General features: G+C 43.3%; 2 protein-coding genes across 4 annotated transcripts; one reads left to right on the plus strand and one right to left on the minus strand.

The window, feature by feature from the left end:
- Window positions 1-29,182: 29,182 nt before the first annotated feature.
- Window positions 29,183-37,389, minus strand: ca6 (carbonic anhydrase VI). 2 transcript variants are annotated; one of them, XM_056274142.1, is made up of 10 exons: window positions 37,213-37,389; window positions 35,558-35,737; window positions 35,284-35,432; window positions 34,631-34,726; window positions 32,636-32,702; window positions 32,177-32,334; window positions 31,544-31,670; window positions 31,308-31,391; window positions 30,585-30,617; window positions 29,183-30,450 (listed from the first exon to the last, which is right to left on the minus strand). In XM_056274142.1, exons 1-10 carry the CDS (start codon window positions 37,367-37,369, stop codon window positions 29,831-29,833), a joined length of 1,671 nt encoding a protein of 556 aa, XP_056130117.1. In that variant the 5' UTR covers window positions 37,370-37,389; the 3' UTR covers window positions 29,183-29,830. The 2 variants fall into 2 exon arrangements, with proteins under 2 accessions (XP_056130117.1, XP_056130118.1); XM_056274143.1 differs by lacking the exon at window positions 35,284-35,432.
- Window positions 37,390-43,583: 6,194 nt separating this feature from the next.
- eno1a (enolase 1a, (alpha)) lies at window positions 43,584-55,304 on the plus strand. Of its 2 annotated transcripts, XM_056299067.1 has the most exons (12): window positions 43,584-43,858; window positions 45,756-45,850; window positions 49,917-50,012; window positions 50,648-50,706; window positions 51,139-51,208; window positions 51,687-51,820; window positions 52,052-52,274; window positions 53,062-53,259; window positions 53,904-54,105; window positions 54,223-54,331; window positions 54,509-54,567; window positions 54,802-55,304. In XM_056299067.1, the coding sequence occupies exons 2-12, from the start codon at window positions 45,766-45,768 to the stop codon at window positions 54,863-54,865; spliced, it is 1,299 nt and encodes a 432-aa protein (XP_056155042.1). In that variant the 5' UTR covers window positions 43,584-43,858; window positions 45,756-45,765; the 3' UTR covers window positions 54,866-55,304. The 2 variants fall into 2 exon arrangements, with proteins under 2 accessions (XP_056155042.1, XP_056155050.1); XM_056299075.1 differs by lacking the exons at window positions 43,584-43,858; window positions 50,648-50,706 and having other exon boundaries at window positions 45,826-45,850.
- Window positions 55,305-72,089: the final 16,785 nt, after the last annotated feature.

The raw sequence follows: 72,089 nt of genomic DNA on the forward strand, positions 1-72,089 counted from the left end.
GTTCTCCGCCATAGACTTGTGTGCATTCGGAGGTGACGTTGGGTGCTGACTCGACCTGTGTACAGTCAGCGGAGACGTTGGGTGTGGATGTGACATCCTCCCCACCGTGCTCTGAACCCGGGTCCCTTTCTTTGGTAGAGTGGGCGGGGCCATTGTGGAGCGCTGTGTGATGATAGTCACTTTTGCACTCGTTGCATGGAGCTTTAAATTTACAGTTCTTTGCGATGTGCGTAGTGCTGGCGCAACATCTGAAGCACACCCTGTTTTCTTTCAAGAATGCGTTGCGTTCTTCGATGGGCTTCTCTCTAAAGGCGCGGCATTTCCAGAGAGGGTGTGGTTTTTTGTGTATAAGACATAGTTTGTCACCACCGTCTGCTTTTGAGGGTCTTTCACTATCAGAGCTGGTTTGAGGGGATACCTCTGTTTTGTGTACAGACACTTCTCGACGTTTGTTTGGATTCCAGGCTGCTTTCTCTGGTTTCTGTGTCGTGTCTGCAGTGAACTTGAAGCTGGGATCGTTTTTGACACTATCCTGCTGGTGAACAAAGGTCACAAAGTGACTGAATGGTGGAAAGCACCCACCATGTGTACGCTTGTAATAGGCACCGTCGGAGGCCCATTTTTCCCGCAGGCTAAATGGAAGCTTCTGTACTATAGGATTGACACCCCTTGCTGTGTCAAGAAAAGAGAGTCCATGAAGGTCTCCTTCGTCCTTCGCTGACTGGAGTTCCACAAGCATATCACTTAATTTTGTTAACTTTGGATAGTCTCTGTTTGTTATCTTTGGAAAGCTATCAAGACGTTTAAACAGAGCCTCTTCGAGGGCATCTGCTGAGCCATAACGTTGCTCAAGTCTACCCCATGCCATGGCCAAGCCTGCTTCTGGTTTGTTAATATGTATAGCTCTGATCTGTTCTACATGTTCGGCTGACTCTTTACCTAGCCATTTGAGAAGCAGATCCATTTCTTCGCTTGGTGACAAATCTAAACCTACAGTGGCATTTTCAAAAGAGCGCTTCCAAGCTCTGTAGTTTTGTGGCTTGTCATTGAATTGAACTAGGCCTGCTACGACTAGCTCACGACGAGTCACATATCTGACAAAGTCTTTAATGTCTGACTCACTGTGGCTCAGATGTGGGGGGTTAGACTTAGGATAAGGCACGCTGTCATGGAGACGTGAGAGTCTGTGGGGGAGGAGCTATGTGTCTGTAGCCATCCAGGTGTGACTTAGGTGTCTCCTGTTTGAGTGGAAAGTCAATAGCTGGTGTGCTTTGGGCTGGATAGAATGGGATTGACTCTGGGTTCAAATTGTAGAATGGATTATTGTGACCCCTATCTTTGTCCACTTTTGTTGTTTGGATGTCAATCATGACATCATCACCATCATCCAGACATTCTGTGCTCTTTTTTTCTTTGATCAATGAGATATTGTTTAGTGCGTTGTGCAATCTCAATAGGAGTAGGATCTGGACCGAGTTTGGTGCGTTTGTCACTCTTTGCATCCAAGGCATTTTCTAATGCCTCCGCTTCTGCCTCGGCTGCGGCTATCTCTTTTTTACAACTAAGTAAGTTCAATGATGCTTCTAGCTGTGTTTTTTCTAACTTTAATTCCTTTTCTTTTTCAGCGAATGCAAGGCGAGCCTTTGCTCCTTCCGCCTTGGCTCTGGCCTTGGCTACAGCAACGCTGGATGAACTAGATGTTATTGAAGCCTCGGAGCGTGTCTTTAAGGAAGTCTCTTCCATGGCGTCGTTGGGTAGAGGTTACCTGATGAGAAGATCGTCCACTGGTTGCATGTGACGGTGTATGTTGTGTCTGTTAACAGCTTGGACCTCGTGATCTTGCCCAATGAGAAGCAGTTGTTTCACTGTGCTGCCCCCAGATCATAGCTTGGCAGCCAGCTAAACTCAATTCCCTCTATCAAAGACTCTGAAGAAACTTCTTGATTCCACAGGTTTAATGATAGACAGGATCAGGTGAAACTGTATGAATACATAGAATGCAAATTGTAAATACAACTGTAAATCTACATGAAATAAACTATTATGAATGACATAGCCTTTCTCCTTTTAACCTATTAACTCTTATTTATGAATTGCAACTTATGACTTCATGAATTGCACATGAATTATGTATATAAACATAGCTATTTATCTGTATCATCCTCCGTTTTTAGTGAACTATGAAATGACGCCACGCGAGCCAGCTTGCCAGCAACGAAAGCTACAGCCAGACAACATGTCTATTTTAACAGTCTGAAACATCAAAATGAAGGGATGATAACGTTTACCAAGAACAATCAGATGCATATCCAAATCAACAACAAGATACATACCAACAATGCAACGTGTAGGTACAAGATGTATGATGATCGACGATGTCTAACAGGACCATGTTATGACTGAACACTTTCCCAACTTTCTACTGAATGAACTGCGCTCCGTCGTAGAGGATCATGGGAACGTTTTCCTATTGTACACAGTTCCCACTTTCTGCCACCAGACGGCGCAAATGGACCGACAACGAAAATCTCAAAAGCAAATAATGAAGCATACTCCAGTGGCAACACAATGAACAGAATGGCACATAATGCAATAAAATAAAATAAATACTGTCTTATAACAGCACAGCCGTAAAAAGAAAAAGTATGTCGTTATACCCAGGTGTCCTGGCGTGTGGTATGTAGAGCTGCAGCGCTTCCACACCAAATAAGTCAAAATAGCGGGCAAACTATATGACTGACATAGGTGGTCCCGATAGTAAAGTTGTTGAGCACATTGAGATGCATGGGTCAATTAAGTTTTGTGTTGATCTGACTTATGCTGTGGGAGTTATGGCCTTTTAAGCATGACCCTTTGTTATAGCGCCACCATCTGGCTGACATGGGTGATTTGTAGTGCCAGAGTAGTGGGGGGCCGTATGAATGCACCTACCAAATTTGGTTGGTCTAGGACTTATGGTTGCTGAGCCTCAGACACTTTTAGCTGAGAAACCGTGCCCAAACTAATACAAGTCGAAATGGCGGGCAAACTATATGGCTGACATATGTGGTCCCAATAACAAAGTTGTAGAGCACATTCAGATGCATAGGTCTGTGCAGTTCTGGTTGATCTGACTTATGGTGTGGGAATTACGCATGACCCTTTGTTATAGCGCAACCATCTGGCTGACATAGGTAATTTGTGGTGCCTGAGTAGCGGGGGGCCATAGGAATCCACGTACCAAAGTTGGTTGGTCTAGGACTTACGGTTGCTGAGCCTCACACACTTTTAGCGGAGAAAAATAATAATAATCCTAACAAATACAATAGGGTTCCACCAGCTTCGCTGCTTGGACCCCTAAATATATCAGCAAGCATGGTGCACATAACACCCTATCTATACTGCACTACCGCAGCACGCAACAAGCAGCACAAACAAAACTCGACAGGGCCAGTCCAATGAACATTAACTCAGAGTGTCTGACAGTCTGAGTCTGAGGGTGGAGTTGTAAAGTTTGATGGCCACAGGCAGGAATGACCTCCTGTGGCGCTCTGTGATGCTTTTCAGCAGAATGAGTCTGTTACTAAAAGTACTCCTGTGCCCAACCAGCATGTCATGGAGTGGGTGGGAGACATTGTCCATGATGGCATGTAATTTCAACAGCATCCTCCTCTCAGAAACCGCCGCCAGAGAATCCAGTTCCACCCCCACAACATCACCGGCCTTGCAGATCAGTTTATTGAGCCTGTTTGCGTCTGCTACCCTCAATCTGCTGCCCCAACACACAACCGCAAACAGGAGAGCACTGGCCACTACAGACTCATACCACATCCTCAGCATTGTCTAGCAGACGTTGAAGGACCTCAGCCTCCTCAAAAAGTAGAGACGGCTCTGTCCCTCCTTGTAAAGGGCATCAATGTTCTTAGCCCAGTCCAGTTTATTGTCCATATACACCTCCAGGTACTTGTAGTAAGTATTCCAGTGTCCACACTGACCCCCTGGACGGAGGCAGGGGTCACTGGTGTCATGCCCCTCATCAGATCAACAACCAGCTCCTTTGACTTAGTCACGTTGAGCTGCAGATTGTTCTGCTCACACCACGTGACAAAGTTTCCCATCACAGCCCTGTACTCATCCTCCTCGCCCTTACTGATGCATCCGACTATAGCAGAGTCATCAGAGAACTTCTGAAGACTGCAGGACCCTGTGTGGTAGTGGTGTAGAGGGTGAAAAGGAAGGGAGACAGGACTGTCCCCTGCAGAGCCCCAGTGTTGCTGACCACTCTGTCTGACACAGTGTTGCAAGCGCACATACTGTGATCTACCAGTAAGGTAGTCCACAATCCAGGACACAAGGGGGGCATCTACCTGCATTGCTGTCAGCTTCTCACCCAGTAGAGCTGGCCGGATGGTGTTGAAGGCACTGGAAAAGTCAAAGAACATGACCCTCACAGTGCTTGCTGGCATATCCAGGTAGACGTAGGCACAGTTAAGCAGGAAAATTATGACATCCTCAACTCCCAGTCGGGGTTGGTAGGTGAACTGGAGGGGGTCTAAGTGTGGCTTGACTGTGGGCCGAAGCTGCTCCAGGATGAGTCTTTCCAAAGTCTTCATGATGTGTGAAGTCAATGCTACCAGTCTGTAGTCCTTGGAGTCCCTGGGATGTGGCGTTTTAGGCACAGGAATGAGGCAGGATGTCTTCTACAGCACAGGGACCCTTTGAAGTCTAAGGTTCATGTTGAAGACATGGTGAAGCACCATCTGGGCCTGCCGCCTTGCTTGCGTGAAGTCTCATCAACTGTCTTCTGACATGGTCAACTGTGAAGCACACTGTAGGTGTTACAGGTGTGTGGGGGGGGGTCATCAGGATGGAGAGGGCCATTAGTCCAGGAACCAAGGGGGGGGTAGGGCCCCCACTGGAGGCTGGGGGGGTGTAAGGAGGAGGAGGGGAAGGGAGGGGCAGTGAAGTTGACGGTTGGTGAGGGCAGGCAACAGATGAGACCAGGGCGGGACGGGGAGGGGTAGGGGTCATTGTGTCAAATCTGTTAAAACACACATTATTGGCCCTGTCCAAGCTGCCCTCCACTGCTCTGCTGCCAGTCGGCCTGAAACCAGTGATGGTCTTCATACCACTCCAGACCTCTCTCACGCTGTTCTGTTGGAGTTTTTGCTTCAACTTCCTTCTGTAGTTATCTTTAGCCTCCCTGATTCTCACTTTAAGGTCACGTTGTATTTTTCTCAACACCTCCTTATTGCCAGCTCTATAGGCCCTCTTCTATTCATTCAGGATGGCTTTGATGTCCTTTGTTACCCATGGATTATTATTTGAATAACAATGGACAGTCTTTTCAGGGCAATGCGGTTCACACAGAAATTTATATAGTCAGAGACACACCCTGTGACCCCATCCAGGTCATCCCCATGTGGCTCACAGAGAGCCTGCCAGTCTGTTACCTCAAAACAGCTGTGGAGTTTCACACAGACCTCCTCCGACCATTTCCTCACTGTTTTTGTGGTCACAGGCTGCCATTTCACAAGGGGCACATAGCAGGGGTTCAGATATACTAGGTTATGATCTGACTTAACCAGCGGAGGTAGGGGAGAAGAGCTGTAAGCCTCTTTCACGTTAGCATACATCAAGTCCAGTGTCCTCTCCTCTCTGGTTGTGCAGTTCACATACTGGGCAAAGTTGGACAGGGTTTTCACCATGGAGACATGGTTGAAGTCACCCGAGATTATGATGAGGGCACTCAGGTGTTGTGTCTGAAGATGAGCTATGGCAGTGTGAATGACGTCACATGCTACCGTCGGGTTGGCAGAAGGGGGAATGTAAACAGCTACCACAATAGCATGTGAGATTTCCCTGGGCAAATAATAGCCTGAGTCCCACGGCTAACAGTTCAATGTCCGGGCAACAAATACGTTCCTTGATGGTAATGTGACCAGGATTACACCATCTGTTGTTAATGAGAATAACAACTGCTCCACCCTTGCTCTTACCACTTCCTGAGCAATCCCTGTCGGCCTGAACAGTCTGAAAGCCGTCGATGGAAACATTGTGGTCGGGGATGTCCTGGTGCAGCCATGTTTCAGTGAAACATATGAGGCTACACTCACCAGACCCTCTCTAATTCCTGACTTCTGTTACATAAGATAACATGGAGTATATAGCATTGTATACGGGCATGATGGGTTGTGCAGTTGTGGTACTGTAAATGGTATAGTGTATGGGCAATACAGTATATAAGCAGTATGGTATAATATATGGGAATAGGTTGCTGATTATTCAACCATAACAAAACTCTGTATAGTAGTGACATACCTGATGTGCATACATGCTTGCTTCCAATGTCCTGTTTTCCATTTATTTCTTCTGTTTTTTTTGTTGTTCTTTTTTCTGTTTTTGGGTGAGTGATGTCTGTAACTGCTAGAAGCTGCTGTGAACCAGAGTCAAATTTCTCATGTGGATAGGCACATTTGGCCATTAAAATGGATTCTGAGTCTGATAATATTTTGAATTATTTTTATGATTAATAGTTTATTGTCTTCCCAATAAACAAAGCATATGCAAATATTTCAATCACAAATGACAATATCAAGTTGACATGGAACATAAAAAAACTTTTTACTACTACTACTTTTGACTGCTCCCGTTAGGGGTCGCCACAGCGGATCATCCGTTTCCATCTCTTCCTGTCTTCTGAATCTTTCTCTGTCACGCCAGCCACTTGCATTTCATCTTTGGCCTTCCTCTTTTCCTCTTCCTTGGCAGCTCCATATTCAGCATCCTTCTCTCAATATACCCAGCATCTCACCTCAACATGTTAAAACTCTCTCAATCTTGCCTCTCTTGCTTTGTCTCCAAACTGTCCAACCTGAGCTGTCCCTCTAATATACTCGTTCCTAATCCTGTCCTTTGTCACTCCCAGCAAAAATCTTAGCATCTTCAACTCTGCCACCTCCAGCTCCGCTTCCTGTCTTTTCGTCAGTGTCACTGTCTCCAAACCATACAACATAGCTGGTCTCACTACCATTTTGTAAACCTTCCCTTTAACTCTTGCTGGTACCCCTCTGTTGCATATCACTCCTGACACTCTTCTCCTCCCACCCCACCCTGCCTGCACTCTCTTCTTCACCTCTCTTCTGCACTACCCATTATTTTGAATAGTTGACCCCAAGTATTTAAACTCATATGCCTTCTTCACCTCTACTCCTTGCATCCTCACCATTCTGCTGTCCTTTCTCTCATTCACGCATATGTATTCCCTCTTGCTACTACTGTCTTTCATTTTTCTTCTCTCCAGTGCATACCTCCACCTCTCCAGGCTCTCTTCAACCTGCACCCTACTCTTGCTACAGATCACAATGTCATCCATGAAAATCATCGTCCATGGAGACTCCTGCCTGATCTCGTCCGTCAGCCTGTCCATCACCATTGCAAACAAGAAAGGGATCAGAGCCGATCCTTGGTGTAATCCCACCTCCACCTTGAACTTGTCTGTCATTACAACTGCACACCTCACCACTGTCACAGTGCCCTCATACATATCCTGCACCACTCTTACATACTTCTCTGCCACTCCCGACTTCCTCATACAATACCAGACCTCCTCTCTCGGCACCCTGTCATATGCTTTCTCTAAATCCACAAAACACAATTTGACTCCTTCTGACCTTCTCTATACTTCTCCAACAACATTCTCAAAGCAAACATCGCATCTGTAGTGCTCTTTTGTGGCATGAAACCATACTGCTACTCAATAATCATCACCTCTCCTCTTAACCTAGGTTCCACTATGCTTTCCCATATCTTCAAGCTGTGGCTGATCCACCTTATACCTTTATAGTTACTACAGCTCTGCACATCACCCTTATTCTTGAAAATCGGTACCAGTATGCTTCTTCTCCACTACTCTGGCATCCAAGATTGTGTTAAACAATCTAGTTAAAAACTCCACTGCCATCTCTCCTAAACACCTCCGTGCCTCCACAAGTATATCATCTTGAGTAACTGCTTTTCCACTCTTCATCCTTTTCATAGCTCCCTTCACTTCCTCCGAGCTAATCCACCGCACTTCCACACTCACTATCCCCATATCATCCAACCTTCTCTTGCTTTAATTTTCTTCATTCATCAGCCCCTCAAAGTACTCCTTCCACCTTCTCAACACACTGTCCTCGCTTGTCAGCACATTTCCATCTCTATCCTTGATTGCCCTAACCTGCTGCACATCCTTCCCAGCTTTGTCCCTCTGTCTAGCAAATCAGTACAAGTCCTTTTCTTCTTCCTTAGTGGCCAACCTCCCATACAACTCACCATAAGCCTTTGCCACCTCTCTCTTTGCTTTACGCTGCATCTCTTTGTACTCCTGTCTACTTTCTTCATCTCTCCGACTATCCCACTTCTTTGCCAACCTCTCCCTCTATATACTTTGCTGTACTTCCTCATTCCACCACCAAGTCTCCTTGTCTTCCTTCCTCTGTCCTGATGACACACCAAGTAGCTTCCTAGCTGTCTCCCTCACTATTTCTGCAGTGGTTGCCCAGCCATCCAGCAACTCTTCACTACCACCCAGTGCCTGTCTTAACCCCTCCCTGAACTCTATACAACAGTCTTCCTTCTTCAACTTCCACCATTTGATCTTCGGCTCTGCCTTCACTCGTTTCCTCTTCTTGGTCTCCAAAGTCATCCTACAGACCACCATTTGATGCTGCCTGGCTACAATCTCTCTTGTCACCACTTTGCAGTTTCCAATCCCTTTCAGATCGCACCTCTTACGTAAGATATTGTCCACCTGTGTGCACTTTCCTCCAGTCTTACACGTCACCCTGTGCTCCTCCCTCTTCTTGAAATATGTATTCACCACAGGCATTTCTGTCCTTTTCACAAAATGCACCACCATCTCTGTCCTTCCACATTCCTCTACTTGACACCATACCTACCCATCATCTCCTCATCACCTCCATTCCCTTCACCAACATACCCATTGCAGTCTGCTCCAATCACCACTCTCTCCTCCTTGGGTACACTCGCCACCACTTCATCCAACTCACTCAAGATTTCTTCTTCCTCTTCCATCTCACACCCAACTTGTAGGGCATATGCGCTGATAAAATTCATCATCACACCTTCGATTTCCAGCTTCATACTCATCACTCTGCCCGACAATCTCTTCACCCCAACACACTCTTGACATACTCTTCCTTCAGGATTACCCCTACCCCATTTCTCCTCCCATCCGCACCATGATAGTTTGAACCCACCTCCGAGGCTCCTGGCCCCCTTCCCCTTCCACCTGGTCTCTTGCACACACAGTATATCTACCTTCCTTCTCGCCATCATATCAGCCAGCTCTTTCCCTTTGCCAGTCATAGTGCTGAAAGTTCGAACTCTCACCTCTACACTCTTACCCTTCTTCCTCTCCCGCTGCCTCTGGACATGCCTTCCCCCTCTCTTTCTCTTTCGCCCAACAGTAGCATAGTTTCCACCGGCATCCTGCTGGCCAACAGTACCAGTGGCAGACATTGGTAACCCGAGCCTCGACCAAAAGGAAGGCCAAAGAGGAGGCTTATGGATGCGGATGTGGTGAGAGAAGACATGCAGGTGGCGGGTGTGACAGAGGAAGATGCAGAGGACAGGAAGAGATGGAAATGGATGATCATCTCTGGCAACCCCTAACGGGAACAGCCAAAAGTAGTAGTAGTAGTAGTAGTAGTAGTATATATATATATATATATATATATATATATATATATATATATATATATATATATATATATATATATATATATAAAGATAGTGATGCATGAGATGCTTAAAAGTTTACAGCATTGCTTGTCACTTGGTATTCTAATAAAATGTACCCCTCAGTTATTCTCATTTTAATGATAGTTTATTGCTATTTTTAAGAGCTGGAAATGTCATTAACACTGATACCCCTCCATCTTATCAAGCAGCCTACATGATAATTGTTCTAGGGCAGTCAGCTGACCAAGAGATGTGTACTACAAAGGTGGAATTGTTTAGGGTCACAACTGCTAAGGGTGGTTGGGGAGGGCACACAATCAGTGTGAATTTCTGTGTTCCTCATGGGTAACGTTGGGTTGGTACTGATGCGCCATGTTGTTGATTCAGTCTGCTGGTTAGTTTGGCAATTAATCTCCAATCGCAACTTGTTTTGATGAATTGAGTAATGGTCTTTCCAGATTGTAGGTGACGCTCCGCCTGTGTACTTGCTTGGATCCCCGGGGTCTCAATGCGCTCCTCGTGTATAGACAGGCAGACAGAATAGACAGAACTGCGGCCAGAGTTAACAACGGGGAAGACACCTTGACAGATGAACTGGAATGCTGGAATTGCAAGTCATAAAGTTCTTTGGATGATCATATCTTTACTTTCAAAGTGCGGCTTGCCATACCCTTACCAAAAGGACAGCAAAACAAAGTCTGCCATCATAGTTTGGTTTGTGAATAGGAACCACAAAACTGAACTATTGAGGCAGGCCAGAAACCCGAGGGGACTGGGGTGTACCAAACAAACATCTTACAAAGAAGAACTTCAACATTGCCAGACATGCATGCATCCTCAGGAAACAAAACACAATACAACCAACAAGGGCAAGAAATTGCAAAGTGATGATATGACTAAATGGAACACCAGAACAAGCCAAAGTAATTACAGTGAGAGAGCTCAAAGATCTGGATCAACTCAGATGATTTCACAGGGGGATGAGTGGCAGTTACTCCAAGTGGATTGTATGATTTCAACAATGAATAGTGATGGGACATGAGAATTATCATGATCTGTATGGTAATGTTGTGGATGAGGAATTAGACGTTAAATCAAATTAAGTCTCCAAAGTAATGATAACTGTAACTTTGAGACTCTTGGTTATACAGATTACAAGCCTTACAATAGCTGCACTGACCCAGAGAACAATTTCTACAACAGTAATATAAACTGTAAGTACTATACAGAAGACCAGTTCAACAATAACCTCATCATGGAAGGACTGTCATTAATAGACAGTCTTTCCATTGAGCAGTCACCTCTGTGACTGCTCAATTTTAGTTCTTTTAGACTTGAGTGCTGCCTTTGACACTGTCAATCACAGTATCCTCTTGCATCGGTTGGAGACTTGGGTAGGCATCATGGGCTTGACTCTTGGTTTATTACGCTCATACCTCTCCAACAGAACTTTTTTTGTTGTTCTGGGTAACTCTACTTCCTTGATGCCTCAGTTGAGTTGTGGTGTCTCTCAAGGCTCAGTTCTTGGCCCCCCTCTGTTTTCGATGTACATGCTGCCTCTTGGCCACATCATGGTGTGTTTTATCATTTTTATGCTGATGACATTCAGTTATAGATGCCACTAAAGCCCACAGATCCTAGCAGCCTAGAAAATCTCACAACTTGCCTCTCTGTTATTAAATCCTGGATATCCCAAACTTTTCTTAAATTTAACAATGATAACTCTGAGGTCATTATGTCCGGTCCCCAAAATTCAATCAGTGGTTTTGGTACTAATCTTGGTGGTCTGTCAAAAAATATTAAGCAGGCTGCTAGGAATCTAGCGGTAATATTCAATGCTATCTTCTGTTTTGACAAGTCAAAAATGTTGTTTAGTCATGTTTCTTCCGGATCAAGATAATCTCTAAAATTAGGTCATTTTTAATATTTGCTAATCTAAAAAAAGTTGTACATGCTTTTATCTATTCTCGGTTTAATTATTGTAACACACTTTATTCAGGTATCAGCCAGGGCTCCCTCCACCATCTACAGTTGATACAAAATGCCGCTGTTAACCTCATTACCGAGACAAAGAGGCTTGATCACATCACCCCTGTGCTTGCTTCCCTACACTGGCTCCGTGTTAAGACCTTGAATTGACTTTAAAATTTTATTGCCAATTTTTAAGGCCTTAAACCAGGGGTCTCAAACTACCGGCCCATGGACCACATCTTTCGACCCATATAGAAGAAAACCATCTATATGAACCTTTTCAATCGGCTTTCAAGGCCTGTCACTCCACTGAAACTTCCCTGACCAGGATGGTGAATGATCTTTTACTAGCTATGGACTCTGATTCCACTTCTGTGCTTCAACTACTGGACGTCAGTGCAGCCTTTGACACCATTAATCAATTTATACTATTAGACAGATTAAATTGTAATTTTGGTGTCTCTGGCTTCGCCCTCTCTTGTCTTAAGTCCTACTTATCTGGAAGAACACATTGTGTCTGCTATAGTAATGTTACATCAAAATTCTCTGATGTTAAATATGGTGTACCTCAGGGCTCGTTGGCCCTCTACTTACCTGGAGACAAACGACAGAACATCCCACACAAAACGGAACGCAGAACAGATGGATCAAGAATCTGTTGGACAAGGTACTTACCCAATCAGAGAAGGAGGTCTTAGCCAAAGGACTGAACTTCGCCATGACACCCAAACAACTACCTATAGTTGACCTCATCACATCCACAGAATCAGCTATAAGGAAAAACAATCTAACGGAAACCGAGGCGGAACAGCTTAGGTTAAAGGTATCAGCAGCTCTGTCCAATGCGAAACTCCTTCCTTCCAACCTAACCATGGAGGAAAGGAAAGCCGTGACAGCCCTGAGCATTACTGCTGATGCTGCACCAATCCGCCTGTCAATCTCCCGCTCCATCTTACCCTCACTCATGAAAAAGACGCCGAGATACTTGAACTCCTGCACTTAAGGCAATCAGAAGCAGGTGAAACACTGAAAACCAAGCAAGCTACTTTGACACGCCTCGTGTTGACATTCATTCTGTACATTTTGCATATGCTTCACCTCACATCTCAAACAAACTATATGCACGTTGTCTGTGAATGTTCTCATTCATCCAGGTCATGGTTATCCAAAGGAATTGAATCGAGTGCAACTGGACTTGGTATATATCCGTGAAGACGTTTCTCATCTCATTCAAGAGGCTTCATCAGTTCGTGCCTTTCTGACTAGACCAAACTAGTCTGACTGGCTGGTGATGAAACTCAGATATTTATTCTCTTTGGAGTCGTTATCAGAGCCAACAATGTCCATGGCTCTTTGTGTTCCGATGTGTAGCAACGCCCGTCGTCATCAGAGGTATTGATATGCGTGGCTGTTTTGCCCACTAAATTGGGAGAAAAAGGGAAAAATCAGAAATAAATGTTTTTAAAAAAGCCTAAGGGCTATTGTGTATATTGTAGCATGTAGGGATTTGGTAACATAGCAACGACTGGGGGTGGGCTTTTTGGGGGTGGTTCTGAGCGGGAGTCTAGAGGAAGTGGGCGTCTTGATGTTTTTGGTCTGCGCGGCGAGCAGCTAGTGCGAGTCGTGGGTGTAATAAAGAAAGGGCAATATAACTCACCGATTGACCTGATATCGTGTCTCCGGGCCTCATTCTGTTACTGGAGTGATGATGTCAGCTTTTTCCAGCTGACTCGGTGTCTTTTTCAGTTTGTCCATGATGTATGGTATTATTGTACGTTAGTACATAATATATTGACGGATATGTGTTTTGACCAATAGGAAGCCTTATGTGATATGGACCAATCCGAACAAGGTTAGGATATACGAGGGCAGGAAAGTGAGTTGCACGACGCTGTGGTCATGTTGCTGCTAAACTAAAATAAAGTGTTGATATTTAGTTAACTGTTGTCGCACATGCATATATTTTATAGAAAATACTACATTGTGTCAGAAGTGCTGTTGAATTAAATCTGAACGGAAAAAGGTCTATCTGGAAGGAAAGAGAAGGAGTTTGGTGAGTTAACTAAATGAGTGACAGTGGAGATGAGCGGAGCGGGGAAGGAGCTAGCAGAATATCTAACACACCCAACGCTATGTTTAGCGTTCAGCCACCGGAGCCCTTTGATTTTTCCAAGTCACACGAGTGGACAAAGTGGATATGGAAATTTGAGAAATTCCGTCAAGCAAGCACTTTGACAGCAACAGGGCTGGATTACGGGCCGGGCATGCCGGGCGAGTGTCCCGGGGCCCCGGACCACAAGGGGCCCCAAAAGGTGAGGGATATTATGTTTGTGTATAGTAGGGATCCCCAATCACACCCTACAAGGGACGTTTGTTCCAACCCTGCGTCGCGATGCAGGGCCCAAGCTAGTCTCTATTGATGCGGGGACCCCAAGCTACTGTCTTTACTGATGCAGGGCCCCAAGCTACAAAGTCTCCTGATGCGGAGCCCCAAGCTACAGTCTCTACTGATGCAGGGCTCCAAGCTACAAAGTCTCTATTGATGCTGTGAGCTGCTATTCTCATCTCTGTTTGTTTTGTGATTCAAAATTGTGTTGTACTTTGTAGTCGCCATCCGAATCCCATGCAGATTGGCATAGCATCGACTACCATGTTGGGTATTTGCACTAGTTTTACATTTAAAAATGTTTAGTATTGTCTGCGTAGCCTATCTGACAGGGCGAGGGTGGGGGGCAATGGACGTGCGTGCCCCGGGGCCCCCTGGTGGGTTAATCCGGCCATGGATAGCAAGCTCCGAAGAGAATCCGGTGAATACTTTGATATATTGTATGGTGGCCAGTGATACAGAGAACTTGCAAAAAAACTCAATGAGACGAGGATCCTTCAAAAAAGACTTTTATTGACGAATCAACAAAGTCTGAGTCAGGTCTGCAGAGTGACTGAAAATCAGACAAAAGTCTCCCTGTCTTTATACCATTTACAAATCTAGTGAACAATCTACTTGCGTCAGTCAATGTCCTGCTGTTAATCAGGGACCTTGTTGATCAGGACATGTTGGCCTCTCTATCGATGTAAGGATGACGTTAGGATGTCTTCAGTCCTCCCCCTTTGACAGTCTAATGGTTGTCTTGATATGCTACTACTACTGCTGCTACTGTTTTCCGCGTAATAAGGGTTACACTTACATGATGGAATGTCACTTATCATACTTTTGGGCATAAACAAGTTTATCTTCTACTGATGTTATGTCCTGGTTATATAGCCTTGTGCTTCTTGCCACACTTGTTTGTCACTCTAGTCACATAAAATAACAGATACCCACATGTGCCCTTGCATACTACCATATATTTCCCCCCTTTGAAGCCTACAAGGCCTCAACCTTGCTTCAAAACCTCTCTATGTCCTTCCTTTATTTACACTTTCTTTTTCTTCCAACTTGACTCTTAACATTCTAATTTTTTGTTCTTATTATTCCTTACTAATTTTTTAAAGCGCTTTGAGCACTGCTAGAATCTCTACCTATGATCAGCCATGATAATCTTTCTTTCATACAGTATATCATACACTAAATTTTTTTTCCTTCTTCATTTTTCATAAACACTCATCCTTGTTATGACAGGGCAGAATCCAGTCTACTGGGGGCGCCATTCTCACTTACAGTAGGGTAACGTCACTGTCACCCTAATTTTTGTCCGGTTTCTTGAGCTCAGGGAAACGAGAGCGCCTAGTGCAGTTTCTCACCCTTCCCTGTGCACCAGTTACAAAACGGGGGACAGATCAGTTCCCCTTATGTGTGTCGGGCGTTGTTGTGCTGTCATCTATCTCTGCTGTTTCTATTGCCAATAAGATCTGAAATGGCTCGGTCCACCTCTGTTGCTTCCAATCCTTTCTTCTTAGGTCCTTCACCACTGTCCAGTCCCCTGGCCTCAAGTCATGTAGTGGTCTGGATGCTGGCTGGGGAAAGACTGCTTTAACCTGCTTGTGGATGTCAGAAAGCAAGGGGAGAGGTCTGCACAATTACATAATATTTCATCTTCACAATAGCTAGTTTGTGGGAGTTGTCGTTTAACAGGTCCAATCCCAGTGTTGAGTGATATATTTTCCATAATGCTGGTCAGCCGGGTCTTTCACCCTGTCACTGACGTGTTTTGAGAAACTGAGTCCTATTCTACAGAGACGAAGCTGATGATGTGTTGAGAGGCTTGAAGCTGACTGAAGCAAACCAGCGCCAATACACGAAAGTGCGGGATGGCTTCCAGTCGTTCTTTGTAGTGAAAAAGAACATCGTTTATGAACGTGCACGATTTAACATGCGCAAGCAAGAAGCAAATGAGACTGTTGATGCATTCGTCACTGCCCTGTATGCATTAGCAGAACACTGCAATTATGGGACATTGCATGACGAGCTAATAAGGGACAGGATAGTGGTAGGGCTGACAGATAGATACACGGCTCTCAGAACGCATGCAGATGGAAAAGGACCTAGACCTGGAAAAAGCCATTAACATGGCAAGACAATCAGAGGAGATCAAAAAGCAGCAAAACACTCAGGAGTGATGCCAGTAGTGTAAAGCAGATGGATGTTAGCTCTGTGGACATAGTATTTAAAGGCAGACAACATAAAGAAAAGCCTACTACTACTTTCGGCTGCTCCCGTTAGGGGTCGCCACAGCGGATCATCCGTTTCCATTTCTTCCTGTCTTCTGCGTCTTCCTCTGTCACACCAGCCACCTGCATGTCTTCCCTCACCACATCCATAAACCTCCTCTTTGGCCTCCCTCTTCTCCTCTTCCCTGGCAGCTCCATATTCAGCATCCTTCTCCCAATATACTCAGCATCTCTCCTCCACACATGTCCAAGTCATCTCAATCTTGCCTCTCTTGCTTTGTCTCCAAACCGTCCAACCTGAGCGGTCCCTCTAATATAATCGTTCCTAATCCTGTCCTTCTTCGTTACTCCCAGTGAAAATCTTAGCATCTTCAACTCTGCCACCTCCAGCTCCGCCTCCTGTCTTTTCGTCAGTGCCACTGTCTCCAAACCATATAACATAGCTGGTCTCACAACCATCTTGTAAACTTTCCCTTTAACTCTTGCTGATACCCTTCTGTCACAAATCACTCCTGACACACTTCTCCACCCACTCCAACCTGCCTGCACTCTCTTTTTCACCTCTCTACTGCACTCCCCGTTACTTTGGACAGTTGACCCCAAGTATTTAAACTCAAATGCCTTTGTCACCTCCACTCCTTGCATCCTGACCATTCCACTGTCCTCTCTCTCATTCACGCATAGGTATTCCGTCTTGCTCCTACTGACTTTCATTCCTCTTCTCTCCAGTGCATACCTCCACCTCTCCAGGCTCTCCTCAACCTGCACCCTACTCTCGCTACAGATCACAATGTCATCCGCGAACATCATCGTCCATGGAGACTCCTGCCTGATCTTGTCCGTCAACCTGTCCATCACCATTGCAAACAAGAAAGGGCTAAGAGCCGATCCTTGATGTAATCCCACCTCCACCTTGAACTTGTCTGTCATTCCAACTGCACACCTCACCATTGTCACACTTCCCTCATACGTATCCTGCACCACTCCTACATACTTCTCTGCAACTCCTGACTTCCTCATACAATACCAAACCTCCTCTCTCGGCACTCTGTCATAAGCTTTCTCTAAATCTACAAAGACACAATGCAACTCTTTCTGGCCTTCTCTATACTTCTCAATCAACATTCTCAAAGCAAACATCGCATCTGTGGTGCTCTTTCGTGGCATGAAACCATACTGCTGCTCGCTGATCGTCACCTCTCCTCTTAACCTAGCTTCTATTACTCTTTCCCAAATCTTCATGCTGTGGCTGATCAACTTTATACCTCTGTAGTTGTTACAGTTCTGCACATCGCCCTTGTTCTTGAAAATCGGTACCAGTATGCTTCTTCTCCACTCCTCAGGCATCCTCTCACTTTCCAGGATTGTGTTAAACAATCTAGTTAAAAACTCCACTGCCATCTCTCCTAAACATCTCCATGCCTCCACAGGTATGTCATCAGGACCAACTGCCTTTCCATTCTTCATCCTCTTCATAGCTGCCCTCACTTCCTCCTTGCTAATCCGCTGAACTTCCTGATTCACTATCTCTACATCATCCAACCTTCTCTCTCTCTCATTTTCTTCATTCATCAGCCCCTCAAAGTATTCCTTCCACCTTCTTAGCACACTCTCCTCGCTTGTCAGCACATTTCCATCTCTATCCTTGATCGCCCTAACTTGCTGCACATCCTTTGCAGCTTGGTCCCTCTGTCTAGCCAATCGGTACAAGTCCTTTTCTCCTTCCTTAGTGTCTAATCTGTCATACAACTCACCATACGCCTTTTCCTTTGCCTTTGCCACCTCTCTCTTTGCTTTACGCTGCATCCCCTTGTACTCCTGTCTACTTTCTTCATCTCTCTGACTATCCCACTTCTTCTTTGCCAACCTTTTCCTCTGTATAATTTGCTGTACTTCCTCATTCCACCACCAAGTCTCCTTGTCTTCCTTCCTCTGTCCTGATGACACACCAAGTACCTTCCTAGCTGTCTCCCTCACTATTTCCGCAGTGGTTTTCCAGCCATCTGGCAACTCTTCACTACCACCCAGTGCCTGTCTTAACTCCTGTCTGAACTCCACACAACAGTCTTCCTTCTTCAACTTCCACCATTTGATCTTCGGCTGTGTCTTCACTCGCTTCCTCTTCTTGGTCTCCAAAGTCATCCTACAGACCACCATCCGATGCTGCCTAGCTACGCTCTCCCCTGTCACCACCTTGCAGTCTCCAATCCCTTTTAGATGGTGCCTTCTACATAAGATATAGTCCACCTGTGTGCACTTTCCTCCACTCTTGTACGTCACCCTGTGTTCCTCCCTCTTCTTGAAATATGTATTCACCACAGCCATTTCCATCCTTTTCGCAAAATCGACCACCATCTGTCCTTCCACATTTCTCTTCTTGACTCCATACTTTCCCATCACCTCCTCATCACCTCTGTTCCCTTCACCAACATGTCCATTGAAGTCCGCTCCAATCACCACTCTCTCCTCCTTGGGTACCCTCTCCACCATGTCGTCCAACTCATTCCAGAATTCTTCTTTTTCATCCATCTCACACCCAACTTGCGGGGCATATGCGCCGATAACATTCAGCAATAAACCTTCAATTTCCAGCTTCATACTCATCACTCTGTCTGACACTCTCTTCACCTCCAGCACGCTCTTGACATACTCTTCCTTCAGAATTACCCCTACCCCATTTCTCCTCCCATTTACACCATGGTAGAAGAGTTTGAACCCACCTCCGATACTCCTGGCCTTACTCCCCTTCCACCTGGTCTCTTGCACACACAGTATGCCTACCTTTCTTCTTTCCATCATGTCAGCCAGCTCTCTCCCTTTACCAGTCATAGTGCCAACATTCAAAGTTCCAACTCTCACCTCCACATGCCTACCCTTCCTCCTCTCTAGCTGCCTCTGGACATGCTTTCCCCCTCTCCTTCTCCTTCGCCCAACAGTAGCATAGTTTCCACCGACACCCTGCTGGTTAACAGTACCGGTGGCGGTCGTTGGTAACCCGGGCCTCGACCGATCCGGTATGTAAGTCTTATTTATGATCCGCATATTTGATTTGGCAAAGATTTTATGCCGGATGCCCTTCCTGACGCAACCCTCCCCATTTGTCCGGGCTTGGGACCGGCACTAAGGATGTACTGGCTTGTGCATCCTCAGTGGCTGGGTTGCATAAAGAAAAGCCTAAATTCAACAAATCCAAAAGCAGTGGAGCTAAGCAGCACCGCGGTCAGAGCAAAAACCCAAAAAGCTCCCAGTGCTACAAATGTGGAGGCACACCTCACCCCAAGCACAAGTGCCCTGCTAATGATGCCAAGTGCCATTCCTGTGTGTGTGTGGGGGGGGTTGGCACTACCAGCGTGTGTGCTTTGCAGGTAAGGCTGTGCATGGTATTGAAGAAGAGGAGGAGGAAAGCTTCTTTCTCGGCTCTGTGACATCTGATGCTGATCCATGAACTGTTGATATAGACATAATGGACAAAATATCACTTTCAAACTTGACACCTGAGCAGATGTCACTGTTGTATCACAGGCTGTTTTTAACAGCATTTTTCCTAATGCACAGCAACCTGCTCTCCAGAAAGCAGAGAAACCCCTGTATGGTCCAGGACGGAATCCGCTATTTTTTCTCTAGAAAGGGGAGATGTGATATTATTGTATGTTAGTATATAATATATTGATGCATATGTGTTTTAACCAATAGGAAGTCTTATGTGATATGGACCAATCGGAACAAGGTTAGGATATACGGGGCAGGAAGTTAAGTTGTACCATGCTATGGTCATGTTACTGCTAAGCTAAAATAAAATGTTGATATAGTTAACAGTTGTCTCACGTGCATATATTTTATAGAAATCCGACACCGTGGATCACGAGGGTCACTTCTGGGTCAATATGAATATGATGCTCACCAGGGAACTCCCCAACCCCTGGAACACCTGGATACTGCCTCCCCAGCTCTTCTTTGGTTGCAGGTGAGCTCTCCTTGATTTCATCAACACATCTGACCAAGTGCAACTCCTCACATGCTGCTCAATGACATAGAACTGGAGCTTGGACTCTGCTCGTTCAGTACTGCATTTCAGGTAGGTGCTACCAGCTGGCTTAATCTGGTTACCTCCATAGGCTCTTAATACTGTGTTTGTGGGACTCAGGCGTACTTTGCCTTGGAGTTTTTTGACCTGTTCTAGAGGGAGAACACTAGCGTCAGCACGTGTGTCTAGTTTAAAGATGATGGGCACACCTCTAATTGACAAAGTAGCTCACCACGGCATATCACTAGCTTTATTCAGTGCATTTACCTGGCCGACTCCAGACTGCCCACAAATAGTGAATCCACTGTCTGCAATGCTTGCACTCCTTTCATTCTGCACATCTTGGCAAAGTGATTGCCCTTCCCATAAACTCTGCACTTCATTCCATATGCTGGACATGCTTTTGGGCCATGTGTCCGCATCTGTTGCATACTCATGTTAGGTTGTCATATTTCTCCTTTTTATTATTAGCACTGAACGCTGTTTTGTTGGCCTTAGCCTTATTTTACCTTATTGGTCTTGTTGCCTCCGTTATTGCATGCACCTCATTTTCCTTCTTTGCGCACACCATTATGCTGATTTGCTCCTTGGCTATCTCTGATGCCCTACAAATATCAAGGGCTTTGGCTAAAGTCAGGTTAGGTTCTCTCAGTAGTTTCTCTTTCAGATGCTTATCTGTAACACTGAAAACGATTTTGTCTCTTAGCATGTCATTTTGGGATATACTGAACTCACAGTCTTTGCTCCTCTGTTTTAGCTCTGTGACAAATTTGTCAATGTGCATTGGTTCTTGCATTGCATACATCCAAAACTGGTGCCTCTCAAATACCACGTTTTTCTTTGGTGTACAGTAGTCTCTGAAAGCCTGCAATATGTGGTCCACCTGCATGTCTTCAGGCTCGGCTTTGGCTATATCAAGTGTGTTGTACACCTCGAGTGCTTCTTCGCCTAGCGTGTACAGTAATATTGCCACTTGCCCCTCATTTTCCTTTTTTGACATTTCAGTTGCCGTCATGTACAACCTATATCTTTGTTCCCATCTGTGCCAGTTTTCAGATATGTTGCTTAGTAATACTAACAGAGAAGGTGACTTAAATTGTTCCATTTTGTTTTCTCTCCCGCGTTAGCGTAATCTCAAACACTATTGAATTTAGCGCTGTCGGACCTAACACATTTACCTTTAGTCACTGGAACTTTGCAACAAGCTCATCATTCTCTTCTCTCGGTCTCTCGTCTTCTTCAGCGATTAAACATCAAATGCTGCCACTTTTTTGTATAAACCACACCATATTGTGGTTTATGCTGATGAGGAGACTGGCTGGTAGTCCTTTTTTATTAACTTTATTCAGGAACGAAGAATACCACGTGTGTATGCGTGTCCTAACCGACTTCAGTTCTATTCATATATCCACCTTAGAGCGCGCCTTCTGGCCTCTTGTAGTATTACCTATAGTATAGGCTCACTGTGGTATTACTCTGTGTATATGTTCAAACCCATATACTACGTGTGATATTGGGATATAAAAATAAAATTGACTTGACTTGACTTAGTCTAGCAGCCATACATCATCAGACAGTTCCTCATGCTCCTCACTTCATGACTCCAGAACCACATTAAGTTCACCAGGGAGGATGTGAAAAATGACAGGTTAGCTTTCTTAGACTGTGAAATTGAAATTGGTGATGGGGGACTTTTGATTGGTGATGATGTTTACCATAAACCAACACATAGTGATCAGTACTTAAGGTTTGACTATCATCTACTGGAGCACATAATTAGAAGTCATCAGGACGCTGTACCACTGAGGTGGTACAGCGGCCAGGGAAGGGGAGAAATCCCACATTAAACAGGCCCTGGTTAAGTGTGGTTATCCTAACTGGGCATTTGTCAAAGCCAGGAAAACATCCAAACAGGGCACCAACCAACTGAAGAGAGGAGAAGGACAACAGCTGCTTAAGCGTAAATCAGTGGTGGTTCCGTATGTGGTGGGAGTGTCGGAAAAGTTGAAACGCATATTTTCCAAACACCGCGTCTCAGTTGCTTTCAAACTCCAAAACACGTTGCGCCAGAAATTGGTCCAACCCAAGGATTGGGTCCCCGGCACAAACAGAGCAATGTAGTATACACTGTTAAATGCTGGGAGGATTGCCGTGCCTTATACATTGGGGAAACTAAACAGACACTGGCCAAGATGATGGCCTCTTTAAATGTAGCTGCTCTGCCATTTGAGACTTTTTTAAAAGACAAATGCGGTTATCTTACCGAGAGATAAACATAAACATGTATCCTCTTCACATGTTTACTTCCGCCATCAAGTCCTCATCTGCAGCCCTATAAAGTCAAACAGCAGGAGGCTGTATGGTGGAAAAAGCGATACTTGACATGTTGTGATAAAATGTTCTCTTGTGACATGTCCAGAATACAATCAGATATCATACTCCCTGTTTGTCAGTGTCATGCTCCCTGTGTCAGTGTCAGTTGCTTGTTGCCCTTTTTTTGTTGTTGCTACATTCGTAGTAGATTTCTACCTAACAACATGCTATTTTTTTACATACTTAATCACTGCTGCGAAGTTGTCTTTTTCTTTGTTGTTGACCTGTGCATTTGTCCTGGCTCAAGCAAACCTAGTCTGAGACTAACACTATTAAAATATTTTCTCGCTCTTTCACTTTTCCTTCTCTATTGCTAAATATATCCGTGTGGAAGAGGAGAGAAAAGAAACTCTGCACATGTTCAAAGATTTATACAAGTGGAGAACTCACGTTTATTTCCACACACCTCTCAACAGGACCAGGAAAAAGGAACACACTGGAGGTTATTACTTTCCCACAACCAGTGACAACGTTACCGCAGTAACCAACATAATGTCCAACGTAATCTTTGGCTCAAACACAGGCAAGCATTAGTGAATTCTAGAATCTCTTTTGGTGAGTGACCACTTCACACATCCTCCCAGAATTCACAAGTACAGGCCATGTAATGCTCAGGTAAGCCTGGGTAAGATGGTTTAAGACATTCCACAGAGACATGGTCAGGTTTACCCCCTGTGTCTAAGAGAAATATTTTGTCCTCAGGTTCCAGCACTCGATAAGAACCATTGTAGGCTGAAATTGCCCCTGATGAGCATAATGGCAAATCAACATGTACTATGACATCTGCAAGTCAGGTGTAACATAGAGTGAGGTGGGGGTTGGCAGAAATGTGTGGGCGGCATCAAGGAGAGAGGAGCGTTGGTCTTCCGCTGACAAGGGATCAGTTGTGGCAGGGATGAAGTCTCCTGGGACACATGGTGGCTGGCAAAACACAAGCTCAGCAGAGGATGAGTGGAGGTCTGCCTTTGGCACCGTTCGGAGCCCCAACATCATCCATGCAAGCCTGTCAACCCAAACGTTTCCCTGCAGGCTGGCTTAGGGTGAACCCTTCATTAAGCAATGGAAATGCTAACAGAGCCCCTTGGTCTTCGGGTGATAAGCTGCAGTGTGGTGGAGAGAAACACCCAAACCCTGGCAGGTAGAAGACTAGAGTTCAGAGATGAACTGGGGTCCCCGGTCTGAGGACAAGTCTTAAGGGACTCCATAACAGGCGATCCAAGTGCCAATGAAACTGCGTGCCACATCAGCCATAGTCATGGATGACAACAGAGCAAAGGTGAGTGAAACCCCTGGAAGGAGGGAGAGGGACCACAAAGTTTACATGAACATGGTCAGAATGCTGTTCCAGGACTGCAAAGGGCTCCAATGGGGCCCTAATGTGGTGATGAACCTTTGCATGTTGAAAGTTGACACAGGTCTTAGCCCATTCGCGGACTTCTTTTTTCATGCCATGCCAAACAAACTTAGCTGCAATGAGATGCTGTTTGGGTTTCTTGCCTGGGTGTGCAAGGCTGTTGATTGAATCAAAACATTTGCCATCTCCAGCACTGAGGTACCACTAGGCGAGGCTGTGATGTAGAGATGTCACAGAGCAGTATAGCCCCCACCTCCATGAAAGGTACGTCAGCCAGCTGTAGGCCTGTAGCCTCTGTCCTGAGGGCCAGGATGTCTGAGTCCGAAACCTGGTCCATGGCCATATGCGCATAGTCAATTCCTAGGGTCCCAGTTAGAGCGCAGTAGAGGCAGTCAGCCACCAGATTGTGTTTCCCAGCTAAGTGCTGAATGTTTGTGGTGAACTCAAAGACAAACGCAAGCTAGCATTGTTGCCGGGTTGACCATGGTTCAGATAACTTGGACATGGCAAATGTTAATGGCTTGTGGTACACATATGCCAGGAAATGGCGAGCCTCTAAGAGAAAGTGAAAATGACGAATGGCCAGATAGAGGGCTAAGAGTGAATAATAAAAATTTCTATACTACCGTTCGCTAAGTCAGAGCTGTCTGCTGAAAAAGGCGAGAGGCTCCCAGACCCCTTTGACCAACTGCTCAAAAACAGCTGCAGCGGCCACATTGGACACATCTGTGTTAAGGCAATGTTAAGGCATCTGTGTTAAGATATCTGGCAATAGGTGAGCAAGCAGTGTCGTGTTGGTGAGGGCCTGTTTGGTGGCTGCGAACAACTGGGTCATTTCCACCGTCCAAGATAGTTTCTGCTTAGGAGTCTTGCGTGCTGTAAAGGGGTTGCATGAGCCGAGCGGCATGGGGGATGAACCGATGGTAAAATTTTACCATGTCCAAGAACTCTTACAGGGTCTCGGTGGTGTTGGGGGAGGTAAATTCCACACAGCCTCCACTTTGGATGGTAGTGGCCTTGCTCCACTCCCAGTGAGGAGGTGCCCCAGGAAGTCAATTGCATGGAGCCCAAACTGGCATTTGGCAGGGTTAATTGTTAACCTGTTTTGGTGGAGGCGATTGAAGAGGAGACAGCGGTGTGACAAATGTTCTGCTTTGGAGGTGCTAGCAACCAATATGTTGTCAAGGTAGGCAAACAGGAATGGTAAGTCACATAACACGGTATCCATCAGCCTTTGCAACATTTGCATGACAGTTTTAAAGACAAATGGCATGCGGAGAAATTCAAAAAGGCCAAATAGGGTAATGACTGCCATTTTTGGGACATGCTGGGGGTGAAAAGGCACTTGGTGGTAGCAGTGGACAAGGTCCACTTTTGAAAAAATAGACTTGCCAGCCAGATGGGCTGAAAAGTTTTAAATATGTGGGACAGGGTAGCGATCTGGGGTGGTCACATCATTCAGGCGCCTGTAGTCACAGAACTTTTTGATTACAACAACGGCATTAAACAAGGTTGCAAACTAGCACCCACACTTTATGGCATATATGCAGCTGTTCTACTCTGGCTTGCATACAAGAAGATCAAACACACTCACAGCATTAAAGTCAGGTTTCATTATGATGGTGACTTATTTGACCTAAGAAGACTGAAGAGTAGGACCAAAGTCCTCACAAATACATCAGAGAGGCACAATACGCAGATGACATAGCAATCTTCAGTGGCAGTGCCGTTGGTTTACAAATTCTTCTCACTGCTTACAATGACCTAGCCAAAAAGATGGATTTATGCATCAACACCACAAAAACTGAACGCAACCTCACCACTACCACCAAAGTAAAAGTCTCCAATTAATGCCTTATGCCTCTACTAATGTACGGTAGTGAAACTTGGCCTTTATACCACCATCAAGTCAGGCAACTCTGTGCAATTCAACAGCACCTTGTAAGAACATTTGTAAAGATAAAATGGGACCATTACATCAGCAATGAAGAAGTTCTTACTAGAGCATGTGTGGAAGACATAGAAGTCAAACTAGTTAGTAGTTGGTTACGCTGGCTAGGCCATGCGTCCAGAATGGATAATAAAAGACCTGTAAAAACCCTATTGTCTGGTTAATTAACTGAAGGAACACATCCTGTTGGACGTCCTAAACTGAAATATAGACACATGCAAAAGTGCTCTGAAATGTGGTGATGTACTTGACCAACGGAAATCAAAGGTAGAGAACCGAACAGAATGGAGACAACTGGTTCGTCAAACCTGTGACAAAGTTAATGAGAAGAGAAGCGTACACGAGAAAGAGAGAAAAGAGGAAAAAGAAAAAGGATCCATCAGAGACAATTTCATGAACTTTAATTGTTATCATCTTGTGTTTTTACTATCTTTGTATTAACTTGTGTTTTACTCGTTTCAGGTGAAGGCATGTGCATATATATATATATACACTACCGTTCAAAAGTTTGGGATCACCCAAACAATTTCGTGTTTTCCATGAAAAGTCACACTTATTCACCACCATATGTTGTGAAATGAATAGAAAATAGAGTCAAGACATTGACAAGGTTAGAAATAATGATTTGTATTTGAAATAAGATTTTTTTTACATCAAACTTTGCTTTCGTCAAAGAATCCTCCATTTGCAGCAATTACAGCATTGCAGACCTTTGGCATTCTAGCTGTTAATTTGTTGAGGTAATCTGGAGAAATTGCACCCCACGCTTCCAGAAGCACCTCCCACAAGTTGGATTGGTTGGATGGGCACTTCTTTGAGCAGATTGAGTTTCTGGAGCATCACATTTGTGGGGTCAATTAAACGCTCAAAATGGCCAGAAAAAGAGAACTTTCATCTGAAACTCGACAGTCTATTCTTGTTCTTAGAAATGAAGGCTATTCCATGCGAGAAATTGCTAAGAAATTGAAGATTTCCTACACCGGTGTGTACTACTCCCTTCAGAGGACAGCACAAACAGGCTCTAACCAGAGTAGAAAAAGAAGTGGGAGGCCGCGTTGCACAACTGAGCAAGAAGATAAGTACATTAGAGTCTCTAGTTTGAGAAACAGACGCCTCACAGGTCCCCAACTGGCATCTTCATTAAATAGTACCTGTTAGAGCCTGTTTGTGCTGTCCTCTGAAGGGAGTAGTACACACCGGTGTAGGAAATCTTCAAATTCTTAGCAATTTCTCGCATGGAATAGCCTTCATTTCTAAGAACAAGAATAGACTGTCGAGTTTCAGATGAAAGTTCTCTTTTTCTGGCCATTTTGAGCGTTTAATTGACCCCACAAATGTGATGCTCCAGAAACTCAATCTGCTCAAAGAAGTGCCCATCCAACCAATCCAACTTGTGGGAGCTGCTTCTGGAAGCGTGGGGTGCAATTTCTCCAGATTACCTCAACAAATTAACAGCTAGAATGCCAAAGGTCTGCAATGCTGTAATTGCTGCAAATGGAGGATTCTTTGACGAAAGCAAAGTTTGATGTAAAAAAAATCTTATTTCAAATACAAATCATTATTTCTAACCTTGTCAATGTCTTGACTCTATTTTCTATTCATTTCACAACATATGGTGGTGAATAAGTGTGACTTTTCATGGAAAACACGAAATTGTTTGGGTGATCCCAAACTTTTGAACGGTAGTGTATATATATATATATATATATATATATATATATATATATATATATATATATTGGGGGGAGGGGGGGTGAACAGGCACTTGATGGTAGCAGTGGTTTTGAAAAAATAGACTTGCCAGCCAGATGGGCTGAAAAGTCTTTTATATGTGGGACAGGGTAGCGGTCTGGGGCAGTCACATTGTTCAGGCGCCTGTAGTCACCGCACGGCCGCAAGCCACAATTGGCTTTGAGAACCAGGTGCAGGGGTGAAGCCCAGGGCCTGTTTGATTGGCGAATGATGCCCAGACATTCCGTGGAGTTGAATTCTGCCTTAGCAACAGCCAATTTGTTAGGGTCCAGACGCTGAGCCCGGGTGTAAACAGGTGGACCAGTGGTGGATATGTAATGTTCCACTCCATGTTTTGTGGTGACTGATGAATATATACTGTATATTTGTTGAGAGCAGGTGGTTGCTCTATCAGACTCACCACTCATGCGGCAGTGGAGCTGCTGAGGGAAGTGACAATGTAGAAATATTAGGTGTCCTCCGCTGTTATTTCTCTGACAGCAAACTGTGCTTCAGCTTGTGCGAACCATGTGGCAGCATTCCATCCCAAAATTCGGGCAATTTCAGCACTTCTGTGTTGGTTGACATGTTCTAGAACTCCAGAAAGGTCTGAGTGAACAGGTCTTGATGCATGGTCAATAATCCAGGTAAGAAAATCACAGAAAGTTGAATCAGTTCATCTGGATAATAAACGTTGTGTCCAGATGAATTGATTCAACTTTCTGTGAGAGTGAATAGGAGTCACCAGTGTGCAAGAGGAGAGGCAAACGACTCTACACATGTTCAAAGGTTGATATGAGTGGAGAACTCACGTTTATTTTTACAAGCAACTCAACAGGAACAGGAAAAAGCAACACACTGGATGTTATTACTTTCCCACGGCCAGTGACAATGTTGCCATGGTAACCAACATAATGTCCAATGTAACCTGTGGCTTGAACACAAGCAAGCTACTAGTGAATTCTAGACTCTCTTTTGATGAGTGACCACTTCATCTATTTGTTATCTTAAATCCATTGCCTGTATTGTGTACTTTTTATCTGTAGTTGGTCTCTAAAACTCTCAATAAGAATCTGATGAGAAAGCGCCATACTACGCAGAGCACATTTAATCTTGAGAACCTACTGATCTCTCCAGAGAGGCCTTGGTCCCTACAGCTTCATTATTTTTTCCATCGTCTGCCTGGCCATACTGGTCTACATCTGGCTGGTGGTCCCCGAGACCAAGAGCAAGACCTTCCTGGAGGTCAACCAGATTTTCATGAAGAAGAACAAAGTGGAGATCAAGCTGGGTGATGGGGATTGGCCACTGAAAGGAAGTAAAGAGGATGTAATAAGGGTCAGTGTCTTGTGAAGAAAAATGAGTGCATTCAGAGGAGAGGAAGCTTCCCCTTTCGCAGGGCGTTGCTCCATAATAGACTGGATACATAAAATAATTTCTCCAAACCTTTTTTTATTATTATTATACATCTCTGTATGGACTTGCAATCTACAGTTAATGCCACTAGAGTAAGTAAGTACACCTTAAGTAAATGTAAGTAAACATAAACTAGAGTAAGTAAGTAAACCTTAGGTTAAGTCTTCAAGTCAATAACTGAACCAACACAGTGCTTGTAGATATTTATTAATGACACAAACATGTGAATGCAATACAGGCCTGACGCTGTGATGGATAATGTTGATTTGCTTTTGTGCAAAAAACTACTGCTGTGTCAAAGATATTTGTTATCAATAATTTCATGAGCAGGGTCTTGTTACCACTATCAGCACTGACATTTTGGTAATGATATTTTAACTTTATTCTTATAGCACTTGTCGCATACAAGCAAAAGTGCTTCAAACATTAAAAGAAAATACAAAAAAAAGAATAAATACAGCAGATGTAATTCAACTGAAGAGAAAAACAGCAAGAAAAAAACAATGCATAAGACAAAAATGAGCCAAAATCTAGCCTAAAAAAAGTAAGATTTTCATTTGGTCTTAAAAGAGGACACATGATAGTATAAGGTATAGATTATTCGACAACTATGAAACCACTGAATCATATAATGGCATTTCAAAGCTCACAGAACCAGCGAAGGTATAAGGAGTCTTCAGGGACACCTGTAATCATTCTCCAGTTGCACCCCTCCATACAGGCTGAGCGGGGAGGCGCCCCAGCTGAGCACATTACCTATCACAGTGCTGTTCCTGTCACATGACATCTGTTCATGAATCTCCGCCGTGCTTAACACATAGTCCCACACATTGACGTCGGTCATCTTACCCACAAAGGCGTCCGAGTCAGAGATGCCCAGAAAGCCATCCTGGTCCTTGCCCAGGATGAACACGCCCCCAGGGTTCAGCGAATACCCACCTTTCAGGTACTGCTCCTCCCCTACCACACCATTGATCCAGAGTTCCGCCTCTCCTTTGTGGGATGACCAGGTGATGCAGTAGTTTGTCCAGTCATGAGACTGGAACTTGTGAGGCAGGTTGACAAATTCATTGCCGATCCAGAGCCCCACTTCATAACCAATGGTGATCATCAGCTCATTGTCGATGCCAGCACTGGAGTAGGAGAGGACAGTGTGGATACCGCCAGGCTGAGGCCGGACATGCATGCAGACAGTGAAGGAGTGAAGATTCATAGGGTGATCAAGGCGGACCAGGGCGTAGCTGCCTGCATTCCTCTCTGGGAAGTTGAGAACCAGTTTTGACAAAGCCTGAGGTCCTAAGGAAGACAAGAAAGCTGAGGTTGAGACTGTAGAGCAAGAGAACATGACATTCCCTCTTGATACATACACATTTACAAATTAGTGTAAGGTAGCTCTCAAACAGGAATATTAATGCCAACCAACCACTCACCATTCCTGGAGGTCCTAGAGTCCTGAATTCCATCTAAAGTGGACAAAAAAAACGAAAAACCACATTCAACCATTCAATAAAGTACTACATATCCATTGTTTATAGAAAACAATAGATCTGCAAATATGAAATAAAACAATACCTGTAGTTTCGTTTAACATTCAGCGATCTGTTGCAAAGTTTAGGGTGAGATATAACAGCGCACTGCTTTGTTTTGTTTTTTTTGGGGGGGGGGTTCCCCATTTTCTTCTCCCCAACTGTACTTGGCCAATTATCCCACTCTTCCGAGTGGTCGCTGCTCCACCCCCTCTGCTGATCCAGGGAGGGCTGGAGACTACCGCATCTCGTCCGATACATGGAGTCACTAGCCACTTCTTTTCCCCCCCGACAGTGAGGAGTTTCACCAGGGGGACGTAGCGCATGGGAGGATCATGCTATTCCCCCCAGTACCCCCGGACAGGCGCCCTGACCGACCAGAGGAGGCGCTAGTGCAGTGACCAGGACACATACCCATATCCAGCTTCCCACCCACAGACACGGCCAATTGTGTCTGTAGGGACACCCGACCAAGCCGGAGGTAACACGGGGATTCGAACCGGTGATCCCTATATTGGTAGGCACTGGAATACCGGTACCCCACCCAGATGCCCTAACAGCACACTCCTGTTTAAAATGTATTTTTCCCCATCAGACTTTATCAAACTCTCATTTCTTTATACTCACCGGACTGAATGTGTTTTCCAACAGACGCTATCAAACTCTCTATCCTTAGGAGCTTGGATTCAATTTCATCTTGCCGACAAAATGCTGAACAGATAGAGGGGGAAAAAAAATTGTATCTGAATTACTGATTTGAAAATAATGTTATAAAAAGCAGGAAACACACATGCCAGTGTAACAAGACTCTTGTTCAATCCCGAGGTGTATCAACTGCAATTGCTTTTTTAAGAGCTACATACTTCCTTTCCCAAGGCGTGGTAGAAATGAAGACTCTACAATGCGGTCATTGAGTGGCTGCGCCATCCGGTAGTCATTCCACAGGGTCTTGTTGTCAATGTCCATCAGGGTACTCTCCAACTTCCTGATCTAAACATGAGGAGATCAGATAAGATGCGAATCATTCAACACTGCAACATCATCAGCATAGGGCTGTTATTTTTCTGGTAAGTCTCTGTTCCCTTAAATTTTCTGCAAGTGCGCAAAAGCAGTAACAGTTGACAGATTAGACAGCAGGTTGATGGATGGAGTTCTTACCAGAAGAGCACATTTGTCAGGTAGCATCTAACATTGAGATTCACAGTAGATTTTCCATATGAAAAGTGCCATTCAAAAACACTAAGTAATTATTTTTGAGAAATGCCAAATCAAAGTTGGCAAGCAGTCTTCATAAAATTTTAATGATTTTGTTGTCTAAATGTTAAGAGTTTATAAGCAAATGACTTAAGAAAGCTAATAATTTAAACAGTTACCCATAAAGGCTTTGCACTCCTGTCAACAATAATTTTGAAAACACTTGCCACTTTTCTTAAACAGTTGTTTTACAAGACTCTTATTATAATGATATATATTGATACAATAATAGTCTTCTGTACCTGGTTGTGGGAGAGAGTGATGGGTGTATCGAATACAGTCCAGAGGATGCTCTCATAGCAAGGAGGAGTGGTGAGGGAGCCCTGATATCTGAAGAAATGGTTGAGGTTCTCAGGGAGCATTGAGCGCACATTGATGTTGGATATATTTATTGCCTGACCTGTAAGGATAATATTAAAAAAAAAAAGTTAAACCGTGTGGACCACAGAAACCTGTTATATCCACTGGCTCCAGAGCCACACGCACACCCTTCTGGCCTAGGACTGAATTCTGACGGAAATTTTCCAGATGGGAAAGACTCCAGCTTTCCAGTGTTCTAAATAAATTAAGTACATATGAATAAAGAGTCAGGTAAGTGGCCTGCCCACGGTCCTTCAGAAGACTTGTTAGACTGAAAAAGCAACTGCAAATACTACTTCCACAACTTCAGCAGTCAATTCCAGCCCAGCAGCGTAACTCACCTGCATACTTGACTCTGGCCAAGTTGGAGATGAAATCACTGTAATAGGTGTTTTCAAAATGCCCATCCTGGAAATGTGATGAGACAATGTCAAACAACATCAAGTTGAACTGCTCTCTCACATTATTTAAGGCGAGAGCATTGCATTACTCTATTTCACTGCCATTGTTGGGGATACATTGATCAGTATAGTGAACAGGCATTAAAGATTAACTAGACACCAGACCATTTTAGTAAGTCTGCTGCCATTTACAGGTTGAACACCATGTAAAGGTTAAAATAATGTCAGGTTGGTCTTGGTACTGTGTGATGTAAGCATAGCAGGATAAACACAGCTGCAGCTAATAACATTAATGGGTCTGTTGAATGTAGGTGTGCAAAAGAACTGGCATGGATATTACTATTGACAACTTACAACATTTTGCATAAATGTGTATTGTATGTGTATATTCTATTTTTATGTATTTATCTGTTCTAGTGTAAAGTGCACTGCGTTGTATTTTTACGTACAAAATATGCTATATGCGTTAATTTTTGTCTATTGAAAGATTTGATCGATCCATTGATTGATCGATAACCTTTAACTCAACTGTAGGGTTTCAACTGACATCCCAGTAAACCAGAAGCCCTCACTGAACTATCTTTTGGGCAGAAACACATCAGTGCCTCTGAGCCACATTACACTGTTATCAAGGTGGATTCCTATCACAATACCCCACAACAATGACCTCTCACAGTAGAGTGCCACCCATGACTGTAGACATTCCTCTGGGACCAAAGACTTGTTCAATAAGAAACCGCACTGTAACAATAGAGCCTGCTACTGGCATGGGTAACTGATACTGCTATGGTACCATACACTGGACCAGATCATTTAGCAACTGGTCCATTTCTACCACAAAGGTTTTGTGTCATTTGTGAGGTTATATTGTTAATATTTTGAACAATGATAGCCGTAATGGTCAGACATCCGAAATAGCTTTACCTTCTCTAGATGTTAAAGTGGCAGTAGACGTGTTTGCTTTCACTTACCATTATGAAGTAAATGTTGATTGCACAGTGTAATGGCTACAGAATAATAACACCATCGGCTTTTAGATTGGTCCCCTATAAGTCTCGCTTTCACTATGCAATTCTGGCTGCCACCGGGTACAATCTCGTGGGAAAATGAAGGCTCCATTTATGGCATAAACAAAGTGCATCAACCAGTGTGCAACCAAAATAGGAAGATGATAGTGCTTTCGTTTCTCCCGGTAGCTATGCCCAGTAGCGGGATTGGCAGATGGTGGAATAACCAAAGGTAGAGTGGAAACTCTACCCAGCATGAGAAAAAGAACCCCGTTGATGGATGAGGCAAAGAAGGTAAAGAGGGAGAGTGATAGAAACAGAGGTAAAACAAGAGTGAGCCTTGGACGGGCATTCACTCAATGGAGAGCGCTCCGGTGTTGTATTGAACTGTTTCCTGTCGAGATCTGTTTCCCCCTAGCCAGAAGAAAGCATTCTCATAGAAAAAGTTTCACTATCGGTTGAGGTTAGGTTAATCAAGCGTCCCGGTGTTGTGTCGAACACTGGGTCGAGGGAAAATGATCTCGATGGGGAAGCAAAGTTTGATACAACACCAGGGACTTGAGAGGGTTCCATACCAACATTCAGTTGACATTCTTTCTACTGTATCAGTAAGTAACACAACCTGCCTACTTAAAAAATACTACCGGATGCTTTACTCCATCTTCATCATAGCACTGAAATTGAGGTTTCTAGTTCAAGTCGGGATTCTTACAGTTGTTTCTTGCTTTGGACAGTAGCCAGGCTGCTAATAAACAGAAAGCGATCTGGTTGTCTTTGCAACAGTGGTGCAAACAAAAATAATACCACTTGGAAAAACTAAATGTTGTCTACAGCTGCTTTAAACCATTGATTGGTTAAGAAAAAAAACAGACAGCATGCAAATGGGTACAACATGAAAATAAAACAAAATTAAAGTGGCATACTCTACCTCATAGAAAAATGCAAGTACTGCCAGCCCATCAGGTTTATCTCTGGCTTCAATAAAGCTCTTGTACTTTCCAGAATTGTAATGGACAACATGGAGCTGAAAGGCAGGGAGGAAATTGAATTCAAGTTAGCTGCCAAACTTTATCCACTCAACTGCTTTTCATTTAACTTAAAACCAAGTCTTTGGAGAGAGGCAGAACATCTACTAGCAGTACAAAAGCTGGTCAAATTTCACCTGCATTCAAACTTTTACTAAAGTGGGGATGGGATGGGTGGGAGCAAGAAGTGAGCTCATTTATTTAATAGTTCTCTTTGTTTTGTGCAGGAAAACGGTTGTACAATACAGAGGCAATACATGAAACATTAAAAAGGAAAATAGGTACTAGATTATTGTGTTATCTGGTAGGATGAATTTTGGTTCTTTGTTAGCGGAATGAATTAAGGTAGCTGATTTCAACAAGAATATCCCCATCTAATGTCATGAACAGTGGCATATACTCAGAGTAAAACTAAAACATTTTAATGCAGAGGAAGATGTCTGCATCATAATTTGTCAGACTGTCACCTCTGCACTGTTGTACCAGCAATGGGGTGTAGCAAAACGATTATATCCATATGTTGATAAAGGTCCTAAGATGCTATTTTCTAGCCAACCTCTGCCATGTAACGGATGCCGTCTAATGTGTGCTCTGCCCCACTGGCCTCCAGGTCCCAGCCACCCCAATGGAGGTGCATCTGGACTGCAGTGTAACGACCAGGGAGCCCCTTGGTGATCACCATAGTGGGAGGCAGGTTAATTTGCACTGATAAAAAAAGGAAGATAATAAATGAGTAAGTAAAAGGTCTGCATCTAATTTGATTTTTGCACAAAGTACACAACTTCAGAGTCAGACACACTCATCACTATGATATCTGAGGTTTTTCATACCAGAGTGCCCATTGTTGAACATGAGGAAATTCCCTCTCTGGGCATCATATCCACTCAGCTCCAGCTGCAACATGCGAGGATTATGGCGGACGTTCCGCCGTTGGATGTCAATAGGTGACTGTTTCTTCCCACCACATGCGGGATATTTCATCGGCCAATGGACTTGATCCAAGGCCCCCTCTATATCCAGTGTGAGGAAAAAGAAATTGAACAAATTATGAGCAAGAAAAGTAAACACTGTAAGGCAGTTGTTGGTGCCCGTCTGGCTCCAACAACCATGCCACGTTCAAAGTCACTTAAATCACCTTTCTTCCCCATTCTGATGCTCGGTTTGAACTGCAGCAGATCGTCTTGACCATGTCTACATGCCTAAATGCATTGAGTTGCTGCCATGTGATTGGCTGATTAGAAATTTGCGTTAACGAGCAGTTGGACAGGTGTGCCTAATAAAGTGGCCGGTGAATGTAGAGTACACTCGTTCATTATGCAACTGTGCTGTTTATAAGGGTGGGGATACCCGCAGTCAGTTTAGACTGATATAGACGAGTGATGAAACGTTTCTCCCAATAAACGTTGTGTCTAGATGAACTGATTCAACTTTCTGTGAATCAGACAGGTAATTAAAATGTTCTAAAAGAAAGAAGTAAGATCAAACTTCAATTAAATCATTGTTTACAGGGTTTGTTAGCAATCTTTTCTTTTGCCCAATTGGAAGTCACTGTCAACTTGGAGAAAAACATCTCATTGTGATTCACTCGTCAGTGTTCGCCAGCGGGAATTTGGTTTGTGGTATTAGTTCTGGATTATATGGACTGGATTTATCAAACATAAAAGGCTTCCTGATTTAGAAATGCACATCAATGATTCATAAAAAATGCAACTTGATTGATACCTACACATTTCTGTGACACTACCTCTACTCTTTTCTTCTTGTCAATTGTAATCAGGTTATGCATTACCACTCATCTGCAGGTAAGAGGTACAGCTGCCATACTTTAACCCATATCATAGGCTCTGTTACATCAGGACACTGAATATGACAAGTAGCCTACTTTTACTTTTAATACAGTAAAGTACTTATATACATTTTGCTTTAATAGAAATGTCTGACTACCTCTTCCAAGACTGATGCAAGGTATTAAAACACGTCGTGCACCACTTCAGTCATGCAGCCACAAGTTGGATCACGAAGTGACCCAACTATTTCTCACCACTCTGTGCGCGTCCACGACACCCCCGGTGCAGGCTAACTAAAGTTTGACCAGTTGTGCCACGTATTTCGTCAACATAACACTTCAATATCAAAAGGAGACAAATGTCCCACGGAACATCACGATGTACAGTAAGAAACATGGGTAGTTTGTAGTCAACGAAAATAACGCGCCACAATGTATCCGGATAGATTGCTTGAGTTTTTCTTTTTCTTTTTCTTTTTTTTTTACCGAAAAATAAAGTAAACGGAAGAAAAAAACCCAACATTTATCATACTGCACACATTTTTTTCTTCTTCTTCTCCAGGATAATCGTTCGTTTACCGGGCAGAAGTTGACCTGATGTATATCATTAAGATCGGTTCTCGTTGCGCATGCATTGCCGATGACAAATGAAGAAGAAGAAATATTGATAACACGTACGTGCTTGTTAAAAAGCCTTACCTCTATAGGTCCAGTGTATGCCGTCGTGCGGCAATTCTGCAACAGCAACAGTGATGAGAAGGAGGTGGAGAGAAGCGGCGAGGAGCTCCATTGTAATGGGACTCCCTGTACGCACGGCTTGTAGAGAGACTCTGCGCTTCCCTCGCTGCCGTCTCATGTGAAAGGAGGTGTTGAAACTTGGGCTGACAACGCCCTCGGGCCAAGCTCTTCCCAGCTACTCTGTGTTGCAAGATTAAAAACCGTAATCACAAATCGATGATGTAAACATTTATGCGTTGTTTTTTTTTTTTTAACCACACAGGAAAAGCTTACCTCATTCCCCCCCCCCCCCGCCATACGCTCTCCCTTGCCTTTCTTGGATGTGGAGGTGTGTGAGGTTGAGATGGCCCGATGCAGAGGTATACACTGATGAGCCAAAACATTATGACCACCTGCCTCCTAATGTGCTGTTGTCCGTTGGTCCTCCGTGTGCTGCCAAAACAGCACCGACCCACCGAGGCATGGACTCTACAAGACCCCTGAAGGTGTCCTGTGGTATCTGGCACCAAAACATTAGTTGTAAATCCTTCAAGTTCTGTAAATTACGAGGTGGTACCTCCATGGATCAGACTTGTCGGTCCAGCACAACCCACAGATCCTCAATCCGATTGAGATTGGAGAATTTGAAAGCCAGGGCAACATCTTGAACTCTTCATCATGTTCCTCAAACCATCTCCAAACAATGTGTGCACGGAGGCAGGGCGCATTGTCCTGCTGAAAGAGGCCACTGCCATCAGGGAATATTGCCATGAAGGTGTGTACCTGGTCTGCAACGATGTTAATGTAGGTGGCACGTGTCAAATTGATGTCCACATGAATGGCTGGACCCAGGGTTTCCCAGCAGAACATTGCCCAGAGTATCACAGTCCCTCCACTGGCTTGCCGTCTTCCCACAGTGCATCCTCGTGACATCACGTCCCCAGGTAAACAGCACACACATCCATGTGATCTAAAAGAAAGCAGGCATCACTGGACCTGGCAACCTTCTTCCACTGCTTCAAGGTCCAGTTCTGACACTCACATGCCCATTGTAGGCACTTTTGATGGTGGACAGGGGTCATCATGGACACTCTGACTGGTCTGCGGCTACACAGCCCCACATGCAGCAGGGTGCGATGCGCTGTGTGTTGTGACACATTCCTCCCATAACCATCATTAAAACTTTCTGTGACTTGTGCCACAGTAGTCCTTGTGTTGGTTCAGACCAGACGGGATAGCCTTCGTTGCCCTCACCCATTGATGAGCCTTTGGCGCCCAACACCCTGTTTCCAGTTTGTGGTTTGTCCCTCGGCCCACAGTCAATAGGTACTCACTATTGCTAACTGAGAGCAGCCCACAAGCCTTGCCATTTCAGAAATGCTCTGTCCCAGTCGTCTGGCCATAACAATTTGGCCCTTGTCAAAGTCACTCAGATCTTTACTCTTGCCTATTTCTCCTGCATTCAACACATTGACTATGAGAACTGATTGTTTGTTTACTATCTAATCTACCCAGACCTTGATATGTGCCCTTGTGTGGAGATCATCAGTGTTAGTTGGTTCACCTGTGAGTGATAATGTTTTGGCTCATCAGTGTATGTTGCTATTGAGATTACCCTATAATAATAGTAATAATAATAACAAAATCCGAACTCAATGCATCCAACCGAATGGAAGCCATCAACACCCTGGCTACACCAGTCGTAACTTACAGCTTCAACATCATCGACCGGAAACTAGAAGAGACAGAAAAACAAGAAAAATACTCACCTTAGAGAGGATGCACCACCCAAAATCCGATGTGGATAGATTGTACCTCCCCAGAAACGAGGGTGGCAGGGGTCTAATCCAACTGGAAACTGCCTACAAAACAACAACAACAGGCCTAGATAGATACTTACCTTAACCCCAAAAATGACCCCTTCTCATGATTGCTAGAGAGCATGAAAAACAAAACAAAAAGTACTTCGTAGCTAACCAAGCCGCAATGTTCAGAAGAGAGCTCAACCTCCCTGAAACACTGCAACCTGAAAATGAAGCTCCAACCATCCACACCCGAAAAGTCAAACAAAAAGCCAAGTGTCACGCCCAAGAACAAATGAAACAAAAAATGGGAAGGGAAACAAATCCATGGGCAATACCCAAAAAGAGTAGGTGAGACCAACATATGACCAACCAATGGCTCAAAGTAGCTGGGCTGAAATTCCAAACAGAGGGCTTTATCATCGCTGCCCAAGACCAGGCCATCAAGACCAGTTATTACCGGAGCAAAATCTTCAAAGATGGCACAGACCCAGCATGCAGGATGTGTGGTCAATTCCAGGAAACCATTGACCATATCGTGGCAGGGTGCCCTGAGCTGGCTAAAACTGAATACCTACAAAGACACAACAAGGCCGCCACATACCTGCACTGGAACATCTGCAACGAATTCAGCATCAACACAAAAGAAAAATGGTACGAGTACGAGCCCCAAACAGTAACTGAAAAAGACGACATCACAATCTTATGGGACATGCCAATACAGACAAATCGTGAGATAAAGGCCAACAGACCAGACATCATCATCAAGAACAAAAAAGAAAAAAGCTGCCTACTCATCGACATGTCCATCCCGACTGAAAGGAGCACCTCAGTAAACATAACTGAAAAACTGTCGAAATATAAAGACCTTGAAATCGAGATTGAACGAATGTGGGGAATGAAAACCACAACAATACCAGTAGTGATAGGAACTCTGGGACTTGTAAAAAAAAAAAGGGATGGAGAGATACACCCAACGGATCCCGGGTAACATCAGAAAACAAGAACTATAGAAGATCGCACTACTTGGAACATCTCATATCCTAAGAGAGGCACTATCCATCAAATAGACTTCTACCTCATTCTAACCCTAGGCCCAAGGAATGGGCCTGGTTATTATGTTGTATTATGGCATGAAGCTAAAGGAAATTTGTATAACGATATTAATAATAATAATAATAAATAATAGTAATAATTATAATCATAATCCTCATAGAATAATGAATATCAGTCACATCAATTTGTGGGATATGTCCACTCTTACCAGTGTCATTTGGTGTGAATGTAGACTATTTATGTGCTTTTTTATGTTTTTTGGTAAATTTTCATCTTATCTAATCAGTGAAATGTTAATAATGAGTGTTGGGTTATAGATTACTGGTAATATAGTTTAGATTCTGTGATTATTCAAACCATATTGGACAGTTTCTGTATGGAACTAAAGAATTTGTTACACAATTTTAGGTTTCAGTTGGCTGTCTTAAACTGTGTTTCCACCAACTTGCCCACAGAACAGATGTAAATCTTGCTTTTGTGTATCTTCAGCTTCATTATATCCCCACTTTCTCAATAGAGCGTGCTTAGTCACTGGTGATCAGGAAGTCCAAAGGGTTTATCTCTTAAAACTGGAAAGTCTGATGCAAGTGCAGTCATGTAATTCTGTCACTCCTACTAATACTGGAAGGGGAGAAGCCCAGCTGAAAGACTCATTCTGACGCTGCAGATGGTTGATGGTGAAAACAACCCTGAGCAAATAATAACCTAAATGGGTATTGAAATAGATATTCAGATAATTAAAGAATAACAGGTATCACCTGCTGAAATGCACAAGTCACAACTCGTCGCTCACCCTACTGCAAATGCCAGAATCCTTTTTGGTGTGTGTGTGTGTGTGTGTGTGTGTGTGTGTGTGTGTGTGTGTGTGTGTCTCTGCATGTGTGAGGACCCACAAGCAAAGAACTGATTAAATTACAACCATCATAATTTAACCAGACATTCTTTCCTTCACGATTCCTCCAGGCTCGAATGACTACTTGCCTTTGGGTCTGTAAACTTTTAGAATATATTAGTTTTGTTTTGGCCGTAAAAACACTAATGGAGCTCTTTAGTTTCAGCAAGTCCAGCTGGTGCACACAACACTGACCTGTGTGAGTGATGTGATGATGTTTTGTGAATGAGTAATGTGTTCCAGAAGGCATGGATTTGATCCCCTTTGGCTCCCAGCTTGCATACTCTAGCACCTAGAAGTGAATGGTATGTATTTTCCTCATCTCTAAATCACTAGGTTTGCATTTACCCTCAGGGAAAATCACAGTTTTTAAAGTCTTGGAGCGTTTCGTGGTGTAATTGAACCAGACAACAACCAGCCTAGTAATTTAAAACCTGTATACATGGGGAGCTTTGCATACGTCATCCAGCTTGAGGTTGCGTACATTACCCTGCAATATTAGTGAGACCTTTCGGACAGCTGACACAAGAAACATTTTTGAAAACACTTTGATGAATGCAGGTATAAGAGAAAACTGATGCTTCGAACATCATTAGAATTACGTTCTTCCATGAATAAAATGAGAATTTTGGAGAATTATTTGTATTTTTCAGGATTTTTTTTAACAATTATTTTGAATGTGGATTAAACTGCATTATGAAATGGATCATTGTCTTAATGGCTGACAGCATTATTGCAAAAACCCTAGGCGTGCTGTTTGGTCAGATTTAACGCATTATAGTTGCCAATCAGGTTTCTGAGACGCATGCATATCTTGATCCTTTAAGAGGCATCACCACACCTTGGCAGTCACCTTCTGCGGTCCAATGGATCAAAATGGAAAATTTTTCAAGATGTTAACAAAAAGTTAGCTATGTTTATCTCAGAATGATATGGACTATATGGGTGAGAATGGAAATGTCAACATTTTTGGGGCTTTGTTGGAGCAAAACACACCCAAATTCGTAACGCCTCCCCTGGATGTAAAGCTTCAGCTGTATCTTCTATAGTTGGAGTTTAATCTGTAATCCCCCTCTCTCAAGGACAAATATTTTAGGGAAGCATTTTGCAAAATATAATATGCCGGCTGATGGTCTTAAGCAAATTTACCCGATACGTGTCACAATACTTAGAAATTTCAACAGTTCAGCGTGCAGTTCTCAAAGGCTAACAGAGTAAATAATATCTGAACCTAAGCGAGAGGTCCCACAGCAAGACCATTGAAAAGCATAGCTTGCCACTGCTGCATGACAGAGTAAATATTTCTACAGCACATTCCTTTCTGACTAAAACTATTATCTTGCCATATTTGAGCTGTTTAAAATTTTTAAGCCTTTTGGATCACTGTTTTTTTTTTTTTTTTTTTTTAATGTTGTCTTTTTCCCCTCTTGATGTTGGTGAAACAGGTCATGGGTATAGTTCCTACATCGTCATACCAGATACATGTTGCAAACTTAGTTTTACCTGAACTTGACCCTGTCCTAAGCTTTTACAGATTGAATGACATCGGTAACGTAATTTATATGATTTAGTGAAATATTCATGATGAACTCATGTCCAGGAATAGACTCGCATGCATTGCATTTCGCTGATTTCAGCAGCAGATGGCGAACTTGGTTCTCTAAGAGCCAAACAATGAACGTCGTCTCAAGGTCACTGCGTCAAGCTAGCAACTCTCATCTGTATGGCAAAGCCGTTTTACACATCTGTGGTGGTGCTGCCGCTGCTGCTGCAATACATGTCCGGAAATAATGAAATGTTAGATGTCAGGGAAAACCCACAGTTCACCAACAGTCATTTTGTGACCCATCCTTTGTCTACGGAAATAAGGGTGGCACAATAAACCCATGATTAACCCAGGCGACTTGTGCAAGTATTTTGCCGAATAAAAGTGAGAATGCATTTCTTTGGACCTATGCGTTCTGCGCAAACGTCATTGCCCAGTTGTGGGTCGATTAGTTTTCATCTGCAATGGAAAAAACGTGAGCTAAAATGTTAGGCTGTGATTATACGTGAGTAAATATTAATGTATTTCGACTCAAAAAGAGACAGGGTTTTGTGATTGTACCCCACGCCTCTCATCGTGACGTTTATTCAGGGTGTGAATGGGGGAAAGTCATCGTCAGAGAAAAAAAAACGTGACCACAGCCGGCATGTGACCAGTAATGGACCACTGCATTGGCGATGCCAGTGTGCCAGCCTGCACGTACTCAAATCGCCGTGTCACTGCTAGCTCCTTTCTCCCCCTCCTCCTCCCCATTGAAGAGTTTAATGAGCACATGCCACATCATCCCCAAAAACCATTTTCAGCATGCTTACTCCGGGGAATAAAACATATAAAAGTGGTGATGCCCCTAGTAATTTCGCAGCCTCTTGACGAGCCAAGGCGCACTTACACCAAATGCACTTGCCACGACACACACTCCCTGCCGGCTATGATATGACTACTATTTATGATGCCAGCGGGCACTTTATTTGAATTTACTTGTCTGCTTAAAGTGCTGCGTCTCTAGCTCGTCGCTTTAGATAAAACGGGTCTGTCGGAGGGGTGAAGGTGGACCGTGGACTGCCTGTTTGAACATCGCGTCTCGCTCCTCCGCGGAGGCACCGCGACGCTACTGGCGACGTACGTGCGAGAGCCCGCTTCCGCACTGTTAAATGAGCAGACGATGATGATGACTCTTATAGCGTCAGTCCCCCTCGGCCAATGGAGAAAGCCCTCGCTGCCGCTTCTTCCTGTCTCCGTCCGCATATGATCGTGGCCGCGCATCACCACCGCCTTCTCTGCCTTCCCGCACGAGAGCGAGCGCTACCCCTGCACACAGTTAGGCCAGGAAAGGTAAGCACTTGTACTGTAATATAATATTAGATCTTTAATTATTTTATGTAACTCAGCAAAGCAACAACTGTAAGGATTCAGTTCGGTAATTATGATTTACTTCAGGACTGGCTTTTCTTCATTTGCGAAATTTGCACATGTCCCCCCATCTTCCGCAATGACCTCTCCGTGTTTAATCCTTGCATCGAGATCGTGTTATTTGTTCGATACACCGTCTTTTGGGTGGGAACGTTATAACACGACGCGATGGTTGTGGTTTGCTGTCGAGGAGACTCGTCTATTTTTAAACGCGGCCGTCAGCTGGCGAGCTGTCACTCCATTTGGAAGTGTGGCGTATGAGGAGAGGGCGTCAAGTTGCAGCCTCACTGGAACGTAGTGTATTCCAACTTCGATAGATAGCTTTCACTGGTCTCTGTATACTGATGTACTGTACTATTGCGATATCTAAGTGGCTCAGATTTATCTTGTAATCCACGATGAAGTGGCCATGTGGAGGTGTGACAAGGAAATAGAATGGGGAAGTCCATTGCGTTGGCTAGTAAATGTTTCGCCTGCATTGGCTAATATTGTTGCATGTAAGCAGTGATTTCAATGAATTGGTAGACTTAAAGGTGTGTTGCTATCGCAGCTTCCTTAAACCAAAGATTTGATTTACTCGTGTTAATCAAGTGTTAATATGAACATAGAGAAACAAGTTATCGCAACCCCCACATATAGCCAAACAGCTCGCCAAGTGAACATAAAACGAGCGTATTTGATTCCCAGTCAATCTAACATCACGCTGTAATTATTTATTTAGCTGCCATATTGAGGCATTAACTTAGTTATGTTACCCAAGGTTTGGGATCACCATGGTTTGTATGACACAAACGGTTAATAGATCCACAATGCACTGGATGATATTCACAACATAATGGTATTGTTGCCTCACGTTGTTCTCTATGCCACCATTATTGTGGCGTTCAAGCCCTTGGCTTAGTTGAACTGTAAACATTGATGGATAGTTGTTTTGTCAGCTTAGGAAGAGAGTCTGTGTATATTCAGACTTTGGCCCCTAACTGTTATAGCCAGTGGCAAGTTTCCACACAGACATTTAAGGGCAGAGGATTTTCCATTGGTTCAGCAGGGCATGATGGAGTTGTGCTCTCTATCTTGGGAGGCTAAAGTCCAGTTCATTCATGCATTTAGAAATTGTCAGAAGAGCAAGTCAGGGCATTCAGATAAAACAACATGAAAATATATTGTGCAGCAGGTGTCATATGGGCCATACCCAGGCTGACTTAACACCCCCCCTCCCTCCCGACCCTTGCTATTGCCTGGAATTTGGAGAGATAACACAGGCCACCCTGAGATAAGACCACTACCCTTGCCACTACATATCAATAGAATGACAAAGAGACAAAACCAAGTCAAATATGTCTCAAATGCCTCACTTATTATTACTTTTTGTCACTTATTATCACCTTTGTTGCATATCATTTTCTGCTTTATTCTACTTTTGATAACTCCACTGCTATCAGCTCAGTTTTGTTAAGATTAAGCATACACTTATGAGAGTAAACCTTGTTGCATTCTTTGTTACATGAGCCACGCCTTGTTGGGATTAATACCTCTGCCATGCTGACCAGGTAACATCAGTTTAGTGGATTTGCACAGCAGCACAGTTGATACTTTAGTTTAGTAACAGAGTCCACGGTATGTTTTTGTTTTAAGCTTAGTTTATATACCCATTTTTCAATCAGCAACATCGAGTCTAGATTTTGTGCAGCGCATCCTCGAGTATCCCAAATTTTGCCAACTCACTGTCTGTTATGTTATAACGCACTGTCACCTGTGCATGTCTGCCAAGTCTGTAGCACTGCAGCAAAATATCTGATCCTTTTCTGCTCCTCCATAGATCCAGAACTATGTCCATCCTGAAGATCCACGCCCGCGAGATTTTCGACTCCCGTGGCAACCCCACAGTGGAGGTTGACCTGTACACCAAGAAAGGTATGGCTTGGCTGGTGTGTGTGTGTGTGTGTGTGTGTGGTGTGTGTCTGCATGTTATGACTGACATTTTAATGTTCAAATAATTACAAATGTCTTAAAGTCTGAACTATTGTGAACACTTTTCTATTCTTGTAAGGGTTAAGGAATGAAGAATTAAGTTTTACAAGTGTGAGACATTAGCTTTTGCAAAACTTTGGGTGTTAAATGAAACCAAGGGGAACATTCCATTAAGTTCCCCTGAGTTGCATCAGTATGTGTGTGATACTATTTTTGAATGATTAAGAGTTTAGGCAAAGGATGATTCAATAGAGCCTTCACATAAATTATTTCCCTGCGCTGCACATGTAACATCATCATATGGATGGTATAGTGACTTGGGTTGGGGTTCGGTAATGGGAACAGTTTTGGAAACGGTTCAGAGTTGATCAAATTTCTGGATTCGATAAGCTCAGTTAAAAAAAAAATCTCTTATTGAACCTTTTTCCCCCCATATGTGGATCTTTGTTCTACAACTGCCATCGGTTGCTGTGACATATTAAAACCACATATTACAGTAAAAAGGTAATTAAATTTTTACTGTGAATTCGATAGGTGATGGTGAAAGGTCTGCGTCTCTTCACTGTAGACTCCTCATGGTTTAGGTATGATGACTATTTTTGCATGAGGTTAAGTGCGTCCGTGCAATGTTTGGGGTTTGTGATGTAGTGCCCAAACATGAGTGAATCAAAAATATATATTTTTTAAATAATTCATCAAAAACATTCAATAGGAAATTTGAATGGATTTGGATTCGATAAGCAGATTCAATACTGGTTTCGTTTCAGATTCCATAAAATGCTATCAAATCCCAAATTCTAATAGTGACATGCAGTTTCAACATAATGAAAGGACACTGAAGTTGTTATGGCCTTCCAGCAGGGCGAAGCCCGTGTTCCCTCTTGGCTCCCTGTCAGATCCTGGGTGTGTGAAAATAGCTCCTGTAATAGCACACTGGTATTATAGCACTCAGATATTGTTGGGATTCCTGTCTAGGCACACAGATGGCACATACAGTAGGCAGGACTACTCTAGCATTATGAGTTTGATGCCATGATATTGGGTACAGTCTGGATATGGCATGTAGCTAAATGAAGTCCATACCTGCTTTCCCCTCAATGCATGGGGAACTGGATATGAACTTGCTGTTGAGAATCAGGCTGTGGCAAAAAGCCTTTCAGCCCTTCACTGTTGGATAAAATGGATATGAGCAAGCCTGAAATTGATTTTATTTAATCAACTAATGGGCAACAACAGAGATTGGTTTTTCCATAGCCCATCGAAGCCAAGCTTTTTAGTTGTTCTGCTCTGTGGACTTAAACAAAAGAACAGCTCAACTCAGTGTAATGGCCTGAGAATGTTAATGATCTACACTGAATGACCGAAGACATGCTAGGAAGGGGAGGACAGGGGAATCATTCTGAATATGTTTCAATGGTCATAAATACCGTTTGAAATGGGTGTACTCCATTCAATAGACCTTCCATGTTTTACTAGTGGATTAGCTGCTGGGTGTTGCAACTTGCAACATGCACTCAAATAGCAATTTAATGCTTTTTTTTTAATGAGATCCAAGCCATTTGTAGACAACCAGACCTTGTTCTAGAATTTCTCTCTGCATAGAGTAAAGGGGAGTGTGCAGCACTCAAAGCAAGTCAGGAAGACTTAATGTGTTTCAGCATGTTACATAACTAGCTTGCCTCTCAACTATACTAAAAGACCTGATGCTCTTTGTTACTATGGTCTATTTTCAGATACTAGAAATGTGGTGAGATGACAGTTATGGTAACTATTAAAGCCACTGAATAGTAAATTAGTTACAAAAAAATTGAAATGAATTTGAATTCTATTTATTAAAAAAAATTACTGATGCATTGCATGTCAATAATTGCTCTGATTAAGGACCAAACCTATTGTGGAACTTGTTGTTATATATATATATATATATATATATATATATATATATATATATATATATATATATATATATATATATATATATACACTACCGTTCAAAAGTTTGGGATCACCCAAACAATTTTGTGTTTTCCATGAAAAGTCACACTTATTCACCACCATATGTTGTGAAATGAATAGAAAATAGAGTCAAGACATTGACAAGGTTAGAAATAATGATTTGTATTTGAAATAAGATTTTTTTTACATCAAACTTTGCTTTCGTCAAAGAATCCTCCATTTGCAGCAATTACAGCATTGCAGACCTTTGGCATTCTAGCTGTTAATTTGTTGAGGTAATCTGGAGAAATTGCACCCCACGCTTCCAGAAGCAGCTCCCACAAGTTGGATTGGTTGGATGGGCACTTCTTTGAGCAGATTGAGTTTCTGGAGCATCACATTTGTGGGGTCAATTAAACGCTCAAAATGGCCAGAAAAAGAGAACTTTCATCTGAAACTCGACAGTCTATTCTTGTTCTTAGAAATGAAGGCTATTCCATGCGAGAAATTGCTAAGAAATTGAAGATTTCCTACACCGGTGTGTACTACTCCCTTCAGAGGACAGCACAAACAGGCTCTAACCAGAGTAGAAAAAGAAGTGGGAGGCCGCGTTGCACAACTGAGCAAGAAGATAAGTACATTAGAGTCTCTAGTTTGAGAAACAGACGCCTCACAGGTCCCCAACTGGCATCTTCATTAAATAGTACCTGTTAGAGCCTGTTTGTGCTGTCCTCTGAAGGGAGTAGTACACACCGGTGTAGGAAATCTTCAATTTCTTAGCAATTTCTCGCATGGAATAGCCTTCATTTCTAAGAACAAGAATAGACTGTCGAGTTTCAGATGAAAGTTCTCTTTTTCTGGCCATTTTGAGCGTTTAATTGACCCCACAAATGTGATGCTCCAGAAACTCAATCTGCTCAAAGAAGTGCCCATCCAACCAATCCAACTTGTGGGAGCTGCTTCTGGAAGCGTGGGGTGCAATTTCTCCAGATTACCTCAACAAATTAACAGCTAGAATGCCAAAGGTCTGCAATGCTGTAATTGCTGCAAATGGAGGATTCTTTGACGAAAGCAAAGTTTGATGTAAAAAAATCTTATTTCAAATACAAATCATTATTTCTAACCTTGTCAATGTCTTGACTCTATTTTCTATTCATTTCACAACATATGGTGGTGAATAAGTGTGACTTTTCATGGAAAACACAAAATTGTTTGGGTGATCCCAAACTTTTGAACGGTAGTGTATATATATATATATATATATAAAATATGCAGCATAATCTATATACATGGCACTAGGTCTCAGTTTATGTACTCTGTGAAGGCTGGCAGCATCTGAGAGTTGCAGGTAGGCTGATGTCTTGATGCAGATGATTTGGTAACCCTGAATCCATGGCCCAGATAAATGCCGAGTCCTCCTGGCTAAGCCTTAAATCCCCTCAGTGCATGGTTCACACCATGGCTTCCAGTCCAGTGAACAAACAGAATGGATTTTGCACATCCCCAATTTCTCCCCTCATGGTGGAATTCAAATTGGTCAGCCTCTTACATGTGGGTGTGCCAAGTCATCCTTTCCACAGATCTACTGCACATGCTCAGTGAGCAGCTTGTCTCCTCCTATTACATCACAGTACGATGCGGCACAGTCTGTGACCTGTTCTGTCCTTTTTTCTTCCCCCTTCCCCCTCCTTTTCTGGCTCTTGCGCTCTCTGTCTCGTTCACTTCCTCTCTATCTCACTCTTGCTTCCCACTCTTTTTCAGATGGGACAGAGAAAAGTATTTACAGTATGAGGGCAAGCCACTCACTAATTGAATGGCAACCTATAGTGACTTTTACTTTCTCTGGTTTCCTAAATACTTAGCAACAGTTACTGCACAAATGGTTTTATTGTAGGGCAGTCTTCCATCGAACTTCACAGTCCATTCAGTTATTATGAAATCAGATTTCAAAAGAATGGAGTAACTCTTGTCACAAAAAAATTGAAATGTCAAGGTCAACATTGTTTCACCATTTACTTAAGTTTTAAGGTAACATTGGTTTTGGAAGTGACACAAGATCGTCTCTGTTTCTCAGGTCTGTTCAGAGCTGCTGTTCCCAGCGGTGCCTCCACTGGCATCTATGAGGCTTTGGAACTGCGTGACAATGACAAGACACGCTACATGGGCAAAGGTAGGAAGAACTACCCTGCTGATTTCCTCCCCAGATGTCCTAGTTACCTGTATTTTTCTGTAAACTTGTATTATAAGGGACATATGTCCTGACTTCGTGTTTCTAGATCACTTATGTGGAGACTCTCGGACATTCTCTGTGTGCTCACCCCTTTTTTCTTCACTTCTGCTCCCTCTATCTTTCCTCCTCCTCTGTCAGGGGTGAAAAGGGCTGTTAAATATGTAAATGAGTTCTTGGCCCCAGCTTTGTGTAACCAGGTAAAGTGTGTGGAATCGCAGAAACGAGAGAGGCACTCTCTTTAACGCGCTACTGTGTCCGACAGCATGAGCAGTGAGGTTTGCTTTTGAAAACTAACCTCAGCAGGCACAACCAGGCGATCACAGATCTGTAGAGGGGGGGAAAAAACAAAAAAAACAAAAACAAACATGAAACAAATAGCAGTTTAAGATTGTTGTATTGTTGATACCCCAAGTACCATGATCACTAATATAGTAGTAGCACATCATCTGTCAATATGGTTGCTTGTTTCACATAGCCCTGGGTGAATTAATCTGTGATTGTCTGTCATGCCTGCTCTGCATGTTCTGTTGGGTTTTTTTCCCCTGGGTCAGTGATGGTGTGCTTGTCCCTTGCAGGTGTCTCAAAAGCTGTTGAGCATATCAATAAAACTATTGCACCAGCACTGATTAGCCAGGTAGGACCATTTATTGTTTGACTAATGTGACTGTGTGCTCATCTCAAAGGCCTTAAAAATGTACACAGAATTACATCGAGGAAGGAATACGTTTTTTTTTTGTGCCTTGGAATAATGGTCATTAGCAGCTAATCCAGATGATAGGGTAAGATGTGTAAAATGAAAGTAAGCCTTAAAAAGCTGTTTTGTCTTTCTGTATGTGAGCATTTTATATTAAGTCAATCAGTGTTACTTGAATTTATAAGTCATGAAGATGACATGTCCGAGGTGTCTTGAATAACATACTGCACCACACTGAGATGCTGTGAATACTGTAACACCATTGGAGTGTGCTCTTTTGAACTAACCAGTGAATATTAAGCCTTTAAGTTCCATTCGCTCTTTGTTTTCTTTAAACTCTAAAAAAAATGTGCCCTGTTTTCTCTTACTTAGAATGTGAATGTCCTGGAGCAGGAGAAGGTTGACAAGCTGATGTTGGACATGGATGGCACAGAGAACAAGTGTAAGCTGCTGCTTTCATGTATATCTCACAGTAGTAGGAGTCAGCGAAGTGAGATGTTAGCATTTTGAACCTCAAAGCTAAGATGACAGGCCCGTATTCTTCTTTGTTAAGATGAGGACAGAATTTTAGGGGTAAAAGTTTAGAGTTTAGAACAGTTGCTGTATTTGAAGAGTGCACTTCCAGTTTGAGTTTGCACCATTGGGGGGAAAAAAGTGACAACTAATCTCACAATATAATTGTCAGCATAAAATTTCAATTTACCATTGGTAATTATTGGTGAATAGCAGGTGATAGTACTTCAAATGTTTTAAATGATACCGAATGAAGAGCATAAGATTATACATTTTTATTATATACGCATATATAAAATGGAAATGTATTGCCTTGGAATATGGCATTTTGGAACACTTCAATTTCAAATTTTTGAAAGAACGATGCTTCCCAAAATATACAGAAATTTGTATTTGCCCTCCTGCAGCTAAGTTTGGTGCTAACGCCATCCTGGGGGTGTCCCTGGCTGTGTGCAAGGCTGGTGCTGCAGAGAAGGGCGTGCCCCTCTACCGCCACATTGCAGACCTCGCTGGCCATCCCGAAGTCATCCTCCCTGTTCCCGTGAGTACACCCTTTACACTTACCATAGCAATTCTGCTCACTTCTGGACTCCAGTCACAGAATTTAAACTAGAATGCTATGCGCCAAAGCCGTTGACTGAAAAAGAATTGAAATATCAATTTGCATTGGGGGCAACGAACCCATAATGAAGTGTAAATCACCAAGAAGAACCATGATGTGTGCCAAAGTTTCTATCAGGATGAATTTCAGAATCTCTCTTCTCACCTTCAGGCTTTTAATGTCATCAACGGTGGCTCCCATGCTGGCAACAAATTGGCTATGCAGGAGTTCATGATCCTGCCCGTGGGAGCCAGCAGCTTCAAGGAGGCCATGCGCATTGGTGCCGAGGTCTACCACAACCTGAAGAATGTGATCAAGGAGAAGTATGGAAAGGATGCCACCAACGTGGGAGACGAGGGCGGCTTCGCACCAAACATCCTGGAGAACAAAGAGGGTAAGAAGAGAGTCAGCATGACTCAGCATGAATCGGCATAATCATCTCGACTGGTTAAAAATAAGAGCCTGGCCCAAGCCAGCAGAACGGAGCTCCCACTGAAACTTTTCAGACAGTAATATTTCAGTGGTCTGTGTTTGAGGAATGAGTTGAGATTTTAATCGAGATTTTAATGGTTTTGTGACACTATTAAGTCCCAAAGTGCATGCCTTGTCCAGCTAAAAGAGTATCCTTATAACAATACATTCCTCTACTTCCCAGGGAAGTAGTTTACTTTTGAACACCCCCTCCCCCTGCCCACTCCCACCCACCCACAGATCCTTAAGAGTGCTGAGCCCCCTTTTGACCCTAGTTCTATGCTGCTCAAGCCAGGAATGTCACTCCTCGGTCAGCAGATGGTTTCCCAATTAAGGCTTCAACTCGGTACTGAATAATGCATTGAATGGCTGCTACTGAGTCCACTGCACACTGTCTCGGTGATAGATCTGGGTGCTATATGGTAAATACGTCAGTGGACCTCAGGCTTTAGTGAGGACTTTTGCGGAGACTTTACATCTATCTATCTATCTATCTATCTATCTATCTATCTATCTATCTATCTATCTATCTATCTATCTATCTATCTATCTATCTATCTATCTATCTATCTATCTATCTATCTATCTATCTATCTATCTATCTATCTATCTATTACATACATAGTATATTGCTGTAGACGGATATCTACTATATACTACCCTATATGTACTGCTCTTCATCATATTTGTGGATTTCTGTCTGCTTTCAGCTCTTGAGCTGTTGAAGAATGCCATCGCCAAGGCCGGCTACACTGACAAGATTGTCATCGGCATGGATGTGGCTGCCTCTGAGTTCTACAAGGATGGCAAATATGACCTGGACTTCAAGTCTCCTGATGACCCCAGCCGTTACATTACCCCTGACCAGCTGGCTGACCTCTACAGGAGCTTCGTAAAGGATTACCCAGGTGGGTTGTCACACACACACACACACACACACACACACACATATACACACACACACACACACCTCATTACAGCCCAGAGACTAGTCCTGCTAAGATGTCTAGCTTCCAAAATACTATGGGGAATCTTTTGGTAGGGAGGAGGATAGGCAGATCCCGAGGTCTACTTTTTAAAAGGGAACGAGAGACTCATTAAGCCATATCTGTGTCAGTAGTCTAACGAAGGATAGAATCAAAATAAAATGAGTGTTTTGGGATTCTGTAGGGTTTTGGGACTTGATAAGCGCTTTGTTAGTAGAAGCAATGTTTTAAAAATGGAAAACTGATCATTTGAGTTTGAAATGCTGCATAATGTATACAGTATAATATCTAAATAACTCTAACAATAACATATCTGCAAAATGGCTGAAGAAAGAGTCTAGCCAAGCTACTAAAATAACTTGAATGAATACTCCTATCCATCCTCTAATTTAAGATCAGGTAAATCATACCTAAGCCATAATATGCTATGCATTTGTCTTTGGACTCTCCCCTACATTACAGCTTTTAGAATAAGCGGCTCATCCTACCTGTCCTATATTGACTGATTGCGTTGGTTATTGCATTAAAAGGCTGTAAACACTACCCCCTCCGTCTTCTCTTTCCAGTGGTGTCAATAGAGGACCCCTTTGACCAGGACGACTGGGCAGCGTGGTCCAAATTCACAGCCAGCACCAGCATCCAGGTGGTGGGGGACGACCTTACAGTCACCAACCCCAAGCGCATCGCCAAAGGTGTGGCTGAAAAGGCCTGCAACTGTCTTCTGCTCAAGGTCAACCAGATTGGCTCCGTCATGGAGTCCCTGAAGGCGTGAGTGTACTGGCTGATGAGTGGCTGCCATTTTTGGCTCAAACACAGTGATTGTACTCACTAACAACAGTCTAGCATGCACAATATGTAGCTAACGGGCTTGTGTACATTTTCCAGCTGCAAGATGGCTCAGAGCAATGGCTGGGGTGTGATGGTCAGTCATCGCTCTGGAGAGACTGAGGACACCTTTATTGCTGACCTGGTGGTTGGACTCTGCACTGGGCAGGTAAATCCTCACAGGTGACTCTAGAGAAAAGGACGTTTTGTCTTGCCTGATCTCTATGTTCAGAAAATAGCTGTAAGCTTTTTTTTCTTTTTTTTTTGGATCCAAAATATTGCAGACTCCATTATAGTTTTTGAGATGATAAACTTGCTTGTGTATGGTGTTTACTTCCTTCCACAGATAAAGACTGGAGCACCTTGCCGATCTGAGCGCCTGGCCAAGTACAACCAGCTGCTCAGGTGAGTCCAATGAGAAAACAAACACTAAATGCTGACATGAAATCATCATCAGGTTTGATGATGATGTCCCTTCAGAAGCGTGATACCTTGCCATCAGACTACTGAAACAAATATAGCTTTTGCATCAATGACTCATTTTCCAAAAGGAGATTGCATATTGCAGTGTTTCAGGTGTGCCAGCTGCTAGGAGTACAAACCTTGTCAAGTTAACAAACTGTGATGACTGTCCCTCAGGATTGAAGAGGAGCTTGGCGCCAAGGCCCGCTTCGCTGGCCAGAACTTCAGACACCCCATCTGAGCTGGTCCTCCTCCTTGGGCCTCTATGTTTTCATCGTGCATAAATAATCCTCACACTTCTATGCCATGCTAGGTTGCCTGCTCTGTTCAGAGAGAAGACGGAACACCATTGAAATCTAAGGTCCAAGTCTGTGGCCTGTGGCCCAGAAATCTATGTCCTGCTGCACCACAGCGTAGCTCATCCACCAACTATGCTTTGGCTCTTGAATAGTACTGGTCCTTTTGTTTGTGTTTGTGTCAATGTGTGAGAGTACTTTGTTTTGCTTCTTAGTGAGTTGTAGTGATACCTGGTTGTCTCTCGAATTTCAACAAAGAGCTACTGTAAGTTTAGTACAGTCATGCCTTGAGCAATGACAAGAGTATGTGCAATGTGTATGTCGAAGGAGTTCTAGTGTTACTGTAAGCATTGGCACAAATAAGTAATAAAAGATTATTTGAAACTCGGTGTCCTTCTATTCTAAAGGTGTGCAGATTAGCGTAGAACAAGAATATACAGTTTGTAATTCATTGCAATTTCTTTTCTGATTCAAAGCATTGCCACCGACAGTCCCAAGGTATAATTAAAATGAAAAACACAAGGATATGTAAAAAAAATTTTTTTTAAAAAGCAACCAAGTAAACATTTTAATTAAAGTCAGACCAGTTATTTCCCCAGTGCACTGCACTGATTAAGGGTAAGCCTACACTTGGTTGATATCAAAACTGATATAATGCAGTGGTATCTTGAGGATGAAGGAGAGAGGCACTATACCTGCTGTGTCTAAAGCTTCATAATAGACCTCCTTAGGAAGTGCTCCTGTCTGTCTGATGTGTGTGTGATGTAATTGGAGTGCCACTGAGAGCTCAGTGCTGAGGGGACGCCATTTCTGGCCTGAAGAAAACGATCCACAGCCTCCTTTATGGGCGTGTGAGCTCTGTGTACTGAGCCTTCCCAAGATGAATGTAGGTCTATTCACCAGCGGTACAATACCACATTAGATTGCCAACCAGTTCTTGGCCCCACTGTTTTATTTCTGAGGGGCATTGTGCAGTCTTGCATAAGTTCACTATCTTTTTAGATAAGTGGAAAATCACAGAGGCAAAACAAATATGCGACATTGCAGTGCATACAATTTTCACGTGTTTGGGTTTCATTAAGTAATTCAAGTAAGAGACCTAATTTAGAAAAAAAAATCACAGCCTAACAATTAAGTAGACCTATGTAGAATAAACTGAAACTTGAGCGGGTATAAAATCTGACTGGTTAGTTAACTGATATTTCAAATAGATCCAAAACTAAAATAAACGTCGCTCTTAGAAACCCGAACGCCTACGTTTCTCCTCTTTGAGACAGACGCCATCTAGTGGTCAAAGATGTGGCGTACAGTTTTCCAGTGTCTCGTACTGCCACACTCAAATGCCGTGAATTTAATCTCCATCAGCGCTTTCGTAAAATTAATGTATTTGATCGAATCTAAGTGCATCGTTTTGTCCACTACCCTTCTTATGGATATTAAAAAAATGACGTTTGTGGTTGATGATTTTTTTGAGAATGTACAATCAAAATAAGTCAATTTTTAAAATAAGTGTACAGATTAATGTGGACTAGCGACATTTTGCCTGTGGAGTTCTATTTATTCTAGTATATTCTAGCCAAGTCTAGTCAAATCTTGTGTTGTTTTGTCTAGTCTGACTCCTGTATTTATTTTTGAACCTCACATTATTTCACTTCACTCAATACAATTGAAAACATCACTTCAGTTACTTTTCTTATTCTTTTCTATTCTATTCTATTCTATTCTATTTTATCCAAAAATGAGCAATACTATTGTCAGCCCAAGAACTGACTGATATAATAGACTTAATCGAGCAAAAATGTGTGCATGAGCTGTTTTACAGACACCCGGTTGGCATCATCAGGCGCAGTGACACATTCTTTAGATATACCAGTAGGTGGCGCTATTTTACCAGTGGAACTTTGAGAACCCCCCGACTGTTCTCACCCCAAGATGAAGGATGCTGTCATGCTGAGTGCCTCTCACATACTCTAGTCTGAGCATCCCGGCAGCGATTACTCCCTCCTTATTCTGAAGTCTGTCATTTATGACATTATCAAACGTGGTTAAGTCCGTCATATCTGCACAAGAAAAAAAAAATACAAGTGGCATTGTAGCTCCTCAAGCTAACTAACCCTACTCTCTGTTGGGGTGGGGGGGGGACACTTGGCTAACTAACGTTAGCTAATTGCCTCTGCTGCTGCTATTGTTTGTTGTTGCAGTCTTTCATCCAAAAAAAAATCACTGATGTTGTAGAACAAGCTCTTCGAGGTAAGTGTTGCAAGCTGGAGCCAGCAGTTTTCTCTGCATTTTGTGTTAAACAATAAACGCAAAACAAGGTGATAAATATGAGGGAATAGTTTGTTAACGCTGGAATGCTAACACCTAACCGTTGGCTAGCTAGCTAGCTAATTTGGCCATTAGCATTAGCTAGTCGCTAGCTCGGTCTACTTGTTTGCCACTTGCTGTTGCTGCTTGGTTACCACGAATCATTGCTAACGTTAATGAATAGCACTGATTGGGCTAGCACGCTAGAAGCGGTCTAATGCCTGAGATAATGGCCCCATAACGGAGATTAGAACAGAGCAGATGCAATCGAAATAGGTTTCTTTCTGTGATATTACTGCACATGTAATCTCAGCAAGTGGCTAACATTGCTGTTCATCATCCTATGTACATTTTCCAACTAGTAATGTTCAGCACAATGCCTGTTTCCCAGGGAGTAGACTGTACCCATCAAGCTATTGTCACTATCCTGTTAGGTGGCTAGCTAAGTTGCCTTTGTTTGGGTGATATTATACTCTTATTCCTCTGCTATTATTTGGAATACTTTTTGTGGATACACATCAACTTATTTCTCTTGTAAGGTCACACTATGTAACGTGATGATAATGCTAACCTTATAAAACGAAGATATGAAGTTCGAATGAATTTATTTACCTTGTGGGGAAACTTGCCACCATAGCTACAGGAGTAAGTAACGGTGAGATTAAGACTTGACACAACAAGTTGACTTTGGACAAACGCTTGCGGTATTCAGAGTAGATATCGTTTGTGTTGTGTAACTATAGTGGACACAATGCTTTGCACTTTTTTCGGTTTTGTTTTGTTTTTATAGCAACGTGTAACGTGTTCATGTTTTTTCATGAGTTACACTAATGCTAATTTTTAGTTTTGAACATAGCTCTTACGGGAGATAATTAATGATATGCGGTCATTTCGTGCAGACTCGACACAAGTGGAAAAAGCTATGCACTTTCAATGTTTTTTTCTTTTTTCTTTTTCTCAATGTGAGAATTGTTGCCATACATGAACGCTGGCACCTCATTCGACACTGGTGCTGGAGTTGTTATTTTGATCACTGCTGGTTAGTTAAAAGATATAGATGTTATGTTGCACTTCGTTTGACTGTCTGCTTCTGATCGTTTGGCGTGTCCATTTTGTTTTGTATCAGCCTTGACCTGCTCACTTATAATGCTTTAGGCGAACAGGCCATTTAGACCTACACAATAGTACACTTGCTATAACGAATGAATAGAGCGTTCACTGTGTGCAGAACTGAATGAGACAGGGGTAAGGATCATATGGCTGCTGCACAAAGGCTAAGCTCTTTTCAACCAAATAGAAGTATTAAATGTAGATAATTAGAACAGTATTAGATGGACCAGGAAGGAAGCAGGAACACTTTATTTGTCATTTTATTTGAGATAGTAAGTATGGAGTTGAGCTATAATGTAAAGATGGGTTTAGGATTGTCTTTGTTTTATAACTAACAATAATAATAACTTTGGTTGTATAGCACCATTCATACATAAGATGCAGATCTAAGTACTTTACATAGTTGTATTATAACTCTGGGGAAGATCGTCATAACATATCATTATGAAGCAAAGACATGTTTACTGGAGGTACTCATCCCGGTTTGAGATCACCTGGTTTCCTCTGGGTTTTTTTAATACTCCATTAGTTCTAGAGGGTGGTGATTTGGCTCCGTGACTCTAACTTAATGCATAATGTGATTTAGGGCTCAGTTCATACCGCTAGTCTTGCACAGCAGCTATCAATCATGTCATTGCAGGGAACCTTATTCCTCAATCATAAACTCATTGACATAATCTATGTTAGATAAATGCAAATACAAGCGTGTGTGTGGCCCAAAATCTCAGGTCAGAAATACTGCCAGAGAAGATGGTTTAAAACGGCAAGTTATTAAATTCATTTGGAATATCTTATATCTAATTGTTAATGTATTGGTAATATACTCATTGTATATAAATATTGTATTCATTATCATAGAGAAAATGTGTAATGCTATTGAGGATGATTATAATGTCTAACGATTTTCAGTTATTTTTCTTTTTCCATGCTTTCTTTTTTATTAAGAAACACTTCTTACATGTTACAGACCTAAAAAACGGATTAGGCTGTAGAAATTTAAGTTAACAGACATATACTGTATGAAATAATTGGTAATCGCTGGCTAGGTAGGCATTTCATACAGTTTATCAGGTCTACACCTCTGGTTAATGAAGTGTGTATGGCTTTTTTTCCATTAGAGACAGTAGTAGTAGTAGTAGTAGTAGTAGTAATAGGAATAGTAGTAGAGACAGATGGCATATTTTTTTTGCCTGTTTTTGTTGTTTGGTTTTTTTAAATGTTTTTTTGACAACTACCGCTTTAAGTTTTAAACTTGCAAACTTGTCCTAAAGGAGGGTTCCATTATTGGCTGTATGTGGATTGCTACTTTGTAGGGCATTGACAAAACAGCCCCCTAATTAGAATGTGATTTCTGAAAACGAACAAATCTTTTGATGCAGCTGAAAGGGGAATTTAGAATTGCGCTAAGAGGTGATCACCTTCATCCCTGTTACACATTATCTGCAGTCCCATCACATAGCTGTGTTGGTTTATTATGGTACAAGGCCAGTTTATTTCACATGTTCACTATTTTTGTCAAGAATCAGTCAAGGTTTGAATATTTTTATGGCATTTCAAATTGGATGGATTCTTATGAGCAGCAGAAGGCAAAGTGAATTACATACCAGAAAATACACTCCATTTAACAACAGTGTAGCTGAATGACTGTAGTAACAGAAAAAAAGAGAGATGAGTGATAATCGTTCTATTTTCCTTTAATGACTAATGTGTCATTGAGTCACGCCTGCTCCCTGTGACCGATGTGTGGGAACTGGAAGGCATTGCCTATGAAGTGCTAGACAACTTAAAGGAAGAGCCTTGGTGAAAGGCTGTTTGTTCACTGGGCTGTGACACTACCATGTTGGCTGATCTATCCGTACACAGGCTTGGGAATTCAATGTTTACATGCTGTGCACAAATAGCGTCCAGCTGCTTTTCACCTGATTCTTTCACTGGATAGTGCCTGCAGCATGCACTGTCATGAAAGATAGTTTGCTTTTCATTATATAGCCCAAGCCCAGTCTCAGCACTGCTTTACACAGCATGCTGAATGAAGCATTGTGTTGCCTGAAGATATGGTAAAAACATATCTGTTGTGTAGGCCTGGGCCAAAATTCAATATTGTTTTTTTTTCAATGATATTAGAATGGTATTCAGATATTGTGATGTCATGATACACAATTTTGTTGTTTATGTTAATGATAAAAAGACTATTACCTAAAATTTCTCACAAAATGAGACTTGAAATATATGAGGGTGAAATCTAGTTTTGCTTTGATGTTATACTTCATAGTACCACTTCAATTTAGTGAACCTCAGTTGGATGCATGCATATGTAAGTAGATATTGTCCTTACATATTGAGTATCGTGATAATATTTTTCATATTTTCCAGCAGCACCTTTGTGTGGTTAACCTACCCTTGAAGGAGACATTTTTACTTTTTGCAGCCCATTGTGGTTCATTGTGAGGTGATCAGGCTGATTTATTCGTTTTGTATGGGAACTAAATGGCTCTGTCACAATATGAAACCATGTCAACTGTAAAAGTAGACAAGTAAAGAAACCCCGGCTTACTAGAACCAGATAAGAGATGATTATGTATATCCAAAATCATGTTCAGAGATCAAGATGTTCATCAAGAAAATGCCCTACACTGTTTTTGCATTGCTACACAGGCGTATTGCACCGTGAGTGCACTGGATAATGAGGAGCAGCGTGGCTGAACTGATTTAGTTTTTTTCCATCCAGTGTTTGATATCTGATTCATTGGTGGATATCTGGTGGTTACATAGAAAATTAATGCTCTGAACAAAGGAGCAATGTTCGCTCAAAGACCTCTTGATGGGCCATTCAAGTGCAGTATATTCATTAAAAATAACAATCTGTCAGCACTTACTGACAGTACGCACAACAAGCCAAGCTCTCTTCATTGTTCTGCAAAGATGTTTTTCAGTTCCCGTGCCAAGAGCTGGGTAATTGGCTGTAGCAGTGCCTTGCATGTGTTGTTTTAAGATATTGGACTGACACACATGGGGCACACTGGCAGAAATGAGGCGAGCTCAGTTTTTTTTTTTTTGCCTCCCCCCCTTCTCCTAGCTTATCCTAGCAAGTCAGAGGCAAGATGCTGGATGTGTTTTTGTGTTCCCTGACAGTTTCCCTTCACCTCTCATAACAGGAGATCCAAGCATTGCTGCATGATATCTCATCTTCGTTTGATTCAGGCCTAGGACTGCGGCTCCACAATTGTGGCGAGGAGATTGTATCGGCAAATACTATCTGTGTTAACAATTGCGAGCCGTCTTGCCACATAGTGCTGGTGGTATTTGATTTACTAGATGTGATCAAATCAGTTTTCTCTGTGAGCACCGCCAGGGTGAAGCTTGTTGGCTTGTGACACGCCATTAAATGCTGTCTGTGTCTTTTCGGGCTGGTTTGGCATGGATTCATGTCTCAACTAATCAGGCACATTGCATTTCTTGTGTTGCCAGGCTCTTGGCAGGTCTGAGAGTTTGGGTATGGGCAAAACAAAGTGTTTGCATTTTTAACATGTTTACATTATATGTGGCTTTAATGCTAGTTAACTGTCCCCACTTGCTACGTTTCAGTGTCTTCTGTGATTTATGACACCAAAGTGATTGTACAATGGAGTCTGTAGAAACCCGAAATGGAGGCTAGGCTAACATTTGTGGGACCTATGAAACAACAGCGATGGTGAGAACACAAACATGGTTATATTCCTAAAAAAATAAAACAAAAAACAAAATTAACAGGGAACGCCCGGTTAGTTTATTAGTAAACACATTGTGTAACCTTCGAAAGCTGGCCTGTCTCATTCTGGAAAAATAATAAAAGTGCTTAGTCTTTTGCACAGCCAACAAACAGGAATTTGACGCATTCAGAAAAAAAAATTGCATTCAGCCGTTTACCCTCTCAGTGAAAGAGGAAAATGAAATGGTGTAGTATCAGCTGGCTGGCCCCTGAGGACAGCGAGAGGGAGGAGAGGAGTGCGTTGCTGCTGTGTGTGTCAGTGCTGATTAGGTAAGAGATTGCCTCATGTAATGACATGGCATGGCGCTAGTGGTGCAGAAACACACACAATGCATACCAGTGTTTTACTGCACACCCCCTGCAGCTGCCTGCTTGCCTGCCTGCCAGGAGATGTTTATTTAGACACACGCACACACGCACGCACACATGCACGTACATACGCACATAAACTCCTGGAATATTACACCGTCTTGAGATGATGCCCTTTTTCAGGGGCACACACATTTACTCTACGCGGGAGTCAGTAGTCTTTCACAGCTCTTTATTTCTCCTGGAGTGCAAATGAGAGATGGAGGTGAATAAAGGAGAGGAGTGTGGTCAGTACAGTTTTCTATCAGAGCTTATTGTTGTCACTGGCAGCAGAATTTCTCTTTGCAAATACTTGGTGTTTAACAGCCTACATAAACTGTCAAGCCCTGCGCTCTGAAAGGGCCTGCTTTGTGTTAGCCATTGACTGATGCAAGACAGGTGAAGATTCTGTGGACTTATTGGCCCCTTGGTACACAGCAGCGCCGATTGCTTTTTCACTCATTAGCTGGGCTAATAATAGACCTGCAGGCTAAGCGGAACATTATTGCTATGTTAGACAAAACGGAGGTAAGAAGTAGGCTAAAGCTTTACTTTGAATGTTTCCAGTATAGTAAGTAAGATAAATAATAATATCTTATCACTTATGATTATCACAGAGCTTCCTCGAGCCGTTGAATAATGCAGTTGACTTGAGCTTATTAATTTGTTCGTAGAAAGAGGTCAAAAGCAATGTTTCTCTCTTCAGGCAAATGGTATTTTGCTTTTTTTCTTATCCAGTGTATGCATACTGGACATATACTGTCAACAACCAGGATGGGACCAGTCATACATAAATCTGTTTAAACTGTGCAGCTCATATTCACAAATCAATCTGGAAAGTAGCTATGTGATTGATCATGGTAGTGTGTTGATAGTCTTAAGTGTACATGAACCCATATATGTATAGTGGGTGTTTGTAGAACTGCAGAGACAAGGCCAGTGACTGATGTGTTAATGGAGGCAGCATGTGAGTCATGCCGCCATAAGGAAATGACCCCAGTGGTGTTTTGCCCCTCTCTCAGCTCAGTCCCTCACTCTTTCTCTGCTTTCCTGTGTACCATTAAGCCATGGTACACTATGTCCTTGCTCACCTTTGCAGGTTAGGTACACCTATTTAGCCCACTGAGCCTTGGCTTCAGGCTGAGGGACTAGAGGCTAGATTGACGAGGTTTAAAGATGGACATCTTGTCTCTGCACCCCTGTTTGAACAAGCAGCACAGAGAAAATGAGTTCTGTGGATTGGATTTAGATTTGCCACTGTAGCACTTCCACTCTGATACACTCTAGCTACGGAGACAGAGGGAGAGAGAGAGAATGAGCGAGAGAGAGAGAGAGACTCTAGCTTCAGAGCGAGAGAGAACAGCGAAGCATAGCAGTGCTATCTAATGGATCAATTTGTAATAAATCTGTTGCCTCAAGCTGTTGTTCGCTTCTACTCAGTAAAAGGTGTCTGCGTTTCTCAGGCAAGAAAATGCTTGTCAGGCCGGGAAAAACAGAACTATCAGTGAATGATGTGTGGCTAAAGCACGGCAAATCTTTTTCTCCTGGTTCCAGTTTACATAGGTTGAACATATTGCTCCATTTTTCAGTGCTGCTGCTAACAACGCACGCCATTGGTCAGAAAGGAGGTTTTCTAACTCGTCAATAAAGCTGAGCAATGAAATGAGGAAGGAGCGCTCCCCTCACATAAAATTTCCCCATTATCCGAAATCCACCATTAATCACGATGAAGGAGTTATTGATTATGCCATCAGCCTAGCCTGGTCAGTTTATTTGCCAAAGAGACATTTTGAAATCTTGGGCTCTATTGAGCCAGTGCTGCCCTTTGCAAACTAAGGTTTTCTGAATTGAAATGGTCCCATTATTATGACAGCAGTTTGATCTTTAAGGTAACAAAAGAATGAGCCTCCATAGGGACCACTCGAGACTTCTCCTCCTCCTTCTCCTCCTCCTCCACTAGCAGCCATATGGACCGTACTAATTGTGTTTTACGGCAACCATTTTCACCCATCCATTGGGGACTTGTGGAAGTGCTGTAGCTATAATGTCACCAGCGCTGGGCCCGCTCATGAAAGAAACATTAGCAAGTGAGATGAGAAGACAGGAAGGCAATGCACTGCAAGTCAACACAATTATTGATTTTATTCAAATGAAAGCCTTGCCTGCCTGCTCTGGAGCTGTTGTTTCTTTTGCTCTGAACTCTGTCGCCGTGATTGTGTTGCATCCCTGGCTGTTGTCTCAGACAGGCGTTCACACAAGCAACTGGTGAAATCTCATTCCCGGCATGATGTCATGTGAGAAATGTTGCCTTGGTGAACAGATAAAAGGCCTTGTTGTTGTAATTCAACATATTTCCAAAGCTGCTCCAGCCTTAGAATTCCCATGCTTTTACTGGCATTTATTTCAGCCCTTTTCTGATAGGTGTTTGTACGATATCTAGCCTGGTTTAATTGCTCCACACAGTGATCATCTTCATCTCTAGTGTTTTGCAGCATGCCACATGTGCTGTGCTTTGAACGTTTAATGTAAATATGACTTTCACCGTGTTTATTCTGCCATTCAGGGCAGATACTGGATGTAAGCTGTTTGAAGTGCTAAGTGAGACAGAGCAAAATGTGTGTTCACACCGAGTGTGTGTGTGTTTTAACATGTCTATTATATGCGATCATGAAAAGGGCACGTCTATGGAAATGAGATCCGTGGAGGAGGGGCAGGTGCGATGGTCTGTGATGGAGGAGGAGTTGGGGGAGGCAGGGTGCATTTCATTGTGTTCTCACTAACACTTTTCTTGTAATTATCGAAATTGATGTTTGCCACGTAGCTATAAATCTGCAGGATCTCCCGCTAATAAAGTGGTGGAGGCAGCCTGGCCGTTAGGATGGGAAAATAAAAGGCAATCAAGTCTGCAACATCCTGCCCCTTGCCCCAAAAATGAAGCAGCGAAAATCCTCATTAACAGAGAGGATGAGCTGCCCTGGCTACTACAGTGCATTGGCCAGGCAGTGCCCAAACCTGCTGCTACAGTGTAATGAAGACGCTCCGCTTACTGCCTGCAAAACCTCCCTCTCTCTCTCTCTCTCTCTCTCTCTCTCTCTCTCTCTCTCTCTCTCTCTCTCTCTCTCTCTCTCTCTCTCTCTCTCTCTCTCTCTCTCTCTCTCTCTCTCTCTCTCTCTCTCTCTCTCTCTCTCTCTCTCTCTCTCTCTCTCTCTCTCTCTCTCTCTCTCTCTCTCTCTCTCTCTCTCTCCTCTCTCTCTCCTCTCTCTCTCTCTCTCTCTCTCTCTCTCTCTCACTCACTCACTCCACCACTCCTGTCTTTCTCCTCTCTGGCTGTGGCTCGCCTGAGGTGTTTTCTCCCCCTCCCCTAACTTCCACCTCCATATCCACAAAACCCCCTCCTCCTCCTTCCGTGTGTGTGTGAAGTTGTGTATGTGACTGTTCCAGTGATGGAGTGAAAGAAGCTTTGTTGCCCGAAGGCGTCTGGAGTCCTGCACAGTACGTCGGTGAGCTAGAAGATGGCCTTTGTGATGGTTATTACTGCTGCTTATGTAAAGTGATGTGTGTGTGTGCGCGCGCGTGTATATCTATTAATACATACACACACGAGAGAGAGAGAGAGAGAGAGAGACAGAGAGAGACAGACAGCATTGATCTCTTTACATTGATTTCATAGATCCTGTCTCAGATGACAATGAAGTTGTCTTTCTGTGTCATCTTCAAGTGCTTTTTTTCGTTTGAAATCAGTGGCTTGGAAAATTACTCCTGTCATCAGCCGCCCATACTGAAAAGGCATTGTGTGATCATTTGTATGGTTGAAAGTCAGGTTAAATCTCACTGTGCATACTTTGCTTTTTATTTATTTGTGCTAATGTCTGTGCAGTAGCACAGCAAGCCTTTTACATGACATTCAATAAGTAGGGGTGTGAATTTTAGCAATTTTAGTAACCTCCCGCTCGTGTATTAACAGAGCTGCCAAGCCAATACAGTTGCATAGGCCTTTTTACGCCGCTGGGCCGAATGAATGCTGAATGCTTTGCTGCAGCACTACCACTCCTGCTCTTTGTTGTTGTGGAGGATAGTGTGGCTGAAGATTGACTGTTTGAAACTGGAGCTGGCTTCAGTTCCCAGCCAGCTGCTCCTTCACTGTTTACCTGTAAACTTGTCCTTTCTGCCTGTTCTTTGTCTGTGGATGGCCGCAGAGCTGTCCTCTATCGCCTCTCCCCCTTTGTTGTTGTGGTGCCTCCTGGGATGGACAGACAAATACAGGGGAGGAGGAGGAGGAGGAGACCCCCCTCACACCCCCACCCCCGATGTTCTCCTATCTATCTCTCTCCCTTGTGAGCACTCTGCTAGACAAGTTCACCGTAGGATTCTCCGTCACTTAACCCAGGCTGGGGCGTAGCAGCGTTCCAGGAGGCCAAATACTCCCCCCCCTCCTCTTCTCCCTATTCCACCTGCCTTCTCAAATAGAGCAAATGCTATTTGGCATGGCAGCACCTAGGCCTTGTTTCCTTGCAAAAATTAGCTCATTCCACTCTTAACCACCCAAAAGCTCCTTTTGCCTCTTTAGTAAAACATAAGCGGGCACCACTGATGATGACATGATTAAGTGCTTGTCATATTTCAAGTAATTCCAACTGGGCGGATTTAGCCGGTTTGCAAGCCTGCTTGATTCATCTCAGCTGCTTATGGACAATGAGAATGGCAGGCGAAGTGGTAGCGACAAGTAAAACAAAGGTTTATGAATGGCCCAGTGCTTTTTGTTGTGTGTGTGTGTGTGTGTGTGTGTGTGTGTGTGTGTGTGTGTGTGTGTGTGTGTGTGTGTGTGTGTGTGTGTGTGTGTGTGTGTGTGTGTGTGTTTATAATTTGAGATGTTTATCTACATATATACATAAATATCAAGATAACTATATCCATATCAGAGCACAAAATGGACAAAAAAAAAGCAAAACTCTAAAAGTAATCTAGTTTGTACAAAGGTTGGCACTCTTTCTGAGAGCACTGGATATTTTGGGGGGGTTTGCAAAAAAACTTCTAAAGTCCCTAAACTGATCTACAGGGATGCTTCAAGTGTTGGTCCATTCATTGAAATTATTTGGTAAGCAGTCAGATGCTTTCCTTTCAGCTTTTTTCTTGGATCTGTTTTATACCTGAAAGAGACAAACTTTAATTTAATCAAGTCGAAAGATGAAGACTGCACAAGAGAAAATTCACACTAAGGGACAACCACAGCTGCAGACATAGGCAGTGTCGATTTCTGTCCCCTTTGTATTCACTTGCCAACAATTGCGTGATCTCAGCTTGGTCTTTGTCTTGCCAGAGTCAAGTCAGTTTTATTTATATAGCCCAATATCACAAATTAAAAATTTGCCCCAAGGGGCTTTACAGCAACATAATGTCCTGTCTTTAGACCCTCACATCAGATAAGGAACAACTCCCTAAAAAAAAAACAAAAAAAACCTTTAACAGGGAGAAAAAATACGAAGAAATCTCAGGAGAGTAACAGTGGAGGGATCTCTCCCCCAAGACGGACATGCAATGGATGTTGTGTTTACACAATTTACAGAATACAACATTGAAAGAGGATAACAGATGTATAAAATATATGAAGAATATGATGAGAAGGATGCCAAGCAGTGTCAGATGCCACTGGAACAGCCCAGGACCCGAGCCACGTGACCAGCATCACCATGCAAAAAAAGAAAAAGAAAAAAGAAATTAGTCATACATCTTAGTGAGAGAAGGATAGAGTTGTGTTTAGCCAGGGCAAAAAGGAGCAGAAAGGGGGCATCCGGGTGGTGCAGTGGTCTATTCTGTTGCCTACCAACATGGGGATCCGTGGTTCGAATCCCTGTGTTAGCCTTAGCTTGGTCGGGCGTCCCTACAGACACAATTGGCCGTGTCTGCGGGTGGGAAGCTGGATGTGGATATGTGTCTTGGTCACTGTACTAGCACCTCCTCTGGTCGGTGAGGGCAACTGTTCCGGGGGGAGGGGGAACTGGAGGGAATAGCGTGATCCTCCCATGTGCTACATCCCCCTGGCGAAACTCCTCACTGTCAGGGGAAAAGAAGCGGCTGGCAACTTCACATGTATCAGAGGAGGCATGTGATAGTCTGCAGCCCTCCCCGGATCGGCAGCTACATATATAAATAATCTTATTTTCTTTGTTTGTTTTTTTTAAATATCTTTTTTTGTTGCATTTTTGCCTTTAATGGATAGAGGATAGTAAAATGGCACACAGGAAACAAGGGGAGAGCGATAAGGACAACATGCAACAAAGGTCACTGGCTGGAATCGAACCAGGCACATTGCAGTTGCGTGGCATGCGCGATAATCATTCGGCTACTAGAGTGCGCCAATATTCTTATTTTCAAATGTATTTCAAAGGCAGAACGATTGGCAGACAGGATCCAATAACGTTATTCATGTCACCATAGATGACAAATACATGGATCTGGATGTGTAGTCTGTGAGCCCGAAAAAACAGCAACCCTTTAGATTTCTCAAACAAAGAAAGTTGAATCAGTTCATCTGAACACAACGTTTATTGAGAGAGAAACGTTTTATCACTCATCTAAGTGACCTCTTCAGTCTCTCAGCTGACTGCAGGTATCCCCACCCTCATGAACAGTACAGTGGCATAATGACTGAAAACAACAATCGGTTTCATATGCAAATTGCCGTGACCATTAACTACAGTTTCAATGGCCATGTGTACTATTCACAGAGAATTTGGGAATGTTTGCAATCACAGCATTGTAAGATGGCAACCGATGTACTCTTAGACCCCCCACCCCCGGTTCAGGGATGGGCGTTCCCTCTTCACATAGATGGCCTCTTTGACTCCCTGTTCAAATCAGCATTCTTCCCTATCAAGGATGTACACATCCTTATCTGTGAAAGGAACACACATGAAGAGAGACTTAACATCTTAAGAGACCATTGTTTCATCTCCCTCCATAATGATGTCCCTCACCTTATCCACACAATCCATAGTGTTCTGAATGTGATGTTCAATACTGCCTACCAACAGGTTAAGAATAGGTTAAGTCACCACTGTGTCAGTGGGGATGTTACTGCCGGGGAAGGGAAGAAATACCACATTAAACAGGCCCTGGTTAAGTGTGGTTATCTTGGCGTTTGTCAAAGCCGGGAAGATGCCCAAACAGTGCACCAGCCGATCGAAGAGAGAAGGACAACAGCTGCCTAAGCGTAAACCGCTGGTGATTCCGTATGTGGCAGGAGAGTCGGAACAGTTGAAATGCACATTTTCCAAACACTGCGTCTCAGTTGGTTACAAATCCCAAAACACGCTGCTCCAGAAATTGGTCTACCCCAAGGATCGGGTCCCCTGACTCAAACAGAGCAATATAGTGAATGCTGTTAAGTGCCAGGAGGATTGCTGCGACTTCTACATCGAGGAAAGCAAACAGACGCTGGCGAAGAGGTTGGCACAACACAGAAGAGCTAACTCGTCAGGCCAGGACTCCGCAGTCTACACCCATCTGCAGGCCAGTGGCCACTCTTTCAAGGATGAGGATGTGCACATCCTTGAGAGGGAGGAACGCTGGTTTGAACGGGGAGTCAAAGAGGCCATGTGTATGTGAGGAAGGTACGACCATCCTTGAACCGGGGGGGGGGGGGGAGCTAAGAGAACATCTTTCACCATTTTACAATGCTGTGATTGCAACCATTCACCAATCCTCTGTGATTAGTACACGTGGCCATTGTAACTAGTTAATGCCCCATGTTACCTCCAGCTTGGTTGGGCATCCCTACAGGCACAATTGGCCATGTCTGCGGGTGGTAAGCCGTATGTGGGTATGTGTCCTGGTTGCTGCACTAGCGCCTCCTCTGGTCGGTCGGGGCGCCCGTTTGGTGTGTGTGTGTGTGGGGGGGGGGCTGGGGGAAATAGCGTGATCCTCCCACGCGCTACGTCCCACTGGTGAAGCTCCTCACTGTTAGGTAGAAAGAAGCGGCTGGCGACTCCACTTGTATTGGAGGAGGCATGTGATAGTCTGCAGCCCTCCCTGGATTGGCAGAGGGGGTGGAGCAGAGATCAGGACGGCTCAGACAAGTGGGGTAATTGGCCAGATACAATTGGGGAGAAAAGGCAGGGGGGGGCAGAAACTCTAGTTAATGCTCATGGCAATTTGCATATGAAACCGATCGTTGTTTTCAGTCGTTATGCCACTGTATTGTTTATAAGGGTGGGGATACCTGCAGTCAGTTGAGACTGAAGAGGTCACTTACTAGATGGGTGATGAAACATCCATCCATCCATTATCCAAACCGCTAATCCTTACCCGGGGTCGCGGGGATGCTGGAGGCAGGGAGACACCCTGGACAGGCCACCAGACCAATAAACGTTGTATCCAGATGAACTGATTCAACTTTCTTTGCTTTTCCTACCTGGATTATTGAGCATGCATAAAGACACTTCAGCGTTCTGCTGCGCACCCAGGTCTGTGTGATGTGATGTCAATGTCTTAAACTTGATATGAAAATTGAAAAACTTTTTTTTTTATCATGCTGGGTGTGTACAGATCTTCCTGGGCAGCCTGCCAACATAGAGCCTATGCATGGGAAACACTGATGGATCTCTCGTCAAGGTTGCGGATGCTTTGTTAAGCGTACAGATTTCACCATAGCGGTTCAGCCGAGGAGAGGACTGTCAGTGTTTCACCTGCCTCTTTTATGCGCGGCACAAAGCCAAACGCTTTGCATGCTGCAAAACGCACTCCCTGCAAACATCCGACTTTAATAAGGAGTGGAAGGTGGTATCGGGCTTCCTATCGCGCTAACGTACACACCTGCACACACGCATCATGCCCTCGCCTCCATGCACACGCTTACACAAGCACACAGACGCTTGGCACTCGGTATAATGAAAGCCCCACCACCAAAAGGAAAAAAAAGAAAAATGTTTTTTCTCCTGACAGCAGGAGTTTAAATTTCACTTCTCAATGAGACAGCTTTCTCACAGGCAGCAGATTCACCCACACCTCTGGCAGCCCTCAGAGACCCTTACTCAGAGAAACAGCATCTCTCTCTCTCTCTCTCTCTCTCTCTCCCTCTCTCTCTGTCCATGTTTAACAGCTCGTTCTTCTCCTCTAATCAACCGCAGGCTTGTAAGAAACGGTATATGAAACAATGCACAATGCTGCTTTATTTCATGTGGTGTAGTTTTTTTTCCCCCTTGCCTTCTACCCTCTGCCTGACTCTTCCCTGGAGTTAGGTTGGGTTTTTTTTTTTTTTTTGTCTTGTCTGTGCAGCTGCTGCTGTTGTGAGGAGGATGAAAACAAGCGGGGGGAAAAAAGTAAAAGGACACATCGTCTTTGTCTCCCCTCCTTCCCCCCTAGTCTTCAAGTCTCCCTCTGTCAGTCCACCTTGCTAATGTAGCTGCTTACATTACACAATGCTCGTCCACCTTGTATTTGCTGTCGCTGAGCGATAAAGACGATGAAAGTGAGAAATGCGTGTGACCTTCTCTGGGAATTGGACTGGGGGAGTAAGAGTGTGGGCGGGTTTTGGGCTGGAAAACGTATGCGTGTGTGTATGGCGGGTGGAGGCGGAGCTCCCGGGGCCTAGGACTCGACAGGCATGTTTTAATTTCTTGTGACACGTGAAATGAGAAACAATAATGTGTGAACAGTGG

This window comes from Lampris incognitus, chromosome 2, assembly GCF_029633865.1.
Source record: "Lampris incognitus isolate fLamInc1 chromosome 2, fLamInc1.hap2, whole genome shotgun sequence".
NCBI classification, from domain to species: Eukaryota; Metazoa; Chordata; class Actinopteri; order Lampriformes; family Lampridae; genus Lampris; species Lampris incognitus.

Excerpts from the sequence above, each read along its gene's own strand:
- ca6 (XM_056274142.1), bottom strand. The coding sequence starts at position 37,369 with ATGAGACGGCAGCGAGGGAAGCGCAGAGTCTCTCTACAAGCCGTGCGT. Across the intron at positions 34,727-35,283 it reads GCATCCGTTACATGGCAGAG|CTCCATGTTGTCCATTACAA; the intron begins GTTGGCTAGAAA and ends CCTGCCTTTCAG. Across the intron at positions 32,703-34,630 it reads TACTTGCATTTTTCTATGAG|GATGGGCATTTTGAAAACAC; the intron begins GTAGAGTATGCC and ends TCACATTTCCAG.
- eno1a (XM_056299067.1), top strand. The coding sequence starts at position 45,766 with ATGTCCATCCTGAAGATCCACGCCCGCGAGATTTTCGACTCCCGTGGC. Across the intron at positions 50,707-51,138 it reads CACCAGCACTGATTAGCCAG|AATGTGAATGTCCTGGAGCA; the intron begins GTAGGACCATTT and ends TCTCTTACTTAG. Across the intron at positions 51,209-51,686 it reads GGATGGCACAGAGAACAAGT|CTAAGTTTGGTGCTAACGCC; the intron begins GTAAGCTGCTGC and ends GCCCTCCTGCAG.